The 72,089-nt window shown below is 39.3% G+C and overlaps 3 protein-coding genes across 5 annotated transcripts in view; 1 reads left to right on the top strand and 2 right to left on the bottom strand.

Annotated features, from left to right (window-relative positions):
* LOC131109322 (uncharacterized) overlaps nt 1-8,746 on the bottom strand; it is a 12,287-nt gene extending 3,541 nt beyond the window's left edge. The window contains exons 1-9 of the mRNA XM_078788845.1: nt 8,249-8,746; nt 8,053-8,169; nt 3,863-3,972; nt 3,649-3,707; nt 998-1,155; nt 792-920; nt 673-718; nt 548-585; nt 365-452 (exon numbers count right to left, since the gene is read on the bottom strand). Of these exons, the coding sequence (XP_078644971.1) occupies nt 365-452; nt 548-585; nt 673-718; nt 792-920; nt 998-1,155; nt 3,649-3,707; nt 3,863-3,972; nt 8,053-8,169; nt 8,249-8,741 (1,238 nt within the window). The 5' untranslated portion in view covers nt 8,742-8,746. The remainder of the gene's footprint in view (nt 1-364; nt 453-547; nt 586-672; nt 719-791; nt 921-997; nt 1,156-3,648; nt 3,708-3,862; nt 3,973-8,052; nt 8,170-8,248) is intronic.
* An 8,782-nt stretch (nt 8,747-17,528) lies between these two features.
* On the bottom strand, nt 17,529-28,252 carry znf281b (zinc finger protein 281b). Of its 3 annotated transcripts, none has more exons than XM_078788741.1 (7): nt 28,056-28,252; nt 26,071-26,628; nt 25,864-25,977; nt 24,615-24,737; nt 22,353-22,446; nt 22,142-22,260; nt 17,529-20,588 (listed from the first exon to the last, which is right to left on the bottom strand). In XM_078788741.1, the coding sequence occupies exons 2-7, from the start codon at nt 26,569-26,571 to the stop codon at nt 18,945-18,947; spliced, it is 2,595 nt and encodes an 864-aa protein (XP_078644867.1). In that variant the 5' UTR covers nt 26,572-26,628; nt 28,056-28,252; the 3' UTR covers nt 17,529-18,944. The 3 variants fall into 3 exon arrangements, with proteins under 3 accessions (XP_078644867.1, XP_078644868.1, XP_057917193.2); XM_078788742.1 differs by having other exon boundaries at nt 28,060-28,252; XM_058061210.2 differs by having other exon boundaries at nt 22,353-22,436; nt 24,614-24,737; nt 28,056-28,251.
* Nucleotides 28,253-32,425: 4,173 nt separating this feature from the next.
* LOC131109323 (G protein-activated inward rectifier potassium channel 1-like) lies at nt 32,426-50,563 on the top strand. Its single transcript, XM_058061212.2, has 3 exons — nt 32,426-33,193; nt 47,503-47,719; nt 49,224-50,563. The coding sequence occupies exons 1-3, from the start codon at nt 32,525-32,527 to the stop codon at nt 49,892-49,894; spliced, it is 1,557 nt and encodes a 518-aa protein (XP_057917195.2). The 5' UTR covers nt 32,426-32,524; the 3' UTR covers nt 49,895-50,563.
* The last annotated feature ends 21,526 nt before the right edge of the window (nt 50,564-72,089 follow it).

Raw genomic sequence — 72,089 nt, 5'->3', positions numbered from 1 at the left:
ATATATTTTTAATATAATAAAAATGTTAATATAATAATAATTAATAAAAATAGTTATTATTAATATAATTGATATTATAAAAATGTTAATATAATAATAATGTAATATAATTTTAATATAATAATAATGTAATATAATTTTAAGATAATAATAATTTCATATAATTTTAAGATAATAATTATGATTAATATAATTGATATTATATAATTTTAATATAATAATAATTTTATACAATTTTAATATAATAATTTTATATAATAATAATATAAGACATGTATTTTTCAGACTCTGCCGTTTTCTATTCGGGTTACTATAACAATACTGTAGTTTTCTTTGACGGGTTCCCTTGCCCGATGAAACTCACTTGCAAGCCAAGACGATCACAACAATGAGCGAGATGAGCAGCAGTCCTCCGAGCACAGAACCGACGACCACCAACGCTAGCTGCCATGCTAACAACCACAGGTAACAAGCAGGCAACACAAGGTTATTAATTAGCATATACCTTACAGGTTATGATAACACATGCAGTGATGGTCTCACTCACTTTCAGAGCAGTTAAAACCAGAATGACCATACGGACACCTGAAAGAAAAAATATATCCATGCATTGTTGTTATTATTATTATAATTATGATTATTATTATTTTTTAGGATAGTGAAGCTACTCACGCTACACAATCCCTGGTTCCATTTGGTTTCTGACCATTTGGACAAGCTGCAAAAGAACCATTGGGAATGAGATTGGAAAACACGCAATTCCATGTTGTCCACCAATCAGAATCCCTTACCGACACACGCCCTCTCGCTGTAGTCTGTTATGATGTAACCTGTCTTACATCTGCAGTTGAAGAAGCCTTCTTCGGATGAACAGTCCGCCGTTTCCTCCTTGCAGGGCTTCTTAAGACACAGGTCGGTCTCTTAAGGTGACCGTAAAGGGAATTACCGTATTAACACAAATATAAGACGACAACGACGACTTGGGGGTGTGACATACTCGCAAAGGTGGAATTAGCCAGGATGCAGGCGTCACACTTGGAAGCATTGACCAGGATGTCATCAAACATCTGCGTCGTGATGGGAATAGATTTGTAGAAGAAGACCTCCAGAGTCGCAGTGACGCCATCTGAATCTGCCCGTTCGTTGCTCATTGGCCTATACAGACATAATGACATAACTCATAGTAATAATGTTTTCTTTTAAAAAAATGCAGGATATATGAGAAAAAATACCTGAATGAAATAATAAAATGAATGAATAATAAGTATACATGTTTAAAATATATATCTATTAAAATATATATATATATTCAAGTTTAATTATGTTAGTTGTGTTTTTTTATTACATTTTAGGAAGGGAATAAATTCAGCATAAATAATATAATATATTACAGTGTGGTTTTCATAAAACAATAATAAATGAATGCATTCAGTATCATTTATATCAGGTAGTGTAGTTTTTATTTTTAAAAATATTAATAAAAAATCATAAAAAATATTAATTAAAAAATATTAATTAAATAAAAAATATTAATTAGAAGAATAACAAATGAATGCAACTGAGGAAAAATGATATCAGATATATATATCAGAATTTTTTTCAACATGCAGTATAAGGTACATTAACCTACATCAAAAGCATAAAAATGTGTAATAACATATTATGTACATAAAGAAATAATAAAAACGTAAAAATACATGCAGGATTTATGACAAAAAATACCTGAATGTAATAATAAAATGAATGAATAATAAGTATACATATTTAAAATATATATATTAATATATATATATATATATATATATATATATATATATTCAAGTTTAATTATGTCAGTTGTGTTTTTTTAATTACATTTTAGTAAGGAAATAAATTCAGCATAAATAATATAATATAGTGTGGTTTTCATAAAACAATAATAAATGAATGCATTTAGTATAATTTATATCAGGTAGTGTAATTTTTATTTAAAAAAATAATAAAAAATGAAAAAATATATTAATAAAAATATTATTAAAAAATAACAAATGAATGCAACTGAGGAAAAATTATATCAGATATATATCAGATTTTTTTTTCAACATGCAGTATAAGGTACATTAACCTACATTAAAAGCATAAAATGTGTAATAACATATTTAGGATAAATTCAGGATTTATGACAAAAAACTGAATGAAATAATAAAATTAGTATATATAATAAAAAGTATCCATATTTAAAATATATATATATATTCAAGTTTAATTATGTCAGTTGTGTTTTTTAAAATAAAATTTTAGTAAGGGAATAAATTCAGCATAAATAATATCATATAGTGTGGTTTTCATAAAACAATAATAAATGAATGCATTCAATATAATTTATATCAGGTAGTGTAGTTTTTATTAAAAAATAATAAATGAATGCGATGAGGAAAAATTATATCAGATATCAGATACTGAATCACTGAAAGATAAATGATATCACATACGAAAACAATAAATTAACAAATTCCTGATAAATAATCTCAGATACTGTGCTTTTCATTTACAAATTTGATATACTGAAATGAATATGTTCAGGATAATTTACACCATGTCATGTGGTTTTCATGAAAAAATTCAGGATAAACGACATTAAAAGATTGTAGTTTGTATTAAATAATAATTAGGGCTGTCAAATTAATGCGTCAACTGTTTGACGCATGATTAACGTAGGAACCCAGTGATAGCAGTTGTAGTGGAGCTAGACACGGGAACAAATGTTGAGTAGAAATGTACAAAGAAACGGTCATTTTTAATGTTAAATGTTTGAAAGTTAAATAAAGATGCTTGTCTCCAAAACCAAGTTATGTGTGTGGACTTGTGAATTGTTACGAAGAAAAGACGAATCTGGTGTCAATGAAGATGGATGTAAATACAGTAGCATTAGCAAGAGCGCTAGCTAGCTAGCTAGCTAGCTAGCCAGCTAGCTAGTCATCGGGAGACATTTTAAACACGGCAGTAAAACACGTACATTATCTCTTACGATCTAATTTATCTTATTTATTATTGATTACACTAAACGATAGTAGGAACACCATAAAATGAGAGGTTCTGTACCACAAATATACACCTTAGCGCTCAATAAGGTCATTAGCTCTTACCTTTATGCGTTCCCATTCAAATGAAAGCATAAGGCTAACAATACAGGCTAGCATGATATCGGTGCTGTGTGAGGGGTGGTGTAGAAGGTGAGTTCAAGGATGAGTTCAAACAGTGGGACAAATCAACTTCGGTATTAAATAAAAAAAAATATTAAAAAAATGTGGGATTTCTAACTGTATATTATTTTTAAATAAAATAATGCACCCTGGACAATCACAGTGCACATATAGACAAACAAACCATTTACACTAATATTCATACCTATGGACAATTTGGAGTCGCCAATTAACCTAGCATGTTTTTGGAATGTGGGAGAAAACCCACGCATGCATGGGGAGAACATGCAAACTCCACACAGAGATGGCCGAGGGTGGAATCGAACTTGGATCTCCTAGCTGTGTGGCCTGCGCGCAAAACCACTTGACCATATAATTATTAATAATAATAATAATATAATAATATTCCCCCAAAAGCTTATATTACGCTAAAATTATGGTACAATTAGTTAATTTGGTGACTTACTTGAGTTCCAGCAAAATACTGTGAGAAAAGCCCCAAACTCTCCGGAATGACGTCCGTATCTGTATTGTGGAAAGGGAATATATATTTTAGGCAAGACGTAGTTTAGTCTCACACATTCAAACATTCAAACAAACTGCAACATATGCTTAATACATATGTATCTATAAAATAATATTTTATGTTAGCAGTTCCACACTACAAAAAAAAAACAAACCTGTGCATAAATTTTCCAAGAGGCGTATGTAAATGCGTCTGATGTTTTGATTTCCATTTCCTTTTCATATTTTAAATTGGGCACTTGCAGTTGTCCAGGGAAAACTTGAGCTGGAATAAAGCAAAAATGTTGTTGGAATATATAATATCAGTGGTCAAGTAATATGGTACTGGCTCAAATATAAGACGTATATAAGTATTTTTTCAGAAAAAAGAATGTCAGAAAATGGTAAGTCGTAGATATGTACACGTATGCAATACATGCAAACCAACAAATAGATTTTTACCCAAACATTTGGTTGTCTTATATTCAGATTTGTCTTATATTTGAATCAATACAGTAATAATCACTGAAAAAAATTAATTAATTAAGTTATTATTATTATTATTAAGTTGTTAAGTTAAGTTAAATTAATTAAGTATTAAACAAAATGTAAGACAGCAGGGTTTGACGTGGATCGAACCAGCAACTCGTGATGCTGATGCTTCCTTTTTTGTTTTGCTGATGTTTCGCTAGAAAATGAACTTTGCTAATGCTAACATATTTGCTGCTAACGTCGATGTTATCGGCTAAACTCAAGCTTCTTCAGTGGTAAACAAATGACTTCCTATATACTGTAGAAATCATATCACTCTACCGTATCAATAAATTCCCCATTCATTGGAATGACATTTTTTCCAACTTAAGACGCTAATATAGGCACGTGAATGACAGGGAGAAAAGCTCACCTGGGGAAGAAGTTTTTTGACGCCGCCTGTTTGTTGCTTTGCATGTACAAATCTCTTGAACCCGGCAAAGAAGACATCTTTTGTCTGATTTAATATCGTCTTACATTCGGGTCAATGTGGTAACGACCTGGTATCAGGCCAGGTATCATGCCCCCAAGTGTCAGTATCAGCCCGAGACCGAACCTATAACCTATAAATAACCTATAAATATATAATATAATATTCATTCATTTATTCATTTTCTACCGCTTTTCCTCACGCGGGTCACGGAGGGTGCTGGAGCCTATCCCAGCTGTCTTCAGGCAAGATGCAGGGTACACCCTAGACTGGTCGCCAGCCAATCACAGGGCACATATAGACAAACAACCATTCACACTCATGGAAATTATCATTGGCCTAAAATATTTAATCACAAATTAATCACATTTTGTACATAGTTAACTCATAATTAATCACAGATAGATATACTTTTTTTCTACAATCAGTAAGGATGTATGAATGTGAGTATGAATGGTATGAATAACATCAATAAGAATAATACAAGAAATGCTGGAGTCTATCCCAGCTACGTTAGGTGAGAGGCGGGGTACACTCTGGACTAGTCGCCAGCCAATCAATCATTCATTTTCTACCGCTTATCCTCACGAGGGTCGCGGCGGTGCTGGAGCCTATCCCAGCTGTCTTCAGGCAAGATGCAGGGTACACCCTGGACTGGTCGCCAGCCAATCACAGGGCACATATAGACAAACAACCATTCACACTCATGGAAATTATCATTGGCCTAAAATATTTAATCACAAATTAATCACATTTTGTACATAGTTAACTCATAATTAATCACAGATAGATCTACTTTTTTTTCTACAATCAGTAAGGATGTATGAATGTGAGTATGAATGGTATGAATAACATCAATAAGAATAATACAAGAAATGCTGGAGTCTATCCCAGCTATGTTAGGTGAGAGGCGGGGTACACTCTGGACTAGTCGCCAGCCAATCAATCATTCATTTTCTACCGCTTATCCTCACGAGGGTCGCGGCGGTGCTGGAGCCTATCCCAGCTGTCTTCAGGCGAGAGGCGGGGTACACCCTAGACTGGTCGCCAGCCAATCACAGGGCACATATAGACAAACAACCATTCACACTCATGGAAATTATCATTCGCCTAAAATATTTAATCACAAATTAATCACATTTTGTACATAGTTAACTCATAATTAATCACAGATAGATATACTTTTTTTCTACAATCAGTAAGGATGTATGAATGTGAGTATGAATGGTATGAATAACATCAATAAGAATAATACAAGAAATGCTGGAGTCTATCCCAGCTACGTTAGGTGAGAGGCGGGGTACACTCTGGACTAGTCGCCAGCCAATCAATCATTCATTTTCTACCGCTTATCCTCACGAGGGTCGCGGCGGTGCTGGAGCCTATCCCAGCTGTCTTCAGGCAAGATGCAGGGTACACCCTGGACTGGTCGCCAGCCAATCACAGGGCACATATAGACAAACAACCATTCACACTCATGGAAATTATCATTGGCCTAAAATATTTAATCACAAATTAATCACATTTTGTACATAGTTAACTCATAATTAATCACAGATAGATCTACTTTTTTTTCTACAATCAGTAAGGATGTATGAATGTGAGTATGAATGGTATGAATAACATCAATAAGAATAATACAAGAAATGCTGGAGTCTATCCCAGCTATGTTAGGTGAGAGGCGGGGTACACTCTGGACTAGTCGCCAGCCAATCAATCATTCATTTTCTACCGCTTATCCTCACGAGGGTCGCGGCGGTGCTGGAGCCTATCCCAGCTGTCTTCAGGCGAGAGGCGGGGTACACCCTAGACTGGTCGCCAGCCAATCACAGGGCACATATAGACAAACAACCATTCACACTCATGGAAATTATCATTCGCCTAAAATATTTAATCACAAATTAATCACATTTTGTACATAGTTAACTCATAATTAATCACAGATAGAAATACTTTTTTTCTACAATCAGTAAGGATGTATGAATGTGAGTATGAATGGTATGAATAACATCAACAAGAATAATACAAGAAATGCTGGAGCCTATCCCAGCTACGTTAGGTGAGAGGCGGGGTACACCCTGGACTGGTCGCCAGCTAATCAATCATTCATTTTCTACCGCTTATCCTCACGAGGGTCGCGGCGGTGCTGGAGCCTATCCCAGCTGTCTTCAGGGAAGATGCAGGGTACACCCTAGACTGGTCGCCAGCCAATCACAGGGCACATATAGACAAACAACCATTCACACTCATGGAAATTATCATTCGCCTAAAATATTTAATCACAAATTAATCACATTTTGTACATAGTTAACTCATAATTAATCGCAGATAGAAATACTTTTTTTTCTACAATCAGTAAGGATGTATGAATGTGAGTATGAATGGTATGAATAACATCAATAAGAATAATACAAGAAATGCTGGAGTCTATCCCAGCTACGTTAGGTGAGAGGCGGGGTACACTCTGGACTGGTCGCCAGCTAATCAATCATTCATTTTCTACCGCTTATCCTCACGAGGGTCGCGGGGGTGCTGGAGCCTATCCCAGCTGTCAATCACTTTTGGCTGGTGACCAGTCAGAAGACAGCTGGGATAGGCTCCAGCACCCCCGCGACCCTCGTGAGGATAAGCAGTAGAGAATGAATGAATGAATAATTACTTTGAAAACTGTGATTGTGCTTAGTTTTTACGCTAAATTCTAAAGTCTAACTGACGCTGTCATCTTATAAAGAACACTAAACTCATCACACACCAACTTAACCTTCAAAAAGTATACCCGAGAAATATACAAATATGTACCAATGAGTTAAAAAAAACCCCACACATCTCTGTGTGGAGTTTGCATTTGAGGAGTTTGCAAACTATCATTGGCCTGAAATATTTAATCACAAATTAATCACATTTTGTACATAGTTAACTCATAATTAATCACAGATAGAAAGACTTTTTTTTCTACAATCAGTAAGGATGTATGAAAGTGAGTGTGAATGGTTGTTTGTCTATATGTGCCCTGTGATTGGCTTTCTGGCGACCAGTCCAGGGTGTACCTTGCCTCTCGCCCGAAGACAGCTGGGGTAGGCTCCAGCACCCCCGCGACTCTCGTGAGGATAAGCAGTAGAAGATGAATTAATTAATTAATTACATCAATAAGGATAATACAAGAAATGCTGGAGCCTATCCCAGCTACGTTAGGTGAGAGGCGGGGTACACTCTGGACTGGTCGCCAGCCAATCAATCAATCATTCATTTTCTACCGCTTATCCTCACGAGGGTCGCGGGGGTGCTGGAGCCTATCCCAGCTGTCTTTGAGCGAGAGGTGGTAGAAAATGAATGAATAATATAATATACATATTATATATATATATATATAACATATATAATATAATATACCCTATAAATACTCACCGGTCTGGCAAGTGCCCTCACTGAAGAACGCCCCGGCCATGCACAAGCATACGAAGGATCCATTGACACGAGCCTCACACGTGATCCCGTCGCCACATGGGTTTGAGTCACAAACATCTAGTCAAGCAAAGACGACAATTTATACAATAGCAGTACAGGACGCCATGTTGGAATATAAGACAAGACATTAAAGGACCTGGACGTTCCGTGGTTGCGGGAAGGACTGTCGGATTATTACTGGATGGAGCCACTGAGTCTGGGGATGTGGGCTGGATGGGTGGAGAAACTGTAGCGGGGTCTGTAGGTTTAGTTTGGGTGGCGGGAGTGACTGTAGTAGGTTTAGTCGGGGTGGTGTGAATGACTGTAGTAGGTTGAGTCGGGGTGACGGGAATGACTGTAGTAGGTTCCGTAGGTTGAGTCGGAGTGGTCGGAATGACTGTAGTAGGTTCCGTAGGTTGAGTCGGAGTGGTCGGAATGACTGTAGTAGGTTCCGTAGGTTGAGTCGGAGTGGTCGGAATTACTGTAGTAGGTTCCGTAGCTTGAGTCGGGGTGGTCGGAATGACTGTAGTAGGTACCGTAGCTTGAGTCGGGGTGGTCGGAATGACTGTAGTAGGTTCCGTAGCTTGAGTCGGGGTGGCAGGAGCGACTGTAGTGGTTGTCGGAGGTCCTTCGTTGGTGGGTTCAAGCATGGCTAGCTTAACTGCAACAAAAAAACCCAACTAGATATATTAGATAAGGCTCTGTATGACTTCAAACAAATCTCCAAAACATCAGCGTTTTTGAAGTAAAACTTTATTACCACTGTCAAAAATAACAAATACGTAGGCTTGCGGTAGCTTAGCGACCAATGCGATACACATCACCCCGTCCTGTCTGTGGATAAGTGGACAATATTTGCTGCGGTCAATTTGTTCCAGACTTGACCATGGACAGTGAATTTGAACTTAAATAGGATTTCTATTTACAACCTTATAAATATGTTTTTTTAACATAATTAGAGACCTCTAGAGATGATATAGCACCACTACAGTCACCTTTACACTCACATTACTCAATATAATAGACATAAGAACAGGAACTAAGACATTCATTTATTTATTTTTCTACCGCTTTTTCCTCGCGAGGGTGCTGGAGCCTATCCCAGCTGTCTTCGGGCGAGAGGTGGGGTACACCCTGGACTGGTGGCCAGCCAGCCAATCACAGGGCACATATAGACAAACAACCATTCACACTCACATTCATACCTATGGACAATTTGGAGTTGCTAATTAACCTAGCATGTTTTTGGAATGTGGGAGGAAACCGGAGTACCCGGAGAAAACCCACGCATGCACGGGGAGAACATGCAAACTCCACACAGAGATGTGTGTTGTTTTTTTTAACTCATTGGTACATATTTGTATATTTCTCGGGTATACTTTTTGAAGGTTAAGTTGGTGTGTGATGAGTTTAGTGTTCTTTGTAAGATGACAGCGTGAGTTAGACTTTAGAATTTAGTGTAAAAACTAAGCACAATCACAGTTTTCAAAGTAATTATTCATTCATTCATTTTCTACCGCTTATCCTCACGAGGGTCGCGGGGGTGCTGGAGCCTAGCCCAGCTGTCTTCGGGCGAGAGGCGGGGTACACCCTGGACTGGTTGCCAGAAAGCCAATCACAGGGCACATATAGACAAACAACCATTCACTCTCACATTCATACATCCTTACTGATTGTAGAAAAAGAAGTCTTTCTATCTGTGATTAATTATGAGTTAACTATGTACAAAATGTGATTAATTTGTGATTAAATATTTCAGGCCAATGATAATTTCAGTGAGTGTGAATGGTTGTTTGTCTATATGTGCCCTGTGATTGGCTGGCAACCAGTCTAGGGTGTACCCCGCATCTCGCTCGTAGACAGCTGGGATAGGCTCCAGCATTTCTTGTATTATTCTTATTGATGTTATTAATTAATTAATTCATCTTTTACTGCTTATCCTCACAAGGATCGCGGGGGTGCTGGAGCCTATCCCAGCTGTCTTCGGGCGAGAGGCGGGGTACACCCTGGACTGGTGGCCAGCCAATCACAGGGCACATATAGACAAACAACCATTCACACTCGCATTCATACATCCTTACTGATTGTAGAAAAAAAAGTCTTTCTATCTGTGATTAATTATGATGAATGAGTTAACTATGTACAAAATGTGATTAATTTGTGATTAATTATTTTAGGCCGATGATAATTTCAGTGAGTGTGAATGGTTGTTGACTGGCGACCAGTCCAGGGTGTACCCCGCATCTCGCCTGAAGACAGCTGGGATAGGCTCCAGCACCCCCGCGACCCTGAATGAATGAATGACACCCCAAACATTGACCTTAATACAAGTATTTGGCAGTAATTTCATTTAAAAGGTTGAAAAGGACACCATGGAAACTCGCTGAGGTTAAAAACAAATAAAGGTCAGAGTAAAGCAAACAGTCTGTCTTGTCAGGAATAGACGGAATAATCATAAATGGGTCATTAGGTAAGATTTCATTGCCTTTGTCAACACACTGATGAAATATTGACACTGCGTGAGCTTGAACTGGCTATTTGTGATACTACGACTATCCGCAATACTACCTTATTTTTGCCTGGTTTCTTTAGCAATTTACTAATACAGTTTGTTCACTTCCTGTGTTCTAACAGGACAAGCAAAGAATAGAATATGCGGCATAAATGAATGAAATTTAAATGATTGTACTTACTATTACAGGCAGCAACGAGGCCGACGATGAAGAGAAGTTGAAATGGTGGCGCCATCTTGAATGTAAAAATAATAAATATAATAAAGAAAGATGATTTTAAAAGAGAGCTGTGAGGCGAAGAGGCTTTAATGCCCTCTAACCTTGGCTGATGATGTTAAGAACTTGCGCTCTACTCGCTTTTAATCATTAGCCACTCCCCCCCCCCCCCAAGGAGGAAGGAAATGTGTGCAAAAAGGAGGGATAGCCTCCTGGAACCTTGGGCGACATTTTCATCCTGATTTTAGGCCTTAGATTTGACATGGTTGTTTGCTTTTTAGTGGAAATAAACCAATCCCACACAAAATCTCTATTAGAATTTTTTTTATTAAGAATATTCTTTTGAAGAATATTTTATTATTTTATTTATTATTTCATTTAGATTTTATTAAATTATTATTTATTATTTATTTAGATTTTATTAAATTATTATTTATTATTTTATATTTAATTTAATTTAATTTTTTAAAAGAATATTCTTTTAAAGAATATTTTATTATTTTATTTATTATTTCATTTAGATTTTATTAAATTATTATTTATTATTTTATTTAGATTTTATTTAATTATTATTTATTATTTTATTTAGATTTTATTTAATTATTATTTATTATTTTATATTTAATTTAATTGAATTTTTAAAGAATATTCTTTTAAAGAATATTTTATTATTTTATTCATTATTTCATTTAGATTTTATTAAATTATTATTTATTATTTTATTTAGATTTTATTAAATTATTATTAATTATTTTATTTAGATTTTATTAAATTATTATTCATTCTTTTATTTAGATTTTATTAAATTATTATTTATTATTTTATATTTAATTTAATTGATTTTTTTTAAAGAATATTCTTTTAAAGAATATTTTATTATTTTATTCATTATTTCATTTAGATTTTATTAAATTATTATTTATTATTTTATTTAGATTTTATTTCATTATTATTTATTATTTTATTTAGATTTTATTTCATTATTATTTATTATTTTATATTTAATTTAATTGAACTTTTTTTTAGAATAATCTTTTTAAAAATATTGTATTATTTTATTTATTATTTCATTTAGATTTTATGAAATTATTATTTATTATTTTATTTAGATTTTATTTCATTATTATTTATTATTTTATTTAGATTTTATTTCATTATTATTTATTATTTTATATTTAATTTAATTGAATTTTTTAAAGAATATTCTTTTAAAGAATATTTTATTATTTTATTCATTATTTCATTCAGATTTTATTAAATTATCATTTATTATTTTATTTAGATTTTATTCAATTATTATTTAATATTTTATTTAGATTTTATTCAATTATTATTTATTATTTTATATTTAATTTAATGTAGTATATTATTAATGTTGTTTAAATCCGGATGCAGCAAACTGGCAGGTGGTGCTAATATTTTATAATATATCAGGTAGCAAAGTAAACAGAATATTTTCATAATTTCAAATAAATAAATAACTAAAAAAGAATACAAACCAGCAGTCTTGTTGAGCAAAGAGAGGACAAAGATTACATTTTTGTTGTTTTATGACTTAATAAGTTCCACTGGTTTTTATTTAACCCCAAGACAACCTCCTCTACAAACACTGACAACCTTGTTACCGGAAAAGTAGGCGGCCATTAAGATTGCCTGGGCCAAAGGTGCATAAAGTGACCTTTGCTTCATCATCAACGTCACGGTGACTAATTCCTATCTGGCCTATAGGATAAAACCTCTGGGTAAAAATATTAATATAAAACAATCCATATTGACTTTTTCCAATAAAATATTAACGAGGACGTTCCCAGCATTTTCAAATGTAATGGTCCCATTTCAAAGTTGACTTTGACCCCCAGATGCTTTTAGTGATGCTTTTACACCCATCCCACGTCATCCAGGGCGGGGGTGGAAAAAAGGTCTAAAAATAACTAGCAGATAGAAAGAGATAGGATTGAGATCAATGTCATAAAAGGAATAAAAGTCATTCAAAGGACAACATTTCCATCTTTCACCACAATTAATATTATTACATTTAACCGAAATTTAGATTATGGACTATATTTGTTGAGAATTTCATGCCCAATCATGAAAATCGATATAAAAAAAATGCTGGCGATACGTCATGTTACACATATCGGAAATTGAGAAATTGACAACATTGGCAAAAAAGCAAATATTCATTCATTTTCTACCGCTTTTCCTCACAAGGAGGTGCTGGAGCCTATCCCAGCTGTCTTCGGGCGAGAGGCGGGGTACACCCTGGACTGGTGGCCAGCCAGCCAATCACAGGGCACATATAGACAAACAACCATTCACACTCACATTCATACCTATGGACGATTTGGAGTTGTAAAAATAGCCGAGTGTGGAATTGAACCCTGGTTTCCGAGCTGTGAGGTGTGCGCACTAACCACGCAACCGCCGTGTAGCCATTATTGGAATATAATATAGTATATTATAATAATATGAGTGTTGCACGGTGGTGTAGTGGTTAGCGCGCAGACCTCACAGCAAGGAGACCAGGGTTCAATTCCCACCCTCGGCCATCTCTGTGCGGAGTTTGCATGTTCTCCCCGTGCATGCGTGGGTTTTCTCCGGGTACTCCGGTTTCCTCCCACATTCCAAAAACATGCTAGGTTAATTAGCGACTCCAAATTGTCCATAGGTATGAATGTGAGTGTGAATGGTTGTTTGTCTATATGTGCCCTGTGATTGGCTGGCTGGCCACCAGTCCAGGGTGTACCCCGCCTCTCGCCCGAAGACAGCTGGGATAGGCTCCAGCACCCCCCGCGACCCTCGTGAGGAAAAAGCGGTAGAAAATGAATGAATGAATGAATAATAATATGAGTGTTGCACGGTGGTGTAGTGGTTAGCGCGCAGACCTCACAGCAAGGAGACCAGGGTTCAATTCCACCCTCGGCCATCTCTGTGTGGAGTTTGCATGTTCTCCCCGTGCACCGTTGTCTCCGGTTTCCTCCCACATTCCAAAAACATGCTAGGTTAATTAGCGACTCCAAATTGTCCATAGGTATGAATGTGAGTGTGAATGGTTGTTTGTCTATATGTGCCCTGTGATTGACTGGCCACCAGTCCAGGGTGACTGTCGAGAGCTAGCGACCTAAACGGTAGCCTTCAAGTTATTTCCTTTAAACTTAAATAACCAAAAACTTACCACTTCCACACGGATAGGGAGGATAACTATTAACAGTTATTTAACCTTTAACATGAACATTAATCAAACGTAATAATTTTTTCTGGGTACATGATACCATACAGCATCCATATCAAACTTGCGCGGGCCGCACTAACATTAAACTTTCATATCAAGGCGGGGGCCTCAAACTAGTGTCCTGCGGGCCACATTTGGCCCGCGGGCCGCATGTTTGAGACCCCTGATTTATACAACATTTGAAACCACTTGTAAGCACCCGACTGACACTAAGACTACCGATTAGAATTATTCAGGAAAATATGTTTTGTCTTCCCCAAAAGGTTTTATGAACACTTTGCTGTGTCAACATAGGTGTGATAACAAAGAGTGTTAGAGTACAACCTGGACGTCACCTGGATGACTGAAGGTCCAAAGTCACCAAATGTTCAAACAAAAGTTATATGGCCGTTCTTCACCCCGCCCAAGCATTCTCTCCTCGACTATATCCTGCATCGGAGGAAGTGGGACACGTCAACCTGTTGGTGTGTGAAAGACATGTTGAATTAACATGTCATGCAATCCAAGGAATATACCTTTAAAACACCATCCAAGTACTGTATAATTTATATTATATACTTTTACATAACTAAAAATAGTATACCTTACATATAACCTCCATGCAACTTTTACCAAGCATGCAATATACTTATGTTCAAAGTACCATTAATGCATTATTGTGTACTGATGCACATTCAATTACATCGCTATATATATATATCACTATATTGATAGTTACTATGGTACCCATTACGTCATTGGATGGTCATATTACCTCGTACTTTGGTACATTATTTAAAAAACAAAAAAAACAAAAAAAAAAACCTTAAACTGTATTATGGAAAGCAGGAAGTGAACAAATAAATACAAGGATGAAGAGTCTTGAACCAGTCTAATGAACCCATTATGTCATTGGACGGTCATATCACCTTGTACTTGTACCAGTACGAGGTACATTATTAAAAAAAAAAAAAAACTTAAACTGTATTATGGAAAGCAGGAAGTGAACAAATAAATACAAGGACGAAGAGTCTTGAACCAGTCATGATGTGCTATATATATATATATATCACTATATTGACACTTACTATGGTACCCATTATGCCATTGGATGATCATTATTTAAAAAAAAAAATAAAAAAAAATAATAAAAAAACCCATAAACTGTATTATGGAAAGCAGGAAGTGAACAAATAAATACAAGGATAAAGAGTCTTGAACCAGTCATGATGTGCTATATATATATCACTATATTGACACTTACTATGGTACCCATTATGGCATTGGATGCTCATATCACCTCCTACTTCGGTACGGGACAAAAATTAAATTACATAAAATTTAAAAAATAATATTTTTAATTTTTTATTATATTAGGAAAGCAGGAAGTGAACAAATGTAACAGTTACTGATTGTAAAAGTACCAGATGGAGGGGTAGGATTTAATAAGCTTTGCTTCTTCCTACTCCTTTTGGACATGTGGAACTGTGAACTGATTATGGGATGCATTCAATTGTAATCTGATGCATGTTCAAATGAAATTAAACCATTACCATTACTATTACACATCCATGCAATATACTGTAGCATACTAAAGTAAACACCTTACACTAATCATGCACTATTCATGAAATAATGTCCATTATCAGTAAGAAATAGTCCCACCTTGTGGCACCTAATGGAGGTATTGATTTAGTACAGGGGTCTCAAACACGCGGCCCGCGGGCCAAATGTGGCCCGCAGGACACTAGTTTGAGGCCCCCGTCTTGATATGAAAGTTTAATGTTAGTGCGGCCCGTGCAAGTTTGATATGGATGCTGTATGGTATCATGTACCCAGAAAAAATTATTACGTTTGATTCATGTTCATGTTAAAGGTTAAATAACTGTTAATAGTTATCCTCCCTATCCGTGTGGAAGTGGTAAGTTTTTGGCTATTTAAGTTGAAAGGAAATAACTTGAAGGCTACCGTTTAGGTCGCTAGCGCTCTAGTTTGCGAGTTAGCATGTGTCTCAAGACCCTGCAGTTACGCAATATGTTGTAAATAAAAAGAGTATAAATGTGACTATACCCAGACCCTAGCTCCAGTGGCCCCCAAGTAAATAAGAGTTTGAGACCCCGGCTTTTTTTGATTTTTTTTTTGAAAAAAACCTTCATGTTAGTCATGAATAAAATTGTTATATTATGGTAAAAAGTTGAGAATATAACAGTATCATAACAAAAAAAACATTGTACAGTTACAACTAGTAGTATGAATATATTTTGAATATAATTCATATATTTTTAGAAAATATGTCGTTTTATTATATTTATTACTGATTTTCTTTATTCTTGATTTATTTATTTTTCATCTTATTTTGTGTAGAAAAATAAAAATTAAGATATTTGAGAACAGTGGAATGTTTTATCAGAGCTTTTATTGTAGAAAATCGGAACCAAAGCACTGAAAAAGTTTGTATATTTTTCTGTTTTTAATAAATGTGTTTTGTTTTTTTTTGGAAAACCTGATGCGGCCCAGTCTCACGCAGACCCTAGCTCCAGTGGCCTCCAAGTAAATTGAGTTTGAGACCCTTGCCTTACACTAATCATGCACTATTCATTCAATAATGTCCATTATCAGCCCCACCTTGTGGCACCAAATGGAGGTATTGCTTTAGTATATCCAGTACTGTACTACTCTTTCCAAAAAGGTATGCAAAAAAAAAAAAATTGACATCTATTTTTTTTTTCTTTTGTAACGAAAGGTTTTTTTTATTGGCTTCTCTACTCCGTTCATCATCTCAATAACAGGTACAGCCTGGGAAAATCATGTCACATGGGTCTACAACTAAGAAGACAAAGGAAGGGGGGGAGGCTTCTGCTACAAAATTTGGTATTGAGGTGACAGTCAGGAACAAAAAGCCATAAAAAATCATGCATACTTGATAAAAACTCAACAAAAAAAAACAAAAAAAATAACACATTTTTAGTGTTTTTTGTACATTTTTTTTGTAAACAATATCCTTCTAGAGTTCATATCAAAAAACACATTTATGGCAAGTAACAAAAATAAGGGATATACCATGAGAGAGAAAAAATTGAGTGTCCTATGAGGCATCTAGAATGCAACACTGCTTGGCATGGATGTTTTTTTTTACATTAAAAAAAAAAAATAAAATAAAAAAAATAATACATTTTGCATTTTGACAAGTCACTTGCTCTATCATTGTAAACACAGGCAGTGTAAAAATGATTATACAATATGTCGACACTATTCTACAAATATTTCCACTACATACAAGAAAACGCGTGTCCCTGCTTTTTCTTACGCTTTTGTGATATGAGGTATATTTATTCAATCTTATTGTCTTTTTTTTTTTTTTTAATTAATTCCACCCCTCACTCTCTCCATTTGTCCATTTATTAAAAGCATAGTTAGTGTGTGTGTGTTGGTTGGTCAAGTCTTTTGTTCCCGCTGATCAGAGCAGCTTTCGGGGTTTTTTATAAAAAAAAAAAATAAAATAAAAAAAAAAAAAAGTCTGTTACGGGTTGCAGGATATCGACCAAATGAAATATCAACCCTGGCTGCCGGGATAGAGAGAATGGCTTTAAAACCACGGAAGACAAAGAAGGCCATTGTTCATTCTTGTGAGTTGCAGGGCTGCTGCATATTCAAGGAGGCGTGTAGTATAAATTAACTCTTTGCATCGCTGCTACAAAGAAGTGTGAATAAATAAAAATAAAAAAAAAAAAGGTTGCGGGTTCCAGCATGTCAGCCAAAAAAAAGCTCTCGAGAAGGAAAAAAAAACCAAACACTTAAATACAAAAGAGCTACTCTCAAAAATATCGTAACAAACTTATGGCAAATCCTCTTTTTTTTATACAAGAAAAATACCCCAAAAACATTAAAATATGCCCATGCCGACTCAGCGCCCCTATTAAAACCATAATCCCACCCTCCCCCTTTACCCTTTTTCACAGTTTTCTCCTTTAAAAGTAACTCAGCACAAATTGAATGGGTTATTGTTTTCCAATGATATGTTTAAAAAAAGTGCTTGTTTGATTCCGTTGAAAAAAATAAAATAAACAGCAAAAAAAAAAAAAAAAAAAGTGAGGTGACGGAATAAAGAACTTGTGTTTCAATAGTTGTGTTGTTTCTACAAGCTGGTGTGTACACAAATAAAACACGTTTTGTGTGTTTTTTTATCTTCACATAGACACAACGGTACCGTCGTTTGGACGTGATCATGTGTAGTAAATTGTCAAAAAAAATAAAATGATAAAAAAAACACACACGCATCAAAAAAAAAAAAAAAAATCAAAGCTTTGTAGTTTTAAAGTACACCTGTAAAAACTGTGCTAATTGCATCTCATAGTACAAAGTCTTATTACACAATTTTGCCTATTTCCTGAGTTCATATGTTTCTTGTAACAGACAATATATACTTTTTTTTTTTTTGCCATTTGAGTTCTGGGCTTTCCCTGCCAAAAGTGTTGTGGGTTTTTTTTTTGTTTTTTTTGTCATTATTATTATTATTATTATTACTTTATAGTATGGTGATTGGTAAAACACAAGGGTTCAGAAATTAAGAAATGTTCAGAAAAGTTCATCTCTAACCTCTAAATGTTTTTTTTTTTAATTACATTTAAATCTACACTTTTACGGTAATATAAAAAACAAAAAAAAATCACTACTTTTCCATGAAAATGTAAAGCGACTAAATAACATGATAAAAAAACATTGCATTTGAGGCCATGGAAGACCCTCCCTGGTCGTGTTTGCATCAAAATTTAATGGCAGTGTTTAAAAAAAAAATAAAATAAACTAAAAAATATTTTGCTACAAGAACAAATTGGGATGGGATCAAGGGGGGGGGGGGCAGATGGACAAGAACGGCACCCCCGTCCCCCAAATGGGTTGACCTCGTTTGACCCTTATCTGAAACTTTGGCTTGTCGGGGTTTTTGATCCTGTACTCACTGGCTCGCTAACGTCAGCTAACAAACTGGTATACCCTGAGAATTCTGACACTGGAGTCCGTATTCTGTGGTCCACCTCGGCGCCGGGGGGGTCGTTGCCATAGCTCAGGGGCGTGCGACGCCCTGACTTGAACTGGGAGCCGAAAGCCTGGGCGAAATTCTCAATCTGGTACGTGGTTTCTTTCGGGGGATTCAAGGGGGACAGCTCAGAGTAGCTGGAGCTGCTGGGGGGCGCGGCGCTCCCCCCAGGCTTGGGTGGTTGCCCCTTGGAGCCGTCCGCTTGGGCGGTCAGGTCCTGGGGAGGTAGGCTGAAGGCTCCGGGGGAGTGCTGCTTTTCCAGCTGCTCGGTCAGCTCCTGAGACGGAGTTAACTGCTGGTGGCTGGTGGGTTCCAGGCTGAGGTGGAAGCCCGCTTGGGAGGGGGAGCCCACCAGCATGCCGTAGTGGGACTTGGAGGAGGACGAAGAGGAAGTCGATGAAGGGGCGGCGATGGGCAGCGGCGAAGAGACGGCGGGGGGGTAACCGCAATCCAGCGGCGATGTGCTGTAGACGTGCTTGTCGGAAAACAGGGGCCCGGTGGGACTGGAGCTGGTGGACAGGAGTGGGAAGGGACCCGTGGGGCCGAGGCTGGGGAAGGGTCCACTGTGGCTGGTGCGCTCCAGAGCCTGCAGGAGGAACTTTGAGTACTCGCTCATCACAGCGGTTTTATCGCCGGCGTTGGCCGCGTCGTCCTCCAGCTCGGGGGTCACGGGGGCCGCCGGCTGGAGGTCGACGTGGTGCGGGTGATCGGACAAGTCGAACGCCACGTCGTGATGGTGCGATCCCTCTGGTTTGTGGCTGTAGTGGTCCAGCAGGCTTTGCAGAACCTCGTCCGGAATGCCCGACTTGTCGTGCTTGAGTTCCAGAGGTGAGGAATCCAGCATGGCAAGTGTGGGTTCGGGCCCCAGGGACGCCTGGATGACACTGCTCCCCTGCGGTGCCATGTGGAGAGAAGTTGCGCCGTAGTCGTTGTTGACGGCGTGGAGGTACCGCCGCTTTTTCACAAACTGCATTGCATCGTCGTAGTTGCTGTTGCCGCCGCCGCTGCTGCTGGTGGGTCCCTGCTTGTTGCCCCCGCCGCCCTGGAGTAGACCCATGCCGTCGAGTCCAGAGGCTTCCACGTGATCTAAGGAGCCAGGTTTCTGGCCTAACAGTTTTTGTCCATCAACACTGTCTTCCAGAGAAAGGAGGCTCTTCTCGACGCCTTTGCGGCCTGCTTTTTTGAACACCAGTTTGGGGGTACGTGCCTGCATGGCCGGGCCGGAACCCGAGGGCTGCTCCATGCCAAAGTCCTGCAGGCCCATGTCGCGTGCTATTGCTGCGGAGGACGAGGCTGCCATCGACGCCGCCGTGTTCTTCTTGCGCTTGCGCTCACCGCCCTCGCCGTTTTTGGACTTAGCCCGCTTGCGTCCGGAGGTGCTGGCGTTTCCCTGAGTGAGTGAGTAGCTGCCCTGGCCGAGCTCGGCGTCGCTGAGTTCCAGCATGTTCGGGTCCAGGCCCTTCTTTATGGCTTCTCCACATGTCCGCTTGTGCTTCAGTAACCGGTCTGTTCTTGAGAAAAACTAGACACAAACACATGTTTTCATTTTAAGAACACTAAACTCATCACACAGCAGCTTAGCATTAAAAAGGTATACCTAAGAAATATACAAACATTCATTCATTCTACCGCTTTTCCTCACGAGGGTCGCGGCGGGTGCTGGAGCCTATCCCAGCTGTCTTTGGGCGAGAGGCGGGGTACACCCTGGACTGGTGGCCAGCCAATCACAGGTCACATAAACAAACAACCATTCACACTCACAAAAATATACAAACATTCATATTCTACCGCTTTTTCCTCACGAGGGTCGCGACGGGGTGCTGGAGCCTATCCCAGATGTCTTTGGGCGAGAGGCAGAATACACCCTGGACTGGTCGCTAGCCAATCACAGGGCACATATAGACAAACAACCATTCACACTCACAAAAATATACAAACATTCATTCATTCATATTCTACCGCTTTTTCCTCACGAGGGTCGCGGGTGGGTGCTGGAGCCTATCCCAGCTGTCTTTGGGCGAGAGGCGGGGTACACCCTGGACTGGTGGCCAGCCAATCACAGGGCACATATAGACAAACAACCATTCACACTCACGAAAATATACAAACATTTATTCATTCATATTCTACCGCTTTTTCCTCACGAGGGTCGCGGGTGGGTGCTGGAGCCTATCCCAGCTGTCTTTGGGCGAGAGGCGGGGTACACCCTGGACTGGTGGCCAGCCAATCACAGGGCACATATAGACAAACAACCATTCACACTCACGAAAATATACAAACATTTATTCATTCATATTCTACCGCTTTTTCCTCACGAGGGTCGCGGGTGGGTGCTGGAGCCTATCCCAGCTGTCTTTGGGCGAGAGGTGGGGTACACCCTGGACTGGTGGCCAGCCAATCACAGGGCACATATAAACAAACCACCATTCACACTCACAAAAATATACAAACAATATAAGCTTAAATATGAAAAAAAAACTATTGTAACATTTTCCCATAATGCATTGCATCTGAGCAAAGCCAGCCTCCCTCTGGTGGAAAGAGGCGGTATCGCAGCGCCGTCCATGCATTTTCTATGCCGCTTGTCACACGCACATATAGACAAACAACCATTCACACTCACAAAAACATACAAAAAATACAAGCTTAAATATGAAAAAAAAATATTGTAACGTTTTCCCATAATGCATTGCATCTGAGCAAAGCCAGCCTCCCTGTGGTGGACAGAGAAGGTATTACAGCGCCGTCCATGCATTTTCTATGCCGCTTGTCCTCCAATGAAATGCTGGGTTTTTTCCTAGCTTATGATTGGCTCCTGTCAAATGGAGACCTGCCTGGTCCTCACAGTCGGGCGCCCACCACAACATGCCGTTATATATGTTATATGTTTTATCCTCTAAAATTAGTAGGTTCATTTTATACAGCGGTGCTACTTTTTGCAGTAAAAGAATACTCTGTAATGGCAGTATTTAACATGAAAACTATCATTATCATACTGTGCTGACAATTAGAAGCAGGATTTTCACATGAAAATATAGAATGGCCGATGCGTGTTTATAGTGTCATGTGGCCTACTTGTTGGCATGTATCGCAGCGATATGGCTTCTCGCCGCTGTGCGTCCGCTTGTGTCGCTCCATGTGGTACTTCTGGATAAAACGCATGTTGCACTGGTCACAGCTAAAAGGCTTTTCCCCTGAAATGATACACAGCGGTTATGGAAAGGCTTCTAATTCAATATTTCAAAAGGTTTAAAAAAAAAACAAACAACTGAATTTCCACACTCACCACTGTGGATCTTCTCGTGCCGTTGGAGCAGATACTTCTGAATGAAGCTCATGTTACACTGACTGCACCGAAAAGGCCTCTCACCTGTGCGATCAAGAGTACAACCATCCATCCGCTCACATTAATCATCTCTTATGTTACCGGGTCGTTTTTTTTTTTTGTCACTATACCCCTCCATTTCAACCTCAAAAGAATCATATTAATAAACTGAAGGTTCTTTTGTTACCTGGCTATTACTGATAGATATAGAACATATCTCTTAAATCAATTAGTTTGATTTATTTTCTCATTTTAGTATTAATCACTCCTTTTCACCAGGAAAGTGCATTAGAAGAAAGTTGAAAAAAAACGACATACCCTTATGTTTTTTGTCAAAAATCACCAAATTCAAACACTGGCATTTTATTATCATCTCATATGTTACCGGATTGGTTCTGACCCATGTATTAAATCAGCTATAAAATACACTAAAAACAATAAGTTACCATCAAATTTGCTTCTCATGTCTTGGTTACCTTCTTAGGCTTCCTCATCCAGGAAAATGTTGGTTTTTATACTTTTGGTGTGCGCATGTAAGCCTTTTTTGTCACTATACCCCTCCATTTTAATTTCCAAAAATGGTAAAATTAACCTCAAAAAAATTGAATTGAATTATTTTGTTACCTGGCTATTACTGAGAGCTATAGAACATATCTCTTAAATCAATTACTTTTATTTATTTTCTCATTTTAGTATTAATCACTAAAGAAACATCTATGGTGTTGGGGTGAATTTTGACCCATATATATTAATGTCAAGAAAAGGTAGAAAAAGAACTTTAGTATAAAGTGAAATGAAAAAGCAGAACAGGTCCAGATCTTGGTTCACTGTACTACTTGTAATTCCAATCCAATCCACTTTATTTATATAGCACAGTTTCCAAAGTGCTGCAAAGACAAGTAAAAATAAAAAGTAATAATCCAAAACTAAAAGATCATTTAAGAAATAAAATAGTAAAATATATATTAAAATATTAAAAAACAAGAAACAAAGCAATAAAAGTATAAAAAATAAAAAACAAAGAACTAAAAGACACAGGACCATACGACTCACTCCGAGTTAAAAGCTAGAGAATAAAAGTGGGTTTTAAGACAAGACAAAGCTGTTGGGGGGCCTTTTTTTTTTTTTTTTTTTTACTTGGGAGGGGAGAGAGTTCCGTAGTTTGGGGCCAACCACAGAAAAGGCTCGGTCCCCCCCTGGTCTTAAGTCTCGTCTTAGGCACCACAAGTTGGTGCTGGCCCTCGGACCTCAGTGACCGCGCTTGTAATTCTTTCCATGATCCAAATTGTAAATGTGAAATCAGCCAATCAAATGAGTGAATTCACCTCACATGTAAACTGGACATTGTTTTTTTTTGCTATTATACTGGAAAAGCGGTGAAAATGAGAATCCCCTGAAGCTTCCATGATGAGAAGAGGAGCTGGTTGTCACTGGTTGTCTTTATAATCATCATTATTATTATTATTATTATTATTATTATTATTATAACCGGGTCAAAACCGACCCTAACAATACAGTCGTAATAATTTCAACCAGACTATTTTAAAATGTAGTCAAAATTTTTTTTTGGTTTTATTTTGTTGAAATAGAGTTTCCTGACAAAGTTAAAAAGCTTTGATGCAATATACAAATGTTATGTGATTCTTTTTATGCATTAAAATGTAAACCGGGTCGAAACCGACCCTAACAATACAGTGGTCATAATTTCAACCAGACCATTTAAAATTATTATTTTTTTGTTTTATTTTGTTGAAATAGAGTTTCCTGACAAAGTCAAAAAGCCTTGATGCAATAAACAAATGTTATGTGATTCTTTTTATGCATTAAAATGTAAACCGGGTCGAAACCGACCCTAACAATACAGTGGTCATAATTTCAACCAGACCATTTTTAATTACTTTTTATGGTTTTATTTTGTTGAAATAGTTTCCTGATACAATAAACAAATGTTATGTGATTCTTTTTATGCATTAAAATGTAAAACGGGTCGGTGCCGACCCTAACACAAAAGAAGGGTTAACATAGCGGGATAAGAAATTCCCAGCAAAGGCAATGACTAACACATCCAGAAAGACGTGAGCAATCAATGAGTCACCCCCCCCACAGTGCTCTTAGGCACATTTGCTGAAGGAGAGATGACGTTATGGTGTTTTTCATTTCCTTTGTGTCTAAAATCTGTGCAAAAAAAAAAGCGAGCAAAGGAAGCAGTGAAAGCCTCTCACCTGTGTGTATGAGCACATGTCTGCGTAAATGATAGGAGCTGCGGAAAGCAGCGTTACAGTGCTCGCAGATATGTGGCTTGGAGTTGGGGGACAGGCAGGCTCCATCCGCATCCAACATCATAGCCTGAAGAAGGACAAGACAGTTGAATTCCTGTATATAATACACAACTATGATGCTACAACCACAAGAGATCAATCACTGTGCTATTGTAACATTAGAGCAGCGCTCCTATGCCAACATACTGTACACAAATTTATAGTACTCGACATGCAATTTGACTCTTGAATATGCTTTTCATTTTGTGGGGGTATGGAGCATGAAACGTTTATGTTCCTTAGGGGGGTTATGACAGAAAATAATTGAAAACCACTGCATTAGAGGAACAAGGTTGTAATCCTACAAGAGAAAAAAAAAGTATTAGAATAATTAAGTCATAGTACAACCAAAAAAAATTATGACAATAAAAATGGTACTTTTTAATGGAAAAATAAAGTCATACCATTATGAAAATAAACACGCCATGTTATAGCACCCATTGATCAATTTAACAATCATAACAATCACTATATTGACAGTTACTATGGTACCCATTATGTCATTGGATGGTCATATCACCTACTTCGGTACGTGACAAAATTTTTTTTTTAAACTTAAATTATATTAGGAAAGCAGGAAGTGAACAAATGTAATAGTTACTGATTGTAAAAGTACCAGATGGAGGGGTAGGATTTAATAAGCTTTGTCCAGTCATGATGTGCTATATATATATATATCACTATTTTGACAGTTACTATGGTACCCATTATGTCACTGTATTGTCATATCACCTCGTACTTTGGTACATGACAAAAATTTTTAACTTAAACCATATTAGGAAAGCAGGAAGTGAACAAATGTAACAGTGATTGTAAAAGTACCAGATGGAGGGGTAGGATTTAATGAGCTTTGCTTCTTCCTACTCCTTTTGGAGTATGTGGAAGTGTGAACTGATTATGTGATGCATTCAATTGTAATCTGATGCATGTTCAAATGAAATGAAACCATTACCATAAGTTGTAGCCATTCAAGTGCTTCATACAATGTATGCACTTGATGTAAATGCAACATTTAAATACAAAATTATTATTATAAAATAATTATGTAATATAAATATAATGAAATATATATAAATAAAATATAAAAATAATAAATATTAATTAATATTAAATATAATATAAAAAATAATTATTATAAATATAGAATGGTTAACCTTTGCAGCATCGTTGCGTTTCCTTCTGGCTTTGCCTCCCTGTCCGTCCCCATTGGTCCTCCTGCCTCTTTTACCTGAGGACTCTTTTGGCTCTTTACACAATCTTCCCGACATCTACAATCACAGCACAATTCATATAATCAGATTATTCAGAAACAAACATAAATGACGAGGTGCTAAAGCAAAAATAGTTCGGAATCAACTGACCGGTTCTCCGAGGGAGCGCACGTTGCTGTGGCTGAGATCATGCAGCAGCATGTTGTGGTGATTTTGGTGGTGGTTGCCGTAAGACATGTCCGGCATGTCGCCCCCGCTTTTCCCGACGCCCGCTCCGCCGCAATTCATCCCGACGCTTCCCGCTCCTCCCGCAGCATAAAGAGGCATGCGATAATCCAGCTCGCTTAGCCGCTCCTGCTTGATGCCCATGTTGTGGAGGAAGCCCCCAGTGTTGGCGGCGGTGGCGGCGGCGGCAGCGGCCTGGTTGTTGTTATGGTGATGGTGGTGGTGGTGATGGTCTGGGGGCGAGTCGCGCTCCTTTTTGAGGATCATCTCCTGTGGGAGGTCGCCCATGACCGACTGCGACGTCAGCCGTGTGAAGCTGGTGACGGGCGGCAGGTGGCTGAACATGAGCATGCCGGGTGCAAAATTGGGGTCCATGCCGCCGTTGCGCAAAAACTCATTGCCGATTTTGTCTTGGATAAGACTCATGGTGGTGTGCGGGGGGAGCCAGGACAATCAATCTAGACAGGAATGCAGGAGAACACCCTGGAAGAGAAGACGGACCCAATAAGTCTTTATAACACTATTTGCTATATTAGCATTCTACACCTACAATAATGTATACATTATCCTCAAAATCAGCACACTGATGGGAGTTTAGTAAACATGTATTTTATAATTGTGCGTTAAATAAAGTTTAAAACAATTAAATATGAAATATGTATATTCTTTATTAACAAGGTGGTATTTGCAAAGCTCACTTGGCAAAAAAAGGAAACATTACCCTAATAAATGCTTTGCTGGTTTACAGCAACAGCAAATATTAGTGTAAAACTAATTAGCTAATTTCAGGTTTGAACATATATTATTGTTGTTTTTGTACTATGCTAATTAGCCGCTTCGGTGGTCTTGCCTAAAACAAACGGTATTTAGGTCAAACGCATTTTGACATTTGAGTAATTTAAGTAGGACATACTCCCTGCGACTAAACGATAATATTAGCAGTGAAATAAATATTTATCCGCAACATGAAAAAGGGGGGAAAAGTGTTTGTTAAAGAAACACACATTGAAGAGAGAACAGCATATGAGCTTTTGTGGTACATAATAGTTAGCCAGCTAGTTAGCATACTTAGCCGGCTCGCCACAATGAGACAATCAACGCATCATCGAGTTTCTCACTCAGAAACAATCCCTCAGGTCGCTAGAAAAAACCACAATACGTCATTGTTGTGTTATATTTTATGGGATGACTTGAATAAAATAATAGAAGTTCTGCTTCTTCTGATAATAGTGTCCAGTCGTGGTGCTTTGCTAGCGCTAAAAATGTTGATTGCATCCATTGGCTATTTAAAAATGCAAGCAGTGCTTCTTGGAATATTAGCTACTTCCAGTGACTGTAAATATTAATACAAGTGATCTACAGTGCTAAATTAAGCATTATGTTGACTACGAAGTTGAGCCGTGTGGAATTTAGAGCTCATTTCCAATCTTTTGATGACGCTTGGAAATTAAATCTGGCTGCGAGCGAGCGAGCGAAGCTGGCGCTCCATTTATTGATAGCTAACTTTAGCCGTAATTACGAGCGGATAATGATTACCGTGTTCGCGTCCGCGGTTAAATTTTTCTATTTCTGTTTCATCTTCATGTCGTGTTTAAATGGCGGAACTAAATTAAAAGAAACAAAAAGCGAGTTCGGAGGCAGCTGTGTGTATAACAATTAAAGTAGCCTAGTTAGCCAGCCACCTAAAACAGCCTAGTTAGCCAGCTAGCTTGCTAGTTAGCGAAGCGGCTATTAGCATGTGGGCTAGCAGCTAGCATGCCGCAAAGCCGCATTACGGCCCATGCATCAGAAACAATGATGCTGCCTTTCGGTGCATTTCCCCCACGGTTCACCTCATCACTGCGACGCGGATATCTCGACAGAACCGGCGCCGAAGCCTCGAACACGGACCCGTTTCGATTCTCGCTTACCTACACATGACCGCAGATGGCTTTGATTGTGCCCGTGTTGCCTCCGTACTTGCAGCTTTTGGGGTTTTATTGCCAAAACATTGTTCTCCGGCGGCCGCTGCTTTCTTCCATCTTGTCCTGGCGCGGGGGATTATGGGTGCAGAGGACGGGTCGTGAGAAGAGACAGGCTGCTGCTGCTGCTGCTGCTGCTGCTGCTGCTGCGGACGGAGGTGAGGACTATAGTCATGTAAACACATTAAGCAGGGCTGCATTTACATATGCATGTAAAATACAGCTTCGATTACTTATATTTATATTATATGCTTTAAGCTAACGATTAGTTTGTTTAGGGTGCACTTTTTAAACAAAGTACATGCTTTACTACAGTGTTTTTTTTAATTACACACAACATTAGGAAAAATATAGCATTGATGCAGATGAAGACAATACAAATAAGCGAGAAATAGCATTTCCTCAAATGCAGCGTAGCTGGTGTTTATTATTAAGAGAAGGCATTTACTGTATGAATGCATTTTCTCAAACACGTCATAATTTTCATATTATACTGTATTATTCATTCATTTTCTACCGGGGGTGCTGGCCTCTCTGACTTCATTTCCAAGGCCTCTAACATGAAATGTCCCTCTGATGTACTCGTTCCTGATCCTATTCATCCTGGTCACTCCCAATGAGAACCTCAGCATCCTGATCTTTGCTACCTCCGGCTAACATGCTAACATGTAATGTCCCTCCGATGTACTCGTTCCTGATCCTATCCATCCTGGTCACTCTCAATGAGAACCTCAGCATCCTCATCTTTGCTACCTCCGGCTAACATGCTGACATGTAATGTCCCTCTGATGTACTCGTTCCTGATCCTATCCATCCTGGTCACTCCCAATGAGAACCTCAGCATCCTGATCTTTGCTACCTCCGGCTAACATGCTAACATGTAATGTCCCTCTGATGTACTCGTTCCTGATCCTATCCATCCTGGTCACTCCCAATGAGAACCTCAGCATCCTCATTTCTGCTACCATATATATTTTTTACATATTTACAAATGTTATTTGTGAATAAGTATGATAAATTCTTATTATGGGAATATTCATTCATTCATTTTTACCGCTTCTCCTCACTAGGTTCGTGGGGGTATGCTGGAGCCTATCCCAGCTGTCTTCGGCGAGAGACGGGGTACACCCTGGACTGGTCGCCAGCCAATCACAGTTCACATATAGACAAACAACCATTCACACTCACATTCATACCTATGGACAATTTGGAGTCGCCAATTAACCTAGCATGTTTTTGGAATGTGGGAGGAAACCGGAGTACCCGGAGAAAACCCACGCATGCACGGGGAGAACATGCAAACTCCACACTTTAACACTGTTTTAAAGCACTAGACCAGGGGTCTCAAACACGTGATTACGTTTGATTAATGTTAATGTTAAAGGTTAAATAACTGTTAATAGTTATCCTCCCTATCCGTGTGGAAGTGGTAAGTTTTTGGCTATTTAAGTTTAAAGGAAATAACTTGAAGGCTACCGTTTAGGTCGCTAGCTCTCTAGTTTGCGAGTTAGCATGTGTCTCAAGACCCTGCAGTTGCGCAATATGTTGTAAATAAAAAGAGTATAAATGTGACTATAGTCGTGTTTTGTCATGTCTACAGGGCTCTAATAATGCTTTGTTCATTTTAATCTGAAAAAAATAATTTGTCTACCCACCAACTATATGTGGTTTCTTAAGTTTTTATTATTTGCCGTTTTATTATTATTATTATTATATTTATTTATTACTGATTGATTGATTTCCTTTATTCTTGATTTGTTTATTTATTTTTCATCTTATTTTGTGTAGAAAAATTAAAAGTAAGATATTTGAGAACAGTGGAATGTTTTATCAGAGCTTTTCTTGTAGAAAATCGGAACCAAAGCGAAGTTTTTTAAATTTTTTTTGTTTTTAATAAATGCATTTTTTGGAAAACCTGATGCGGCCCAGTCTCACCCAGACCTGAGCTCCAGTGGCCCCCCAAGTAAATTGAGTTTGAGACCCCTGCACTAGGCGATTCGTGATTCACACATCATTCATCTGATACAATTCAACACTGGGAATCTAACTGTTTGTTTTTATTCAGTGGATCCAGCAGCAGGTGACCAATTGCATCCTGAAAGGTACCATCTCCACTAATATACCCTATAGGGTTCATTATTGGACTCCATCATAAGTGTTTGTGGCTTTTCCGGGGGTAAAAGAAGCTAACTGTCAAGGCTATAGCACAGTGGTGACAAGGCACTGTAAGCCCTAAAGGTCCAATTACTGCATGTACTTGCTTCCTTTAGTGGTATGACGCCAGACTTGCTACCCGTACAGTAACACTAGGGGGAACTAAATAGCTTGCAATAGACTTCAGATACACTTTTACTACGTTTTTTTTTTATTACTAAGACGCATTACAGTACAAAACCTCATCCTTTATTCATTCACTTAAGTCTTTCAGTTAAATGTGCAACACATCACTTATGTCACTATACTCACAATGGTTATGTCCATGTTATATACCTGTACTGTACCTGTTCTGATATGTATACTGTATTTACTGACTACATATGTTTATTTACTCATCTGCATGTATCTTTTTTTTTTAATTAGCAAAGAGCCCTCTTTAGTACAAAAGTAATTAATTACAAACAATCATTAAATAGGGCGGAATGGTGGTCAAGTGGTTAGCGCGCAGACCTCGCAGCTCAGAGAGCAGGGTTCAATTCCACACTCAGCCAGTTTGCATGTTCTCCCCGTGCATGCGTGGGTTTTATCTGGGTACTCCGGTTTCCTCCCACATTCCAAAAAAACATGCTAGGTTAATTAGCGACTCCAAATTGTCCATAGGTATGAATGTGAGTGTGAATGGTTGTTTGTCTATATGTGCCCTGTGATTGGCTGGCTGGCCACCCGTCTGGTGTGTACCCCGCCTCTCGCCTTAAGTCAGCTGGGATAGGCTCCAGCATACCCCCGTGACCCCGATGAGTATAATCGGTGTAGAAAATGGACAGATGGATATCTAAAACGTGATTGTTAAGGTGAAGTATTACCCGACTTTTGGCCCACCCTGTAATACACATACTGTATATCTGTATACTATGTATATACAATTTGTAACAGTACAGTACCCCTCCATCTGGTACTTTTACAATCAGTAACTGTTACATTTGTTCACTTCCTGCTTTCCTAATATAGTTTAAGTTTTTAAATTAAATTAAATTAAATTAAATTAAATTAAATTAAATTAAATTAAATTAAATTAAATTAAATTAAATTAAATTAAATTAAATTAAATTAAATTAAATTAAATTAAATACAAGGTGATATGAGCATCCAATGCCATAATGGGTACCATAGTAAGTGTCAATATAGTGATATATATATAGCACATCATGACTGGTTCAAGACTCTTCATCCTTGTATTTAGCAAACATCAACTGCTTGTATTGTTTCTTGAATTGGCTCATCGTTGTGCATTGTTTGAGGGTCTTACTCAATCCATTCCATAGTTTGATTCCACATACTGAAATGCTATGGCTTTTTAACGTAGTCCTAGCATAGAAGTGTTTCAAATGTACTTCTTCCCTGAGATCATATTTCTCCTCTCTTGTAGAGAAGTATTGGATGACATTTTTAGCTAATTGGTTATTTTTAGCCTTATGCATTATTTAGCTGTTTGAAGATGAACTATATCAGCAAGTTGAAGTATTTGTGATTTTAGAAATAAGGAGTTAGTATGTTCTCTGTAGGCGGCATTATGAATTATCCTTACTGGCCTTTTTTTGCAGTACATTTAGCAAGTGAAGATTGCTTTTATAGTTATTACCCCATATTTCCACACATCGGTTGGCGTTGTTATTTTTATATATTTTTATTATTATTATTTATTATTGTTAGCCTTATGCATTATTTTAGCTGTTTGAAGATGAACTATATCAGCAAGTTGAAGTATTTGTGATTTTAGAAATAAGGAGTTAGTATGTTCTCTGTAGGCGGCATTATGAATTATCCTTACTGGCCTTTTTTGTAGACGCATAATGATCATTATTTATATGTATGTTATATTTTCTTTTTATTGGAAAAAAGGAAGAAAAGTATATGATGAACTATTAAGGCTTACTATGATAGGTCATTTTTTGTGTTTTATAGTATTTCTGGCGTGTGAATGGAGGAGCCACGAAGACAAAGTTGTGCCCAGCATGCGTAAAAAAGGAGCGACTGCGTCTCTTTTGTGTGTGCGTGAATGCGCAGAATCCGCGCAAGGCTCTTGAAAGGGAGAGAGAAGCGCATCTGCACCCCAGAAGATGAGCGCGCGTCGGGATGGATGTGTTGGTTTTCTCCTCGGAGGAGAGCGGTCGGGGTGGGTGGGGGTGCGCCAAACTTGCGCAAAAAAAGTGGACTCATAGTTTAAAGTGTTGAATTCCAAGGAAAAGGGGGATATCGGCACCATGGCGGCTATACGAAGGAAATTCGGCGAGGACTACCAGGTGGTGAACACCAACCGGGGCATGACTTTCTGCGCCCCCACGAAGAGAAAAAGGCAGCGCTTCGTGGAGAAGAACGGCCGCTGCAACGTCCAACACGGGAACCTGGGCGGCGAGACGAGCCGCTACATCTCCGACCTCTTCACCACCCTGGTGGACCTCAAGTGGCGCTGGAACCTGCTCATCTTCATCCTCACCTACACTGTGGCGTGGCTGGTGATGGCGTCCATGTGGTGGCTCATCGCTTACATCCGCGGGGACCTCAGCAGGGGCGGCCACGACGCGTCTTACACGCCCTGCGTGGCCAACGTGTACAACTTTCCTTCCGCGTTTCTATTCTTTATCGAAACCGAAGCCACCATCGGGTACGGGTACCGTTACATCACGGAAAAGTGCCCGGAAGGGATCATTCTCTTCCTCTTCCAGTCGCTGCTGGGCTCCATCGTGGACGCCTTTCTTATCGGATGCATGTTCATCAAGATGTCGCAGCCGAAGAAGCGCGCAGAGACGCTCATGTTCAGCCAGGACGCAGTCATCTCGCAGCGGGACGGAAAGCTGTGCCTCATGTTCCGGGTGGGCAACCTGAGGAACAGTCACATGGTGTCGGCTCAGATCAGGTGCAAGCTCATTAAGGTAAGACGCAGCCAAAGTTTAACTCATTTTCTTTTCTCCTCCTAAAGCAATTAGGAGGAGAAATTTACTCAATTTACCTGGGGGCCACTGGAGCTAGGGTCTGGGTGAGACTGGGCCGCATCAGGTTTCCCCCCCCAAAAAAAACGCATTTATTAAAAAAAGTTATTTCCTTTAAACTTAAATAAACTTACCACTTCCACACGGATAGGGAGGATAACTATTAACCTTAAACATGAACATTAATCAAACGTAATAATTTTTCTGGGTACATGATACCATACAGCAGGGGTCTCAAACTCAATTTACCTGGGGGCCACTGGAGCTAGGGTCTGGGCAAGGCTGGGCCGCATCAGGTTTCCCCCCCCAAAAAAACAGACACATTTATTAAAAAAAGTTATTTCCTTTAAACTTAAATAGCCCAAAACTTACCACTTCCACACGGATAGGGAGGATAACTATTAACAGTTATTTAATCTTAAACATGAACATTAATCAAACGTAATAATTTTTTCTGGGTACATGATACCATACAGCAGGGGTCTCAAACTCAATTGACTGGGGGGGCGCTGGAGCTCGGGTCTGGGTGAGACTGGGCCGCATCAGGTTTCCCCCCCCCAAAAAACAGACACATTTATTAAAAAAAGTTATTTCCTTTAAACTTAAATAGCCAAAAACTTACCACTTCCACACGGATAGGGAGGATAACTATTAACAGTTATTTAACCTTAAACATGAACATTAATCAAACGTAATCATTTTTCTGGGTACATGATACCATACAGCAGGGGTCTCAAACTCAATTTACCTGGGGGCCACTGGAGCTAGGGTCTGGGCAAGACTGGGCCGCATCAGGTCCCCCCCCCCCAAAAAAACGCATTTATTAAAAACAGAAAAATATACAAACTTTTTCAGTGCTTTGGTTCTGATTTTCTACAATAAAAGCTCCGATAAAACATTCCACTGTTTATCTTAATTTTTATTTTTCTGCACAAAATAAGATGAAAAAATATAAAAAATCAAGAATAAAGAAAATCAATCAGTAATAAATAAATATAATAATAATAATAATAATAAAACGGCAAATAATAAAAACTTAAGAAACCACATATAGTTGGTGGGTAGACAAATTATTTTTTTCATATTAAAATGAACAAAGCATTATTAGAGCCCTGTAGACATGACAAAACACGACTATAGTCACATTTATACTCTTTTTATTTACAACATATTGCGCAACTGCAGGGTCTTGAGACACATGCTAACTCGCAAACTAGAGAGCTAGCGACCTAAACGGTAGCCTTCAAGTTATTTCCTTTCAACTTAAATAGCCAAAAACTTACCACTTCCACACGGATAGGGAGGATAACTATTAACAGTTATTTAACCTTTAACATGAACATTAATCAAACGTAATAATATTTTCTGGGTACATGATACCATACAGCATCCATATCAAACTTGCGCTGGCCGCACTAACATTAAACTTTCATATCAAGGCGGGGGCCTCAAACTAGTGGCCGCGTGTTTGAGACCCCTGTCCTAAAGTATGCTTTATTAGCACTTTCTACAGCGCTGCAACCATTTTTTTAGCCCACTTTATTAGCCCACTTTTTTCTGCATTGCATGTGTCTAATCTTGAGACAAGAACTTGAGACTAAGTCTGAACAGGTGACCAACCCAAACATCAGTTTCTTCTCGTTCAGCCCTACCTGAGGTTTTTAGACAGTTATGGCACAATGCAATCAAAAGTGGGACCGGCGCAGTAAAAGTAAAAAAAAACTTTGCTCAGATTGTGTGATTGTGTGCTAGTCTATGAACTTCCAAGCAGAAAAGATTCACATTGACTATCACACACCAAATAATCACTTTTTGTCAGTGAAAGAATCCAATATATGGCTAATTAATGTATTTCCGGTACCGTATTTTAGCATTTTAAATAAATATAATATAAAAATTATATTATTATAATAATTCTATAATATTATTAATATTAATTAATATTAATATTATTCTATAATAATTCTAAAATATTCTATATTATTTTATTATATTATAAAACTTAATAAATTATCATTTTATTGTTTTATAAATTTTTTTATAATTAAATCAGATTTAATTACACATTTTTATGATTCAATGATCAATCAGATACACACTTTTCATCGGGCAGCAACAAGGGCAACAAATTACAAACACCTGCATTGCACTTCATCTGCAGAATAAAAAAAATATTATTGTTATTATTTTATGAGATTGTGTGGGTAAACTGTGGCCCGGCTTAAAATCGTGTGCATGTATCAAATACATGCGGTGGAGTCGAACTCGGGTCTCCTAGCTGTGAGGCCCATTTGTCAATCAATATGTTATATTCTAGTACCCATAGTCCCCTGGGGTTCTAAGACTGCTGAACTGATACCATATCATTGCTGGAGCAGATTGGTCATTTCTGCAACCAAAATAAACACTTAACGTAACGCTAACGTGATCCCTAGCGCCTATAGCAGGGGTCTCAAACACGCGGCCCGCGGGCCAAATGTAGCCCGCAGGACACCAGTTTGAGGCCCCCGCCTTGATATGAAAGTTTAATGTTAGTGCGGCCCGTGCAAGTTTGATATGGATGCTGTATGGTATCATGTACCCAGAAAAAATTATTACGTTTGATTAATGTTCATGTTAAAGGTTAAATAACTGTTAATAGTTATCCTCCCTATCCGTGTGGAAGTGGTAAGTTTTCATCTTCAAATTAGCATCATGACTGCTTTTCTGTTTGCGAACAACCTTTGAAACACTGCTGCATTTCTCCAGGTCACTGGAGTGTGTGAGTGACAGGAAGAAAAGCTATGACTCACATGCGGAGGAGTTGCTTTGGAGTTGGTTTTGATGCATTACTCCCAAACACGACCCCGTCTTGTACACAGTATCTCAGGCCAATAGCCGCTACCACGTGGATGATGTAATCAACTTCTGGTTGCTCATTGGTCAGTTCTGCAACGAGCACAAACGCACACACAAACAAACGCTAACGTTTTCTTTGGAAAGATTGGGCGGGTCGTATTCAAACACTTGGCGAGCCGGATGTGGCCCCCGGGCCGTAGTTTGCCCACCGTAGTTTGTTAGGTCCTAACCCATTCCTTGATTAATTGGACTAAGATTCAGATTAATCGACTAAGAAAAGTATCGACTAAGTATCAACTACAGATCGAGTCCTTATTCGCAGCCTTACCCTCCACTAGCCACGTTTACATGAGGAGTTTTTCTCAGGGCACATATAGACAAACAACCATTCACACTCACATTCATACCTATGGACAATTTGGAGTCGCCAATTAACCTAGCATGTTTTTGGAATGTGGGAGGAAACCAGAGTAAACCCCCCCCCCCACGCATGCACGGGGAGAACATGCAAACTCCACACAGAGATGGAAGGGTGGAATTGAATTCGGGTCTACTAGCTGTGGGGCCTGCGCGCTAACCACTCAATCACCGTGCAGCCAAGAAGCCCTGTAAATGTTACATTAATTCATTCATTCATTCATTTTCTACTGCTTATCCTCACCCTGGACTGGTCGACAACCAGCCAATCACAGGGCACATATACGTAGACAAACAACCATTCACACTCACATTCATACCTATGGACAATTTGGAGTCGCTAATTAACCTAGCATGTTTTTGGAATGTGGGAGGAAACCCGAGTACCCGGACATGCAAACTCCACACAGAGATAGCCGAGGGTGGAATTGAACCCTGGTCTCCTAGCTGTGAGGTCTGCATGCTAACCACTCGACCACCGTGCAGCCCCAATAAACAACAGAAGAAGAAAAACAAACGCAGTCTGACAACTTTCCGATTGAGCGGGTACAAGATACCTCAATCGGATTGGGGAAAGGAATATTCCACCCCTGGGAATCCGATTATATATTCATTGGGATTGGCACTTTTCTTTCGGAATGAGGTGTATACAAAGGTTACATTCTTTCCGTTTGAGCAAATAACCCGAATGGAATTGGAATATTTGGGTCCATGTAAACGTGGCTAATGTTGTTGTTAGGATTGTTGCATTCAATACAGCTTGTTTTTTTCCACTTTCTCCACCGTACGAGCAAGCTGAATAGCGCTGAGCCTTGTCCTGTGGAAAAACGGACAAGTATTTTATGACGCCCATGAACCATTTTCCATACCATGTGTGATGTCGGTTCTTCATGGCCCAGCTGAGTGCTCCTTGCAGCAGGGTCATCACGCAACGTCCTCCTATCGTCAGCGAAAAAACTCTCAGTGGGCTGTAATTCTGAGTTCAGCACCGGCTCTAAATGTCCTCGGCTCAGATGGATGTGCCCCCGGGGGGAGGGGGGTCGGGGTATACAGGTGGGGGGGACTGTACATGCATTGATTAAAACAGCAATTTGTGTACTAAGTGGGTCCTTTCTATCTTTTAGTCACTTCTTCTTGCTCTAGCAACACAGACAGCTAATGTGACTTTATAGTGTTGGCTAATATATCTGACGTTTTCTACAAGGCCGAAGTAAATTGATGCCGCATCCAATTCCTATGTTTCTAAGGCCTTTGTGTGCTGAGAATCACACTTTTTTTTCCCTGCTCTTCCTTTCATTGTGTATTAAATGGACTTTTACTGCAGTCCAAACATTTGCAGATAAGTGAAGGCCAACGTTGCTTTTTGTTGTGACTCAGAGAATTAGTCGTGTTTTTGTCTCCTGTGGAGCGGCGAGCATGATCTCAACTGACAGTTGCCGCCTCCAGGGAATGTCACTTCATGTACGCTAAACAGCCACAACATTAGGTACACCTGATGCGCTTATGAAATAAGAAATATAAATATGATCTCAGGGAAGAACTAAATCTGAAACACTTATATGCTAGGCCTACGTTAAAAAGTATAGCATTTCAGTATGTGGAATCAAACTATGGAATGGATTGAGTAAGAATCTCAATTGTGTGACCCACTTATTGTGTGGAAATATGGGCTAATAACTATAAAAGCAATCTTCACTCGCTAAATGTACTGCAAAAAAGGCCAGTAAGGATAATTCATAATGCCGCCTACAGAGAACATACTAACTCCTTATTTCTAAAATGACAAATACTTCAACTTGCTGATATAGTTCATCTTCAAACAGCTAAAATAATGCATAAGGCTAAAAATAACCAATTAGCTAAAAATGTCATCCAATACTTCTCTACAAGAGAGGAGAAATATGATCTCAGGGAAGAAGTACATTTGAAACACTTCTATGCTAGGACTACGTTAAAAAGCCATAGCATTTCAGTATGTGGAATCAAACTATGGAATGGATTGAGTAAGGAAATCAAACAATGCACAACGATGAGCCAATTCAAGAAACAATACAAGCAGTTGATGTTTGCTAAATACAAGGATGAAGAGTCTTGAACCAGTCATGATGTGCTATATATATATCACTATATTGATATATACAAAAAACTTTATATTATATTATATATTATAATATAGATTAGAAAAATACTATATTAGAAAAGCAGGAAGTGACCAAATGTAATAAAAAAAATAATAAAACAAACAAACAAAAAACTTAAACTATATTAGGAAAGCAGGAAGTAAACAAATGTAATAAAAAAATTTATTTAAAAAACAAACAAAAAACTTAAACTATATTAGGAAGCAGGAAGTGAACAAATGTAATAAAAAAACCAAACAAAAAACTTAAACTATATTAGAAAGCAGGAGGTGAACAAATGTAATAAAAAAAATAAAACAAACAAAAAACTTAAACTATATTAGGAGAGCAGGAAGTGAACAAATGTAATAAAAAATAATAAAAAACAAAAAAAAAACTTAAACTATATTAGAAAGCAGGAAGTGAACAAATGTAATAAAAAAATAATAAAAACAAACAAAAAACTTAAACTATATTAGAAAGCAGGAAGTGAACAAATGTAATAAAAAATAAAAACAAACAAAAAACTTAAACTTTGTTAAGAAAGCAGAAAGTGAACAAATGTAATAAAATATATTAAAAAAACAAAACAACAAACTTAAACTATATTAGGTAAGTAGGAAGTGAACAAATGTAATAAAAAAATTAATTAAAAAAAACAAACAAAAAACTTAAACTATATTAGAAAGCAGGAAGTGAACAAATGTAATAAAAAATAATAAAAAACAAACAAAAAACTTAAACTATATTAGGAAAGCAGGAAGTGAACAAATGTAATAAAAAAATAAAAAAAAACAAACAAAAAACTTAAACTGTATTAGAAAGCAGGAAGTGAACAAATGTAATAAAAAAATAATAAAAACAAACAAAAAACTTAAACTATATTAGAAAGCAGGAAGTGAACAAATGTAATAAAAAATAATTAAAAAAACAAACAAAAAACTTAAACTTTGCTAAGAAAGCAGAAAGTGAACAAATTTAATAAAATATATTAAAAAAACAAAACAACAAACTTAAACTATATTAGGTAAGCAGGAAGTGAACAAATGTAATAAAAAAATTAATAAAACAAACAAACAAAAACTTAAACTATATTAGAAAGCAGGAAGTGAACAAATGTAATAAAAAAATAATAAAAAAACAAACAAAAACTTAAACTATATTAGAAAGCAGGAAGTGAACAAATGTAATAAAAAATAATAAAAAAACAAACAAAAAACTAAACTATATTAGGAAAGCAGGAAGTGAACAAAATGTAAGAAATTAGAATGTGCAAATTATTTACATTTTTACATTTCTAAGCCTATTAGTGCAAGAGTTTCATGTTGCACGATGAATTGCACCACAGGCTGCACTACTTGGCTACAACCAGCAGAGGCGCTGTCCTTTCATTCAACTAGATACATACGGCGCTATTATTATTATTATTTGAGCTATATATAAGCCACATAATTTGCTACACACGTGTAGGCGACTGACAAGTAAAAGAAATCGGTTGAAAAACATGGCCGCCATCAAGCAAATGTGTTTGGGAATTATTTGAGCATTTTGCATACAAGCCATTGAACCCATCTGTTCAGTACAAAACTAGCATTCAGAACATTTACAGATTCTCCCGTGCCATGAAAAGCAAATGATAGTATTCAATTCCCCCCCCGTAGGCAATCAAGTAAATTGAGTCCAATGCCCATCTGTGTACTGTCAGAGTGAGCGTGACGTACACTATGTAGTCACCGTGCGGGGGCCCGTGTACATAAACCTTGCTGCAGCGTGTGGACACAACGCCGTGCTTTGTTTTCAGGTAACACACGCCTCAAGGTCATCGTCCGGCCGGTGGAGGTGGCGCACGAAGCTGACAGGCGGAGGGGGGGGGGGGGGGGGGGGGGGGTAAATGAGGCGTGCCGCCGTAAATCCAAATTCCTATTCATAATAGCGGAGCAGCGCAAACACGGCATGATCGATTGACAGGCAGGTTGTAAATCCTATCAGGATTTTTGCTACGTTGATGGTCAGCATTTTTATTATTTGTAGCGAATACGGATATTTTTAATACTTGGTTGAGGTTTATAAATGCAACATTTTTTTTTATATTAAAAATATTCAGAATTAATTTACTTTAAGATGTGGTTCACTCCATGTTTCGTTGTTTGCTGTTTTAATGATGTATAAAAATACCCACAGTATACTGATTTGAATTTATTGCCTTTGACTGGAATCTAATTAATATGAACATTGAATAATGTCCTTCGGCGGGTGGACTGCACATATACATAATGTACATTTACTTCAGAAGACAACCATCCTTGAATTTGTGTCATTAATCTTCATGCAGCTTTCATTAATAAATGAATATAATGCTGCCATGCCGTGGAAATAGACAAACATGGGATATGCATACAGTGCCAATTTTTTTGAGTGGCCAAAATGTCCTCAAAAAGACGTGTCTCCACAGGTCACGGGTTGTGGCACGTGAAGATTTAAAGACAAAAACACAAACACACATTTTGTCTCGTGTGGACCAGCCAAAATGTCCCCCAAAAGACACATTTCCATGCAATAAACTTTGACATCCACGCAAATACTGAAATACTAGTACACAAACATACAGTTTCCTTGTGTGGACCGGCTAAAATGTCCTCAAAAGACAGATGTCCCTCACAGTACAGGTGGGACCACATAAAGAGACATTTTCCTTTGTGGACCAGCCAGAATGTCCACAAAACAAAAAGGTGCAATGTCACACCAAAATGTCCCCAAGAAGACGAATCTCACAAGAAAAGTGTGAAGTCAAGGGGTGACATATAGTACATATCGAAAGACAAGAACACAAACATGTGTCCCTAAAAGACAGATGTCCCCCACAATAAAAGGTGGGATGTCAAGGGTGGTGGCATGCGTTTTAACTGTGCACCAGCTAAAATGTCCCTATAAAGTCAAATGTCCACATAGTAGAAGTGGGATGTTAAGTTTTGAGACAAAATTTTGAGCCAAAATGTCCCCAAAAGACAGATGTCCCCCACAATAAAGGTGGGACGTCAAAGGGGGTGGCACACATTTTAGCTATGTACCAGCTATAATGTCCCCATAAAGTCAAACGTCCACATAGTAGAAGTGGAATGTTAAGTTTTGAGTCAAAATTTTGAGCCAAAGTTTCCCCAAAAGACAGATGTCCCCCACAATAAAAGGTGGGACGTCAAGGGTGGTGGCACGCGTTTTAACTGTGCACCAGCTAAAATGTCTCCATAAAGTCAAATGTCCACATAGTGGAGGTGGGATGTTAAGTTTTGAGACAAAATTTTGAGCCAAAATGTCCCCAAAAGACAGATGTCCCCCACAATAAAGGTGGGACGTCAACGGGGGTGGCACACGTTTTAGCTGTGTACCAGCTAAAATGTCCCCATAAAGTCACATGTCCACATAGTGGAGGTGGGATGTTAAGTTTTGAGACAAAATTTTGAGCCAAAATGTCCCCAAAAGACAGATGTCCCCCACAATAAAGGTGGGACGTCAACGGGGGTGGCACACGTTTCAGCTGTGTACCAGCTAAAATGTCCCCATAAAGTCACATGTCCACATAGTGGAGGTGGGATGTCAAGTTTTGAGATAAAATTTTGAGCCAAAATGTCCCCAAAAGACAGATGTCCCCCACAATAAAAGGTGGGACGTCAAGGGTGGTGGCACGCGTTTTAACTGTGCACCAGCTAAAATGTCTCCATAAAGTCAAATGTCCACATAGTAGAAGTGGGATGTTAAGTTTTGAGCCAAAATTTCCCCAAAAGACAGATGTCCCCCACAATAAAAGGTGGGACGTCAAGGGTGGTGGCACGCGTTTTAACTGTGTACCAGCTAAAATGTCCCTATGAAGTCAAATGTCCACATAGTAGAAGTGGGATGTTAAGTTTTGAGACAAAATTTTGAGCCAAAATGTCCCCAAAAGACAGATGTCCCCCACAATAAAGGTGGGACGTCAACGGGGGTGGCACACGTTTTAGCTGTGTACCAGCTAAAATATCCCCATAAAGTCACATGTCCACATAGTGGAGGTGGGATGTTAAGTTTTGAGACAAAATTTTGAGCCAAAATGTCCCCAAAAGACAGATGTCCCCCACAATAAAGGTGGGACGTCAACGGGGGTGGCACACGTTTTAGCGGTGTACCAGCTAAAATGTCCCCATAAAGTCACATGTCCACATAGTGGAGGTGGGATGTTAAGTTTTGAGACAAAATTTTGAGCCAAAATGTCCCCAAAAGACAGATGACCCCCACAATAAAGGTGGGACATCAAGGGTGGTGGCACACGTTTTAGCTATGTACCAGCTATAATGTCCCCATAAAGTCAAACGTCCACATAGTAGAAGTGGAATGTTAAGTTTTGAGACAAAATTTTGAGCCAAAATGTCCCCAAAAGACAGATGTCCCCCACAATAAAGGTGGGACGTCAACGGGGGTGGCACACGTTTTAGCTGTGTACCAGCTAAAATGTCCCCATAAAGTCACATGTCCACATAGTGGAGGTGGGATGTTAAGTTTTGAGACAAAATTTTGAGCCAAAATGTCCCCAAAAGACAGATGACCCCCACAATAAAGGTGGGACATCAAGGGTGGTGGCACACGTTTTAGCTATGTACCAGCTATAATGTCCCCATAAAGTCAAACGTCCACATAGTAGAAGTGGAATGTTAAGTTTTGAGACAAAATTTTGAGCCAAAGTGTCCCCAAAAGACAGATGTCCCCCACAATAAAGGTGGGACGTCAACGGGGGTGGCACACGTTTTAGCGGTGTACCAGCTAAAATGTCCCTATAAAGTCACATGTCCACATAGTGGAGGTGGGATGTTAAGTTTTGAGACAAAATTTTGAGCCAAAATGTCCCCAAAAGACAGATGTCCCCCACAATAAAAGGTGGGACGTCAAGGGTGGTGGCACGCGTTTTAACTGTGCACCAGCTAAAATGTCTCCATAAAGTCAAATGTCCACATAGTGGAAGTGGGATGTTAAGTTTTGAGACAAAATTTTGAGCCAAAATGTCCCCAAAAGACAGATGTCCCCCACAATAAAAGGTGGGATGTCAAGGGTGGTGGCACACATTTTAGCTATGTACCAGCTATAATGTCCCCATAAAGTCAAACGTCCACATAGTAGAAGTGGAATGTTAAGTTTTGAGTCAAAATTTTGAGCCAAAATTTCCCCAAAAGACAGATGTCCCCCACAATAAAAGGTGGGACGTCAAGGGTGGTGGCACGCGTTTTAACTGTGCACCAGCTAAAATGTCTCCATAAAGTCAAATGTCCACATAGTGGAGGTGGGATGTTAAGTTTTGAGACAAAATTTTGAGCCAAAATGTCCCCAAAAGACAGATGTCCCCCACAATAAAGGTGGGACGTCAACGGGGGTGGCACGCGTTTTAACTGTGCACCAGCTAAAATGTCTCCATAAAGTCAAATGTCCACATAGTGGAAGTGGGATGTTAAGTTTTGAGACAAAATTTTGAGCCAAAATGTCCCCAAAAGACAGATGTCCCCCACAAAAAAGGTGGGCGTCAAGGGTGGTGGCACACGTTTTAGCTAGGGACCAGCTAAAATTTAGCTGCATACCAGCTAAAATGTCCATATAAAGTCACATGTCCACATAGTAGAGGTGGGATGTTAGGTTTTGAGACAAAATTTCCCCAAAAGACAGTTGTCCCCCACAATAAAAGGTGGGACGTCAACGGGGGTGGCACACGTTTTAGCTGTGTACCAGCTAAAATGTCCCTAAAAAGTCACATGTCCACATAATTTTTGTGGGATGTTTAGTTTTGAGCTAAAATGTCCCCAAAAGACAGATGTCCCCCACAATAATAGGTGGGACGTCAACGGGGGTGGTACACGTTTTAGCTGTGTACCAGCTATAATGTCCCCATAAAGTCAAACGTCCAGATAATAGAAGTGGGATGTTAAGTTTTGAGACAAAATTTCCCCAAAAGACAGATGTCCCCCACAATAAAAGGTGGGACGTCAAGGGGGGTGGCACACAAAACACTTTTCAAAACACATTTGCATTGTTTCATTCAGTGTGTCATTGTTCTGGCATGTTATTGTGGGGTCTTTTGTGACCTCTTGATGAGTCGTCGCTGTGCTCATTGGGTAATTTTGCCGGGGAAGGTTCACCACTTCCATAAAGTCGAGGGTGGGATTAAACTCAGGTCTCTTAACTGTAAGGTCTGTGCGCTAACCACTCGACTACCGTGCAGCCTGGGATGTTAAATTTTTAGCCAAAATTTCCCCAAAAAGTCAGATGTCCCCCACAATAAAAGGTGGGACGTCAAGGGTGGCGGCACACGTTTTAACTGGGGACCAGCTAAAATGTCCCCATAAAGTCGAGGGTGGAATTGAACTCGGGTTTCCTAGCTGTGAGGTCTGCGCGCTAACCACGCAACCACCGTGCAGCCCTTTTCAAAACACATTTGCATTGTTTTGTGTGTCATTGTTCTGGTATTAATGTGGGGTCTTTTGTGACCTCTTGATGAGTCGTCGCTGTGCTCATTGGGTCATTTTGCCGGGGAAGGTCCATCCCTGCAAGGGATTAAACTCAGGTCTCTTAACTGTGAGGTCTGCACGCTAACCACTCGACTCCCGTGCAGCCTGGGTGTTAAGTTCATTCATTCATTTTCTACCGCTTATCCTCACGAGGGACACGGGGGTGCTGGAGCCTATCCCAGAGGCGGGCCAGCCAATCACAGGGCACATATAGACAAACAACCATTCACACTCACATTCAAACCGGAGTACCCGGAGAAAACCCACGCATGCACGGGGAGAACATGCAAACTCCACACAGCGATACCCGAGGGTGGGATTGAACTCGGGTCTCCTAGCTGTGAGCCCTGCGTGATAACCACTCAACCACCGTGCAGCCTGGGATGTTAAGTTTTGAGCCAAAATTTCCCCAAAAGACAGATGTCCCCCACAAAGACAGAAATGTGGAATGTCAAATTTCTAGTCAAAGTGTCCCCAGGAGAAAAGAAGCAGTGCCATAAAAATATTTTGACGACCACAACACAAACCCCAGCCAAATTGTCCCCCAGGAAGACACAATAAAAGTGAGTAAAAAGTCAAGGGTGGTGCGATAATGTCATTTCCAATGTTGCCGTGTCAGCGTTTTAAACAGCCGTTCACCTCAAACAGGAGCTCATCGCCATGACGGCGAGCCAGGGATCTGTGAGCACAGATGTCTTCCTGTGAAATGTCACACCCGTCTGTCCTCCACATCACTGTGAATACAAATGATTGCCATCTGTGGCAGCTCACTGGGAAAATAGATAAAAACAAGTACATGAAAAAAAACACTCAATATGAACTTACTAGGTTTGACTTGGGGCTGCTTCACTATTGGAATATGGATTTAAAGAGACAGTGTCCTTTTGTTTGTTTACTGTCTTTTAGAGCTATATACTTATATGCTAGGACTACGTTAAAAAGCCATAGCATTTCAGTATGTGGAATCAAACTATGGAATGGATTGAGTAAGACCCTCAAACAATGCACAACGATGAGCCAATTCAAGAAACAATACAAGCAGTTGATGTTTGCTAAATACAAGGATGAAGAGTCTTGAACCAGTCATGATGTGCTATATATATATCACTATATTGACACTTACTATGGTACCCATTATGTCATTGGATGCTCATATCACCTCCTACTTCGGTACGTGACAAAAATTTAATTTAATTAAATTTGTAAAAATTAAATAAAATTAATTTTTAATTAATTTATTTTTTTTAATTAAATTAAAGTTTTTTTAATTAAATACAATTTTTTTAATTATATTAGGAAAGCAGGAAGTGAACAAATGTAAGTTACTGATTGTAAAAGTACCATATATATATATATATATCACTATATTGACAGTTACTATGGTACTCATGTCATTGTATGGTCATATTACCTTGTACTTCCGTACGTGACAAAAATTAAATTAAATTAAATTTTTATTAAATTAAAAAAATAAATAAATTAAATTAAATTAAAAATTAATATGAGGAAAGCAGGAAGTGAACAAATGTAACAGTTAGTGATTGTAAAAGTACCATATATATTGTATATATCACTATATTGACAGTTACTATGGTACCCATTATGTCATTGGATGGTCATATCACCTTGTACTTCGGAAAAATAAAAATAAAAATAAAAATAAAAATAAAAATAAAAATAAAAATAAAAATAAAAATAAAAATAAAAATAAAAATAAAAATAAAAATAAAAATAAAAATAAAAATAAAAATAAATTAGGAAAGCAGGAAGTGAACAAATGTAACAGATGGAGGGGTAGTATTTAATAAGCTTTGCTTCTTCCTACTCCTTTTGGACATGTGGAACTGTGAACTGATTATGGGATGCATTCAATTGTAATCTGATGCATGTTCAAATGAAATCAAACCATTACCATTACCATTACCATTACCATTACCATTACCATAGAGACTGAAAATGCAAATATATATATTTGTGATTATACATCCATTGATAAGATAGTGGTTAGCTTTTCCTGCATATAGAATTAAAACGTTGTGTCGTTTCTTTCCGATTTTGACAATTTAATGTAAGCTAAATACTCCCCTGCTGTCGTGCAAGAAATATCTTTGTCTTTACTATCTATTGATCTATTATCCAGCATGGAGGGATTCTTAGCTTTAGAACTTTGTTGCTGTCAGGTTCCAAGTGAGAAGATGACCCGAGAGCACCTCTATTAAATACAGATGATGTGGGAGATATTAAATACTCTATTCTCACCTCCACCTGTTGCATAATGCAGAGGTTGTATAAATTAGCACACCGAGGCCGCGTGGTTCTTTTTTTCTGATGCGATGACCTCATCATTGTGTGTCCGTAGTCCCGGCAGACCCCAGAAGGCGAGTTCCTCCCACTGGACCAGTGCGAGCTCGACGTGGGCTTCGGCACCGGGGCGGATCAGCTCTTTCTGGTGTCGCCGCTCACAATCTGCCATGAGATCAACAGCAGGAGTCCTTTCTTCGACTTGTCACAACGCTCGCTCATGAATGAGCAGTTCGAGATCGTCGTCATTCTGGAAGGCATCGTGGAGACCACTGGTTAGAGACTATTTTATATATAGTTTTACCCATCTATACATTTGTGTACAGTTTGCATGGCGGTCGAGTGGTTAGCACACAGACCTCACAGCTAGGAGACCGGGGTTCAATTCCACCCTCGGCCATCTCTGTGTAGAGTTTGCATGTTCTCCTGCGTGGATTTTCTCCGGGTACTCCGGTTTCTTCCCACATTCCAAAAACATGCTAGGTTAATTGGCGACTCCAAATTGTCCATAGGTATGAATGTGAGTGTGAATGGTTGTTTGTCTATATGTGCCCTGTGATTGGCTGGCTGGACACCAATCCAGGGTGTACCCCGCCTCTTGCCCGAAGAGGGCTGTGAAAATGAAAAACTCGAATGAATGAATGAATAAAAATGGCTGCTGGAATGTAAATACATATACTGCATATATAGCTACAGTACTACAGTAAGAGTATTGTGCTGCATCAACCAGACAATACACTACCAATGTATGATGCAGAATATTAACCTACTACTATGCAAGCTCAAATATCAAACTTGCGCGGGCCGCACTAACATTAAACTTTCATTTCAAGGCGGGGGCCTCAAACTAGTGTCCTGCGGGCCACATTTGGCCCGCGGGCCACGTGTTTGAGACCATCGGTCATCTCTGTGTGGAGTTTGCATGTTCTCCCCGTACATGCGTGGGTTTTCTCCAGGTATTCCGGTTTCCTCCCACATTCCAAAAACATGCTAGGTTAATTAGCGACTCCAAATTGTCCATAGGTATGAATGTGAGTGTGAATGGTTGTTTGTCTATATGTGCCCTGTGATTGGCTGGCTGGCCACCAGTCCAGGGTGTACCCCGCCTCTCCCCCGAAGACAGCTGGGATAGGCTCCAGCATCCCTGTGACCCTCGTGATAAGCGATAGAAAATTAATGAATGAATGTTTTAAGGAGGCTGCATGGTGTATGAGTGGTTAGCAGACAGACCTCACAGCGAGAAGATCCGAGTTCAATTCCATCCTCGGTTTGCATGTTCTCCCCGTGCATGCGTAGGTTTTCTCCGGGTACTCCGGTTTCCTCCCACATTCCAAAAACATGCTAGGTTAATTAGCAACTCCAAATTGTCCATAGGTATGAATGTGAGTGTGAATGGTTGTTTGTCTATATGTGCCCTGTGATTGGCTGGCTGGCCACCAGTTTTTCTATGTGGCAGGAAGTAGCTGTAGAAAACCCTCCACACACACAAGCATGGGAAGAACATGGAGAAAGATTCCAATGAGGATTTGAACCGGGAAACAGTTCAAAACCACTATTCCACCACGCTGTCAATTTGGGACTCTTATGTTTTAATAATAACTTCAACCATTTGCATCTTTGTATGGCATTTTTCTCCCAACATACGGTGCAATATTTAACAGAATGTTTCATTAATGTTGTTAAATAATGCATGCCTATGCTTGTTTCCATCTCTTGTCATATTTCTATATATATATATTCATAATAGGAGTCTTTTTTGCCCCCCCCCTCCTGTGGCAGGTATGACATGTCAGGCACGGACGTCCTACACAGAAGACGAAGTCCTGTGGGGCCATCGCTTCCTGCCCGTCATGTCCCTGGAGGAGGGCTTCTTTAGGGTGGACTACTCTCAGTTCCACAACACCTTTGAGGTGCCAACGCCTCCCTACAGTGTCAAAGAACAGGAGGAGAAGTCATCGCTGACGTCGCCGAACCCTCTCCCCGCCGCGGCCCCCACGCCTTCCTCCCCGCCAACGGGTAACGGGGGACGAGGAACCCGCAGGGGGAGGCTCCTCTCGGCGGACGACACCGATCACGTGGACGACCAGACCGCCAAATTGCCCAGTAAACTGCAACGCATGAGTTCCACCAGGGAGGAGCAACTGTGGCGGGGGGGGAAATCGGCCGCGGCTTTGCCTGGCGGGAAGGCTTCCAGCACGGGCGACCTGCCGCTCAGCATCCAGAGGCTGAGGTCCAGCTCCATACCGGCGCCTCGCCAGGGTGGACGACCAGAGGAGCAGGTTCAGCTCTTGTCCTTGGATGGGGACGCTGAGGAGGTGGAGCTGGAGAGGCACAAACCACCACCGGCGGCCATTAGCACCATCACTACCCCAAATCTGGGCTCCTTCGCTGGGGGGCGGCAGGAGGACAACTTGCCTCCTAAACTGCGCAGAATGAACGCCGACCGCTAACGCTAACTATGGATTGAACTTCAGCCTCTATGGGCATTAAGACAAATTACTGATACCGGTTGTAAAAGTACCTGCAGGTTTTACGTATTTGCCGTCTACCTGAAAGACGAGAAGCCATGCGCCCACGAGTACTGTGAGTTTTTTGATTCTATTGTTTGAGACACTTTCTTATGAGATTAATTTCGACTTTATCTGTAAACACGGCACCAAAATGGCAGTCGTAAACCCCGCTGATGTTGACTGATTGCTTGCTAGCGCCTCCTTTCTGTTTTCGAGGTCAGATAATTCAGGATCTAGTACTAGAGGTTCTAAAGAGGTGTCTAAAAAAACAAGGTACACTACCTGTCAAAAGAATCACATACATAATTCAGGCTGATAGATAAGGGGCGGCACGGTGGACTAGTGGTTAGCGTGCAGACTTCACAGCTAGGAGACCAGGGTTCAATTCCACCCTCGGCCGTCTCTGTGTAGAGTTTGCATGTTCTCCCCGTGCATGCGTGGGTTTTCTCCGGGTACTCCGGTTTCCTCCCACATTCCAAAAACATGCTAGGTTAATTAGCGACTCCAAATTGTCCATAGGTATGAATGTGAGTGTGAATGGTTGTTTGTCTATATGTGCCCTGTGATTGGCTGGCCACCAGTCCAGGGTGTACCCCGCCTCTCGCCTGAAGACAGCTGGGATAGGCTCCAGCATTTCTTGTAGTATTCTTATTGATGTTATTCATTCATTCATTCATTTTCTACCGGTTATCCTCACAAGGGTCACAGGGGTGTTGGAGCCTATCCCAGTTGTCTTCGGGCAAGAGGCGGGGTACACCCTGGACTGGTGGCCAGTCAATCACAGGGCACATATAGACAAACAACCATTCACACTCACTGAAATTATCATTCGCCTAAAATATTTAATCACAAATTAATCACATTTTGTACATTGTTAACTGATAATTAATCACAGATAGAAATACTTTTTTTTTCTACAATCAGTAAAGATGTATGAATGTGAGTGTGAATGGTTGTTTGTCTATATGTGCCCTGTGATTGGCTGGCCACCAGTCCAGGGTGTACCCCACCTCTTGCACGAAGGCAGCTGGGATAGACTCCAGCACCCCCGCAATCCTTGTGAGGATAAGCAGTAGAAAATTAATGAATGAATGAATAACATCAATAAGAATAATACAAGAAATGCTGGAGCCTATCCCAGCTGACGTTAGGTGAGAGACGGGGTTAACTCTGTACTGGTCGACAGCCAATCATTCATTCATTTTCTACTGTTTATCCTCACGAGGGTCGCGGGGGGTGCTGGAGCCTATCCCAGCTGTCTTCGGACGAGAGGCGGGGTACACCCTGGACTGGTGGCCAGCCAATCACAGGGCACATATAGACAAACAACCATTCACACTCACATTCATTACCACTTACTGATTGTAGAAAAAAATTATTTCTATCAGTGATTAATTATGAGTTAACGATTAATTTGTGATTAAATATTTTAGGCGAATGATAATTTCAGTGAGTGTGAATGGTTGTTTGCCTATATGTGCCCTGTGATTGGCTGGCGACCAGTCCAGGGTGTACCCCGCCTCTCGCCTAAAGACAGCTGGGATAGGCTCCAGCACCCCCCGCGACCCTCGTGAGGAAAAGCGGTAGAAAATGAATGAATGAATGTTCCTTATATCTACAAAAGGCCACTGTGATGATATAATATTGCTAGAATTTTTTTTGTGCAATGATGTTTTTCTGAATTTATGAAACACACTGTGAAATAGTACAGGTCAATATACGTGTGTGTGTGTGGGGGGGGGGGGGGGGTCATCTTCTGAAGTACACAAATTCCGGGGACTGACAAGCATATGTGTGCAAAATATGAGTACGATTGTTTGAAAAACATGGCCTCTATACACCAAAAGATCTTTGGACTCAGCGGCTAATTATGCATAAGTCACTGAGCTTGTCTAATGATGATAATAAAGCTTTGACGTTATCAACCTATAGGGGGCGCTTTATGTCTTTTAGGACTTAAATTAGGACACCCCATAGTATAATTTGTATTTCATCGAAAATAGAGCCATATTTAAAAGACTGATGATGTAAACATTTAAGACCAGCATGACATGGAGTGGCTGCACGGTGATCTAGTGGTTAGCGCGCAGGCTTCAAAAGGTAGGAAAACGAGTTCAATTCCACCCTCTGCCATCTCTGTGTGTTCTCCCCGTGCATGCGAGGGTTTTCTCCGGGTACTCCGGTTTCCTCCCACATTCCAAAAACATGCTACGTTAATTAGCGACTCCAAATTGTCCATAGGTATGAATGTGAGTGTGAATGGTTGTTTGTCTATATGTGCCCTGTGATTGGCTGGCCACCAGTCCGGGGTGTACACCGCCTCTTGCCTGAAGACATCTGGGATAGGCTCCAGCACCCCAGCCACCCTTGTGAGGATAAGCGGTAGAAAATGAATGAATGAATAAATTAAATTAAATTAAGAAAGCAGGAAGTGAACAAATGTAACAGATGGAGGGGTAGGATTTAATAAGCTTTGCTTCTTCCTACTCCTTTTGGACATGTGGAACTGTGAACTGATTATGGGATGCATTCAATTGTAATCTGATGCATGTTCAAATGAAATTAAACCATTACCATTACCAAACTTCAGATATTGGGGATTTTAAGCTTTCACCGACAGTCCGACTACTGCTTTTTCATTCAATTTGGATTGAATTGTCTTTTTTGACACTAAATAATTTAATTTAATTTAATTTAATTTAATTTAATTTAATTTAATTTAATTTAATTTAATTTAATTTAATTTAATTTAATTTAATTTAATTTAAAAACAAATAAAATTAAACAAAATTAATTTTTTTTAATTATTGTGTTTTTTTAAAAATTATTTTTTTAAATACATTAATTTTTACAAAAATATTAAATTAAATTACATTCAAAAAAAGAATTATTATATTAGGAAAGCAGGAAGTGAACAAATGTAGCAGTTACTGATTGTAAATGTACCAGATGGAGGGGTAGGATTTAATAAGCTTTGCTTCTTCCTACTCCTTTTGGACATGTGGAACTGTGAACTGATTATGGGATGCATTCAATTGTAATCTGATGCATGTTCAAATGAAATTAAACCATTACCATTCCCATCAAATACTCAAAAATCATACTTGAATTTTGAAGCTATTTGCAGGGTAAGCGCTCAAAACGAGCGCTATTGTTCCATGTCCACTTTCATCCACACCGAGTCAGATGAATGAGGTGGAGCACAATCAATCACACATAGACTTTGCGTCTACAGTCTACTGCTCCTGAAGTGCAGCACACAAAAGGGTGAACATTTGTCTAAACGTGCACCCCGACTGTGTTGCCTGTGCTATTATTTTTCTGGCAGATATACCGCATGCTGGCACTGTTATTAAACCCCATCAGCAGGAGTGACTCTACAAAAAAAACACCTACTAGCCTAATTAATCACTAGAAAATTTAGTACACACCAACAAAAACATTATTCCCAGTAAGCGAGGACACTGGTGACCACTAGCATGTCAGCTAAACAACACATTGAACCGGCGAACCCTTGCAGCAGCTGCTGTAATGACAATTCCCGTCCACTGGGACCGCTTACGAAAACAATTAAAGAGCACTTAAGAGCGACAAGGGCTTGGAACTGTGTTGGGAAGCTCATCCTGTACTTTTGTCTCCCGCTGGCGTCAGACAGGATTAGGTTGATGAATGTAAGCTAATGATTGTTGTCGACACCAAGAAATAAAGTTGACATGTTATGGGAATAAAGACGTCACATGAAGACATTTTAAAAAACCAAGAAGAAAGACGAAAAATTGCAAAAAAACCAGCCGAAATTGCAAAAAAAACACCATAATTAATTAAGAATAAAGTCAAAATATTAGGGGAAAAAACTCACAATTTTACAAGAATAAACATGTGATATTATGGAGAAATGTAATCACTTTAGTAGCATAGAGTTGAAATATTAATTAATTAATTTTCGGGACGCTGGAGCCTATCCCAGCTGTCTTCAGGCAAGAGGCGGGGTACAATCTGGACTGGTCGCCAGCCAGCCAATCACAGAGCACATAAAGACAAACAACCATTCACACTCACATTTATACCTATGGACAATTTGGAGTCGCTAATTAACCTAGCATGTTTTTGGAATGTGGGAGGAAACCGGAGTACCCGGAGAAAAGCCACGCATGCACGGGGAGAACATGCAAACTCCACACAGAGATGGCCGAGGGTGGAATCGAACTCGGGTCTCCTATCTGTGAGGCCTGCCCGCTAACCACTTTTTCCGACGTGCTAAACTTAAACATTCCGTCATTCATTTTCTACCGCTTATCCTCACGAGGGTCGTGGGGGTGCTGGAGCCTATCCCAGCTGTCTTTGGGCGAGAGGTGGGGTAAGCCAGCCCATCACAGGGCACTTATAGACAAACAACCATTCACACTCACATTCATACAACCTTACTGATTGTAGAAAAAAAAGTATTTCTATCTGTGATTAATTATGAGTTAACTATGTACAAAATGTGATTAATTTGTGATTAAATATTTTAGGTGAATGATAATTTCAGTGAGTGTGAATGGTTGTTTTTCTATATGTGCCTTGTGATTGTACCCCGCCTCTCACCCCAAGACAGCTGGGATAGGCTCCAGCACCTATGGACAATAGCATGTTTTTGGAATGTGGGAGAAAACGCACGCATGCACGGGAGAACATGCAAATTCCGCACAGAGATGAGGGTGGAATCGAACTCGTGTCTCCTAGCTGTGAGGCCTGCATGCTAACCACTTTTCCACTTTTTCCAATATTTAAGAAAAAAATGTCATATTATGAGAAACAAACAACAAAATAAAGTTGTAATTTTTTGGAACATTTACTTGGAAAAAAGTTATATATATATATGTATATATCATGGAAATAAAGTCAAAATAATATGGGAATAAAGTCTTAATATGATGAGAAAGAAAACAACAACAAATGGTGGGAAAAAAGCCAAGAAAAATAAACTATGAGGTTCGATAACAGTGCCACGGTGTAGTAAATTTATCCTAAAAATAATAGCACAAACAACAAAGTAGGGCTGCAAAAAGGCACAATGGTATAAGATGCTCATCCATAGTCAATGAGCGTAAATACAAAGATGGCAGCCGCTCAAAAAGCACACCGCCATTAGTCCCGCGAGTTGCACCGTGCCGAGCGGCGGCAACACTTTGACCTGTGTGCATCAAAACAAGCCATTTACAGGTGCAAAAGGTGCCTATGAATAATCATGACGCTATTGCCACGCGACTTGCTGCATGGATGCACAATGGAAATCAAACTCAAATAATCCGCAACAAAGCGCTGCAACATGTGGTAAGATATTTCCACTTTTACTGAGTGTATTTACTATAAAAAGCCTTCCTGATTCATCATTTAATCAATATCTGAGAAGAATTACTATAAACCTTGCAGAGTACCACAATACAGTGCGGTCACAAGGAGGCATGACATGGAACAACCACAAAAGCCATCAAAGATCCTTTCTCTAAAACTACTTTTACTCAGTGTATTTACTATAAAAAACCTTTCTGATTCATCATTTAATCAATATCTGAGAAGAATTTATCGCTATAAACCTTGCAGAGTACCACAATACAGTGTGTTCACAAGGAGGCATGACACGGAACAACCACAAAAGCCATCAAAGATCCTTTCTCTTAAACTACTTTTACTCAGTGTATTTACTATAAAAAACCTTCCTGATTCATCATTTAATCAATATCTGAGAAGAATTACTATAAACCTTGCAGAGTACCACAATACAATGTGTTCACAAGGAGGCATGACACGGAACAACCACAAAAGCCATCAAAGATCCTTTCTCTTAAACTACTTTTACTCAGTGTATTTACTATAAAAAACCTTCCTGATTCATCATTTAATCAATATCTGAGAAGAATTACTATAAACCTTGCAGAGTACCACAATACAGTGCGGTCACAAGGGGGCATGACACGGAACAACCACAAAAGCCATCAAAGATCCTTTCTCTTAAACTACTTTTACTCAGTGTATTTACTATAAAAAACCTTCCTGATTCATCATTTAATCAATATCTGAGAAGAATTACTATAAACCTTGCAGAGTACCACAATACAGTGTGTTCACAAGGAGGCATGACAAGGAACAACCACAAAAGCCATCAAAGATCCTTTCTCTTAAACTACTTTTACTCAGTGTATTTACTATAAAAAACCTTCCTGATTCATCATTTAATCAATATCTGAGAAGAATTACTATAAACCTTGCAGAGTACCACAATACAGTGTGTTCACAAGGAGGCATGACACGGAACAACCACAAAAGCCATCAAAGATCCTTTCTCTTAAACTACTTTTACTCAGTGTATTTACGATAAAAAACCTTCCTGATTCATCATTTAATCAATATCTGAGAAGAATTACTATAAACCTTGCAGAGTACCACAATACAGTGCGGTCACAAGGGGGCATGACACGGAACAACCACAAAAGCCATCAAAGATCCTTTCTCTTAAACTACTTTTACTCAGTGTATTTACTATAAAAAACCTTCCTGATTCATCATTTAATCAATATCTGAGAAGAATTACTATAAACCTCGCAGAGTACCACAATACTGTGCGTTCACAAGGAGGCATGACACGGAACAACCACAAAAGTCATCAAAGATCCTTTCTCTTAAACTACTTTTACTCAGTGTATTTACTATAAAAAACCTTCCTGATTCATCATTTAATCAATATCTGAGAAGAATTACTATAAACCTTGCAGAGTACCACAATACAGTGCGGTCACAAGGGGGCATGACATGGAACAACCACAAATGCCATCAAAAAGCCTCTCTGAAAAACTATTCTTTAAGAAAAACTATTACAAAAAACAAGTCAAAGATCCTCTATAGTATACACCAGGAGTGATGTGCTGTTTTTTTTTTTAGAACTGTTAGTCAAAGATCCTTTCTGTTAAACTGCTGTTTTTTTAAGTACCCACTGCAAAAATGCTACACAAAGATCTGCTACAGTATATGACAGGAGTCAAAGATCCTCTATGCTCTCTGCTACAAAAATGTACACACTCTGATACAAAATACGTGGTAGTACAAATACTAGCATTTACAGTTAAAAATGGTAATATTTATTGACTTGAGTGACTGTTTTACTCCAATATATAAGACAGCAAAGGCTGAGAGAAGTTGCCATATTGTCAGCAGCATTGGTTTTGTGATTTAAACCTCCTGTGATCACCTTGACAGAGTGCGTCATCGCCTCGTATGAGCCTCTCTTTGCCCACAGGCTGCCTTCAAGCTCCCCGCATTCTCTCGCTTATTCAGAATCTCAATGGCTTTTCTTCTGACTCTGACTCACTATTTATCTATGACGTTCTTTCAGCTCCACAGTCAAACGAGCCACAGGTAACGGAAACAATGTATTATTCTCCGCTCACATGGACTCCCGAAACCTTTTGTCTGAACGGAAAAACAAAGTCATACTTCAAGCGTTATATGAATTTCTGTGTTTTTTTCCCATTTGCTTCCTGCTGACAAAATTCCAAAATGGTGCTAAACAGATGGCATACATTTACATGAAGAGAGTGGACATAGCCAAAGATGATATCATGCATTATGCAGCACGGTTAACAAATCGGCGACAATCAGGGCGATGGTTCACTTGTATAAACCTTGTTTGCACCGGCGCTATCTCGGAATAACAAATCGGGAAGTTCATTCATTCATTCATTTTCTACTGCTTATCCTCACAAGGGTCGCGGCGTGAGGTGCTAGAGCCTATCCCAGCTGTTTTTATACGAGAGGCGGGGTACACCCTGGACTGGTTTGCCAGCCAGCCAATCACAGGGCACATATAGTCAAACAACCAGTCACACTCACATGAACAATTTGGAGTCGCCAATTAACCTTGCATGTTTTTTTTTGGAATGTGGGAGGAAACCAGAGTACCCGGAGAAAACCCACGCATGCACGGGGAGAACATGCCAACTCCGAGGTTGGAATTGAACTCTGATGTCATAGCTCGGATGGCCTGCTTGCTAACCGCTCATCCGCTGTGCAGCCCCAAACACTCGTCATTCATTCATTCATTTTCTACCGCTTATCCTCACGAAGGTTGTGGGGGGTGCTGGAGCCTATCCCAACTGTGGACTGGTGGCCAGCCAATCACAGGGCACATATAGACAAACAACCATTCACACTCACATTCATACCTATGGACAATTTGGAGTCGCTAATTAACCTAGCATGTTTTTGGAATGTGGGAGGAAACCGGAGTACTCCATCTCCATGTGGAGTTTTTCCCAGAGTACTCCGGAGGTGGAATTGAACCCGGGTCTCCTAGCTGACCAACGTGCAGCCCATTGGGAAGTTACTGAATGCAAATCTAAATTGAGGAGGAAACCGGAGTACCCAGAGAAAACCTACGCATGCGCGGGGAGAACATGCAAACTCCACACAGAGATAGCCGAGGGTGGAATCAAACCCGGGTCTCCTAGCTGTGGAGGTCTGCGCGCTACCCACACATCCACCATGCAACCCATTGGGAAGTTACTGAATGCAAATCTAAATTGAGGACGAAACCAGAGTACACAGAAAAAACCTACGCATGCGCGGGGAGAACATGCAAACTCCACACAGAGACGGCCGAGGGTGGAATCGAACCTGGGTCTCCTAGCTGTGAGGCCTGCACGCTAACCACTTGCAGTTACTAAAAGCAAATCTAAATTGATGGTAAGAATATAAAAGGACCCATAGAAAGTAATGCAGTAATGCTATCATAGTGTTTCCTGCTAAATAATGCAATAAGGAACAATGCAGCTAATGATAAAAGAACCTTTTTAGGTACTACTAATGTTAATTCCACTTTATTAGGTACTCCTGCTCTATCCATCCATACATCTTCTACCGCTTATCCGAGGTCGGGTTACAGGGGCAGCAGCCCAAGCAAGGAATCCCAGACTTCCCTCTCCCTGGCCACTTCCAGATCCTCCTGACGGATCCTGAGAATCTGTCTACAGTTTTCCCGATGTAGACTCAATCTCCATCCTGAACAAGACCCCGAGGTACTTTGTGTGGACATATCATCTCGTACTTTGGTACGAGGTACATTATTTAAAAAAAAAAAAAACAAAAAAACCTTCAACTGTATTACGGAAAGCAGGAAGTGAACAAATGTAACAGTTACTGGGTTGGATTTATACTATGCAGCCCTTTTAATATTTGTATTATTATTAAACTATATTAGGAAAGCAGGAAGTGAACAAATGTAACAGTTAGTGATTGTAAAAGTACCAGATGGAGTGGTAGGATTTAATAAGCTTTGCTTCTTCCTAATCCTTTTGGACATGTGGAACTGTGAACTGATTATGTGATGCATTCAATTGTAATCTGATGCATGTTCAAATGAAATTAAACCATTAAAAAAATTTAATAAATTTTTTTTTATTTTTTTTTTTAAATTAAATTAAAAAAAAACTTAAATTATATTAGGAAAGCAGGAAGTGAACAAATGTAACAGTTACTGATTGTAAAAGTACCAGATGGAGGGGTAGGATTTAATAAGCTTTGCTTCTTCCTACTCCTTTTGGACACGTGGAACTGTGAACTGATTATGTGATGCATTCAATTGTAATCTGATGCATGTTCAAATGAAATTAAACCATAAAAAAATGAAATTATTATTTTTTAAAAAATTTTTAAATTAAAAAAATTAATAAAATAACTTAAATTATCTTATGAAAGCAGGAAGTGAACAAATGTAACAGTTACTGATTGTAAAAGTACCAGATGGAGGGGTAGGATTTAATAAGCTTTGCTTCTTCCTACTCCTTTTGGACATGTGGAACTGTGAACTGATTATGTGATGCATTCAATTGTAATCTGATGCATGTTCAAATGAAATTAAACCATTACCATATACTTAAACTCCCTGACCCGTTTTCTGGGCGAGAACCATGGACTCTGACTTGGAGGTGCCGATTCTCATTCCGGATGCGAACCGATCCAGTGGGAATTGAAGGTCACGGCTTGATGGAACCAGCAGGACCACATCATCTGCAATCCGGTATCCTCCAAACCAAAGACCCTCAACACCCTGGCTGCATCTACTGTACATATTCTGTCCATAAAAGTCATGAACAGAATCGACTCCTGTACTTATGAGAACTAATAAACAAACTAAATATTTTTTTAAATTGCCCTTTTATTAGGAATCTAATTAGAACTAATAAAACAAATATATTGCTTCTTTATTAGGTACTCCCGCACAAGCTAATGGAAGCTAAAAACAAAGAAGACAAAATGTTCCTGTTTATTAGTCACCCCAGCACAATCTAATAAAAGCTAAATGGGGAAAAAAATAAAAACAGAGCAGAGTAGTATCCTTTTTTATATTTATTAATTTTCATTTTAATTTCCAGTCCAACCTTCAAGCTTGAAATATTCAAAATCACGCATTCATAGTCCAGTTGAAATAATAATAAAAGAAGACACAAATAAAAAAAAAACGACTCGGGAAGTCGTTTGTCTCGAGCTTCTCACTTATTAAAAGGTGTATGAAATATTTATCGGACACGGGCCATCATTAATATTGCAATGTTTGCTTTAAACAATTGAAGACCATACAACTGTAGTGTTCTGCGCTGAATGCAAAAAAATAAAATAAAATAAAAACAACCTAATTAGGGCATGGAGAAGGGAGACGTAATGGGATTGTGTCACTCTATAATAGAGTGACAGGCTCTGTAATCAGGTTGGCTGATGTTGACTTAAGCCAGGGAAGCATTACACGCCTGTAACATGGAATCAAACATCCCCTCATCATGCATGATGGGAGCCAATGCACTATTGTCTGACTCGAACTCTGTCATTCCTCACCATGGATTCATAAAGTAACCACTTCATTTTTTTTTTTTTACAAAAAAAATATATACTGGCCCATGTTCACAACACAGTCCAGTGTGAAATGCTGATTAAATATTAATTAATTAATTAACACTGATTAAAATATTTTTTTATTTTGCTGGTCGGAACTCCAACCACTTCTACCTGAAGTTTGCCTCCTTAGGAATTGTAAATGTAGCTTTCCCAGAGCTTTGAGGAAGGCAGAGAGTGTATCTGGCCTACACCTCACGCCCATATAAGGAAGCATGGCCCTCTGTGACATCACAAAAAATGGTAATGGTTTTATTTTATTTGAACATGCATCAGACTACAATTGAGTGCATCACATAATTAGTTCAAAACATGTATTATATGAACAAAAACATGAATAGGAATAGACATATAAATATAAATAATGTAGGAAATGCCCCTTGGGATACATGGTGGATGTCGACAGCCATGGATTTGAACAAAGACAGAATATTTTTCATGAAAATGTCATAAATATTTTGTTAGTTTCATTTTTTTATTAAATTTATTTAATTAAAAAATATTAATATTTATGTATGGGCTGCACGGTGATCGAGTGGTTAGCGCGCAGACCTCACAGCTAGGAGACCAGGGTTCAATTCCCACCCTCGGCCATCTCTGTGTGGAGTTTGCATGTTCTCCCCGTGCATGCGTGGGTTTTCTCCGGGTACTCCGGTTTCCTCCCACATTCCAAAAACATGCTAAGTTAATTGGCGACTCCAAATTGTCCATAGGTATGAATGTGAGTGTGAATGGTTGTTTGTCTATATGTGCCCTGTGATTGGCTGGCCACCAGTCCGGGGTGCTAACTCGCAAACTAGAGAGCTAGCAACCTAAACGGTAGCATTCAAGTTATTTCTTTTAAACTTAAATAGCCAAAAACTTACCACTTCCACACGGCTAGGGAGGATAACTATGAACATGAATCAAACGTAATAATTTTTTCTGGGTACATGATACCATACAGCATCCGTATCAAACTTGCACGGGCCGCACTAACATTAAACTTTCATATCAAGGCGGGGGCCTCAAACTAGTGTCCTGCGGGCCACATTTGGCCCGCGGGCCGCGTGTTTGAGACCCCTGCTTTACGCTATGTCTGTGTCAAAACCCAAATAAAACATTAATTCATTCATGTCTTTACATAGTTTTGCGTGAGCAGCACAAAGAGGTGATGATGCAACTCCACAATAGAGTAGAGCATATTTGGTGCAGTTAAAAAAAAAAAACGAAAAAACAAAAAAACTTCCACATGAAGTCCATGCTCCACAGCAACCAGGAAGCGGAAAAAAATCTTGCCATGTTGCCGGTAAATGTAAATAGCTCATGGTGTTATATTTATTAAAAATTTATTAAAGATTATTCTCATGAAAAACAGCTATTTTTTCATGTTATTTGTTGTGGCATTGGTGTTTAAAAATAAATATATATGACAAAATTTTATTTCTTTGGAGTGGTGAATATTTTGGTGACTTTTAGTGACATTAGGCATTTTACATGAGAAAGAGGACACTAGTCTGTGGTTGCATTTCCACGTGTCGTATTCTCCTCCCCCTCACATAACAGCCGCTCAATCCGAACGAGACCTTTCCTCGCCGACTAAACCATTTTATCTTTGCAGGATCGGACAAAAATGTGCAAAGTATAAATATGTGACAACCTTGAGCATGAAGTGAAAGCTTAAATGGTCGAAATGGCCTTGCGGTCTTTTCATGTATAAATGCATCATCCTGTACTACTTGGCTCTCAAAGTTAACACATCCGCTGCGAAATACCGTCTGGGATCATTTGCAATATCATCAAACGGCTGCCACGGAATATAGATTTGTTCCTGCCCCGGTTAATATTCAAATGTTCTCCTTTTCTAGGGCACAAACACGCTGGAGATCCTTTACTGCATCGCTGTCATCTCAATTGTCATACAGTGGAGGGAACCATGAATATTTCCATTTTAATACCATGCTGGAGCCTATCCCAGCTGTCTTCAGGCGAGAGGCGGGGTACACCCTGGACTGGTGGCCAGCCAATCACAGGGCACATATAGACAAACAACCATTCACACTCACATTCATACATCCTTACTGATTGTAAAAGAAAAAGTCTATCTGTGATTAATTATGAGTTAACTATGTACAAAATGTGATTAATTTGTGATTAAATATTTTCGGCGAATGCTTATTTCAGTGACTGTGAATGGTTGTTTGCCTTGTGATTGTGCCCCGCCTCTCGCCCCGAGACAGCTGGGATAGGCTCCAGCACCCCCGCGACCCTCATGAGGATAAGCGGTAGAAAATTAATGAATAACATCAATAAGAGTAATACAAGAAATGCTGGAGCCTATCCCAGCCGTCTTCGGGCAAGAGGCGGGGTACACTCACTGAAATTATCAAAATATTTAATCACAACTTAATCACATTTTGTACATAGTTAACTCATAATTAATCACAGATATAAATACTTTTTTTCTACAATCAGTAAGAATGTATGAATGTGAGTGTGAATGGTTGTTTGTCTATATGTGCCCTGTGATTGGCTGGCCAGCAGTCCAGGGTGTACCCCGTCTCTCACCCGAATACAGCTGGGATAGGCTCCAGCACCCCCGCGACCCTCATGAGGATAAGCGGTAGAAAATGAATGAATAATTGACTGGCGACCAGTCCAGAGTGTACCCCGCCTCTCACCTAACGGCAGCTGGGATAGGCTCCAGCATTTCTTGTATTATTCTTATTGATGTTATTCATTCATTCATTCTCTACTGCTTACCCTCACGTGGGTCGTGAGCCTATCCCAGCTGTCTTGGGGCGAGAAGCGGGGTACACCCTGGACTAGTGGCCAGCCAGCCAATCACAGGGCACATATAGACAAACAACCATTCACACTCACATTCATACCTATGGACAATTTGGAATCGCTAATTAACCTAGCATGTTTTTGGAATGCGGGAGGAAACCGGAGTACCCCGGAAGAACATGCAAACTCCACACAGCGCTAACCACTCGACCGCTGTGCAGCCCACCATAAACATAAAATATTTAAAATAAAAAACAACAATAATGTAAAGTATATAAAAGGTAGTTTAGGACTTACATGAAATATGATTATTATGATTATAATATGATTATAGACATGACCTCACTGAAGTAAAAAGCTGTTCTTGGTAGCATCTTCTCCTCCCTCTGTCGACTTGACGTCAGTCCACGGGTTATATAAAGATTTTATCCAGCGTGTGCTGCTGTGACAGGTAAGTACATATATACAGTCTTTTTCACGGCCGCTAAAGTTGATAAACATCATGTTTTATAGCCAGCGGCTCCTCAAGGCCTGCTATGAGACGATCGTGACGACGTGGAGGAAAAACAAAAGCTTCTTCAAATGAAACATTTCTATGCTTTAACCTGCACTTAGCTTACTCTCTTCTATTCTACCTCAAGGAAGAAACATCTATCCTAGACAGACATTATATTATATTATACATTATTTACTTTCAAGCTTTTTACAGCAATGTTATCCAATCAGAATCTAAGATCAGTACATAGACATTTATTTTAACAATATGTGCATTATTGTAGTCCTTCGGTACAATATATACAAAATCAGAGCTGTTATTATATGTATTTTTATCTTTTTTTATAGAATATTTTAACATTTAGGCTGCACGGTGGAAAAGTGGTTAGCGGTTAGGCCACACAGCTAGGAGACCCGAGTTCGATTCCACCCTCAAACATCTCTGTGTGGAGTTTGCGTGTACTCCCCGTGCATGCGTGGGTTTTCTCCGGTTTTCTCCCACATTCTAAAAACATGTTAGGTTAATTGGCGACTCCATAGTTTAATTAACTCCAATTAACTCCATAGTTAATTGGTGATACCATAGATATGAATGTGAGTGTGAGCCCATATATAAATAAAACGGGGCTGCATGCTGGTCGTGTGGTTAGCTATTATGACATGATAACAAAAACGGCTCGAGTGGCTAGCACGCAGGCCTCACAGCTAGAACACCCGGGTTCAATTCCACCCTCGGCCATCTCTATGTGGAGTTTGCATGTTCTCCCCGTGCATGCGTGGGTTTTCTTCGGGTACTCCGGTTTCCTCATTCCACATTCCAAAAACATGCTAGGTTAATTAGCGACTCCAAATTGTCCATAGGTATGAATGAGAGTGTGAATGGTTGTTTGTCTCTTTGGAAAAACATAGATTGACGGCTAAATTGAGAGCTTTGCCATCCATCTTAGCTATCTCTTCATCACATTACTGCAGCCGCTGTGCCCATCCACCTCACAGTTGAAGATACTTGAACATCTCCATCTGGGGCAGGATCTCCCAAAAATGGAGGGAGTACTCCAACCCAGAGAACCGTGGCCTCGGATTTGGAGGTGCAGAGTTTCATCCCATAAGATTCACAACGTCTCAGTAAACATTGAAGGTCACGGACTACATATTACGTAATAGCGTCTTGGATGCGGCTAGAAATTCTGTCTATGAAAATTATGAACAGAATGAACCGTGACCGTGACGAAAACCACATTACGTGTCTTGTCGCTAAGTTTCGACGAACCAAGACAGTCCCTCAAATTTCACTAGAATTTTTAATTATTGCTTCTGCATTGACAAGGAAACACAAATTTTTAAAAAAATTATTACGCATAATTTGAATGTACCAAAGTCAAAAGTACAGTACTTACTGTATTGTCTCTATGCCGCCCTCTGCTGCCAAGTGTGGTCACTGCAGGGTATTCGCACAATGCACCTTCATTCATTCATTTTCTACCGCTTTTCCTCATGAGGGTCGCGGGGGGTGCTGGAGCCTATCCCAGCTGTCTTTGGGCGAGAGGCGGGGTAAGCCAGCCAATCACAGAGCACATATAGACAAACAACCATTCACACTCACATTCATACCTATGGACAATTTGGAGTCGGTAATTAACCTAGCATGTTTTTGGAATGTGGGAGGAAACCGGAGTACCCGGAGAAAACCCACGCATGCACGGGGAGAACATGCAAACTCCACACAGAGATGCCCGTGGGTGGAATTGAACCCTGGTCTCCTAGCTGTGAGGTCTGCGCACTACAATGCACTTGTAGGAAACAAAATAAAAATCTTTCAAATCCTGTTACGTTAATAATAACAATAACAATCCATCTGTTGGTGTGAATGTACTGTGAGAATTAATTAATCCTTTAATTAACTGTGACGCTTTTTTGTGTGTGTGTGGCTGCAAGCATTTGTCTGCCAGACTGGAAATTACCGATAAAAAAAAAATGCAGCAGCTGAGCAAAGAAACTCTTGAGTCCGCGTTGTGTCCTTCTGGAGGATTCTTCATAAGATCCACTTCATATTTACACCTTCTCACTTCTCACAACATATCTCAACTGTGTTCTTTTTCGCTTTCCTCTCATAGTAATGGCAGTGACCTCTAAGGGTGTACGATACCGCAAGCAGTTAATTGACTGGAGTAGTTCCAATCAATTAGTTCTCCGTTATTTACCCAGCCAGTCCCTGCAGAATTCATTCAGACAACTGCAATTACAGCAGCGAGTGCTGGGTCCTCCCTCCTTGTTTGTGGAGAACACCACCAATATTCACTGTTTGTCGTTTGTTATCTTTCCCCACAAACACATCATAATCACCATCTGTTACAGCATTAAACACAACACTATTGGACAAGGATGAAGAGTCTTGAACCAGTCATGATGTGCTATATACATATCACTATATTGACACTTACTATGGTACCCATTATGGCATTGGATGCTCATATCACCTTGTACTTCGGTACGTGACAAAAAATAAAAAATAAATTAAAAAATAAAAATAATAAAAATAAATAAAATTAAGTTTAAAAAAAATTATATTTTTAAAAATATTTTTTATTCATTCATTCATTTTCTACCGCTTATACTCACGAGGGTCGCAAGGGGTGCTGGAGCCTATCCCAGCTGTCTTCAGGCGAGAGGCGGGGTACACCCTGGACTGGTGGCCAGCCAATCACAGGGCACATATAGACAAACAACCATTTTGAGCTCGCATAGTAGTTGGTTAATATTCTGCATCATACGTTGGTAGTGTATTGTCTGGTTGATGCGGCACAATACTCTTACTGTAGTACTGTAGCTATATATGCAGTATATGTATTTACATTCCAGCATCCATTTTTATTCATTCATTCATTCATTTTCACGAGTGTCGTGAAAATGCTGGAGCCTATCCCAGCTGTCTTGGGGCAAGAGGCGGGGTACACCCTGGACTGGTGGCCAGCCAATCACAGGGCACATATAGACAAACAACCATTCACACTCACATTCATACCTATGGACAATTTGGAGTCGCTAACTAACCTAGCATGTTTTTGGAATGTGGAATGAGGAAACCGGAGTTTCATACAAATTCCACACAGATGGCAGAGAGTAGAATTGCACCCGGGTCTTATAGCTGTGAGGCCTGCGCGCTAACCACTCGACCACCGTGCAGCCCTGATATTTTTATATACAAAATAAATATTAATTTGTTGATTTTCGACCGCTTTTCCTCACGAGGGTTGCGAAGGTGCTGGAGCCTATCCCAGCTGTCATCAGATGAGAGGCGGGGTACACCCTGGACTGGTGGCCAGCCAGCCAATCACAGGGCACATATAGACAAACAACCATTCACACTCACATTCATACCTATGGACAATTTGGAGTCGCTAATTAACCTAGCATGTTTTTGGAATGTGGGAGGAAACCGGAGTACCCGGAGAAAACCCACGCATGCACGGGGAGAACATGCAAACTCCACACAGGGATAGCTGAGGGTGGAATTGAACTCCGGTCTCCTAGCTGTGAGGTCTGTGCGCTAACCACTCGACCGCTGTACAGCCTCCTTAAAACCTTAATTCATTCATTTTCTACCGTTTATCCTCACGAGGGAATTGAACTCAGGTCTCCTAGCTGTGAGGTCTATACGCTAACCACAAATCCACCGTGCAGCCCTCCTTAAAAACATATTTTATGGAAATAATTTTTTGTGTGTGATTTGCAGTACATTTTAGATAGTAAGCAAGGATAGTAGCTTTTAAGTGTGTAGCACAACAAAGTACTCTTCCATGTTGGTGTAAATGATAGAATGACATTGTACACGCTATATGTCATGTCAGACAAATATACCCCGTACACAATTACCCTACACTTCAGTAGAAGCAGATGGTGTACAATGTTTGCAATTTGTATAGTGTGAGCATAAAGAAATCTCACATTTCTTATCCTGGGGACGAGCCAGCTGTACTATAATGTAGTACCATAAAAATACACCATCTCTCTCTCTCTCTCTCTCTCTCTCTCTCTCGCTCACTCGCTCAACTGAAGGGCATTTGGACATCCAAGCCGCTCTCCTCATCATCGTCATCTTCCTCCCGCTTCTTCCACTGTAATGAGGCTGTTTGATACCACGCTGACGTGAGTGGATGACTCCCACCAAAACATATCACATGTTGTCTCAGAAGGTCACCCGAGCATCCGGAGGGCGTTCTTTTTTAATGCTACTTCAACTTCTATTAAGTCGTACTTTTTCCCTGCTTTGGCTTGAGCTCCGCTGGACACTACATTAGGCACACCTGCTTTATGGAGTTTTATTTCATAAGGCGTCTTATTTAACTGGGGTCTGAAATGGTAATGGTTTAATTTCATTTGAACATGCATCAGATTACAATTGAATGCATCACATAATCAGTTCACAGTTCCACATGTCCAAAAGGAGTAGGAAGAAGCAAAGCTTATTAAATCCTACCCCTCCATCTGGTACTTTTACAATCAGTAACTGTTACATTTGTTCACTTCCTGCTTTCCTAATATAGTTTAATAATAATACCAAATATTAAAAAGGCTGCATGGCGGACGAGTGGTTAGCGCGCAGACCTCACAGCTAGGAGACCCAGGTTCGATTCCGCCCTCAGCCATCTCTGTGTGGAGTTTGCATGTTCTCCCCGTGCATGCGTGGGTTTTCTCCGGGTACTCCGGTTTCCTCCCACATTCCAAAAACATGCTAGGTTAATTGGCGACTCCAAATTGTCCATAGGTATGAATGTGAGTGTGAATGGTTGTTTGTCTATATGCGAACTGTGATTGGCTGGCCACCAGTCCAGGGTGTACCCCGCCTCCCGCCGAAGACAGCTGGGATAGGCTCCAGCATACCCCCGCGAACCTAGTGAGGAGAAGCGGTAAAAATGAATGAATGAATATTCCCATAATATGAATTCATCATACTTATTCACAAATAACATTTGTAAATATGTAAAAAAATATATATGGTAGCAGAAATGAGGATGCTGAGGTTCTCATTGGGAGTGACCAGGATGGATAGGATCAGGAACGAGTACATCAGAGGGACATTACATGTTAGCATGTTAGCCAGCGGTAGCAAAGATCAGGATGCTGAGGTTCTCATTGGGAGAGACCAGGATGGATAGGATCAGGAATGAGTACATCGGAGGGACATTACATGTTAGCATGTTAGCCGGAGGTAGCAAAGATCAGGATGCTGAGGTTCTCATTGAGAGTGACCAGGATGGATAGGATATGTGCCCTGTGATTGGCTGGCTGGCGACCAGTCCAGGGTGTAAGCGGTAGAAAATGGCAATTTATTTTAGTAATTTATTTATTACTGTTTGATTTTTTTTTTCTTTATTTTGATTTGTTCATTTTATTTTGTGTAATAAATAAAAATGAACAGTGGAATGTTTTATCAGAGTTTTTCTCGTGGAAAACCGGAACCAAAGCTCTCAAAAAGTGTATAGGGTACAGCAGAAACAAAAGCATTGAAGATCGTTTATTTATTATTTATTTAATATTTTTTTCTGTTTTTAATAAATGCATTTTTTTTATCTGATGCTGCCCAGTCTCACCCAGACTCTAGCTCCAGTGGCCCACAGGTAAATTGAGTTTGAGACCCCTGTTTTAAGGTGTATTTGCTTATTACACACGATAATGCGTACAGAAAGATCTCTAGATCTCCAGAATCTGCACCTATTCCAGCTGTATTTTCTTGGATTCCCAAAACCTTTTATTTTGTGTAGTAAATAAAAATTAAGATATTTGAGTGTGGAATTTTTTTTCTGTTTTTAATAAATAAGGTGTATTTGCTTATTACACACGATAATGCGTACAGAAAGATCTCTAGATCTCCAGAATCTGCACCTATTCCAGCTGTATTTTCTTGGATTCCCAAAACCTTTTATTTTGTGTAGTATATAAAAATTAAGATATTTGAGTGTGGAATTTTTTTTCTGTTTTTAATAAATAAGGTGTATATTAATAAGGTGTATTTGCTTATTACACACGATAATGCGTACAGAAAGCTCTCTAGATCTCCAGAATCTGCACCTATTCCAGCTGTATTCCAGCCATTCCAAACTTCTTTCAATGCTCACTTCCAAATGTGTAAACCTCATTATCTGAAATTTTGGGTTCATTTAACACGATAATACAACATTCTAACAACATTTATAGGGTAGAAAATATTAAAAGGTCAACTAACGCAGGCTTGCACGGGAGTTCAAAAGGTCAAAAAAAGAGCGACTTTAGCAGCGTAATATTGATTTGTCACAGGGGACACAAATTACGAGAAGCAATTTAATGTACCTATTTTGCCGTCATGCTAATTCGGAGCGTGGAGAGCCTTATGGAGTGCCTTCCACCGCATACTGATGAGCGGCAAAGCTGAGTCACTTCAAGGCTAATGCCGCCTTATTCTAAAGGGCTCAGTAATGGCTAAAAATGGAAAATCCCATCAAAGATAAAAGCTAAATATTCACAGAAAGTGTTACCACGCCGGGAGTGGTAGACAAAATAAGCAACATAAGACAACGTGGATACTAATTTATCATCTAGTTCAGGGGTCTCAAAGTCAATTTACTTGGGGGCCACTGGAGCTCGGGTCTGGGTGAGACTGGGCCGCATCAGGTTAAAAAAAAAAATGCATTTATTAAAAACAGAAAAAAAAAAATCCACGTTCAAATATCTTAATTTTTATTTAATACACAAAATAAAAGGTTTTGGGAATCCAAGAAAATACAGCTGGAATAGGTGCAGATTCTGGAGATCTAGAGAGCTTTCTGTGCGCATTATCGTATGTAATAAGCAAATACACCTCAAAACAGGGGTCTCAATTTACCTGTGGGCCACTGGAGCTAGAGTCTGGGTTTGATACCAGGTTTTCCAAAAAAAAAAAAAAACCCAAAAATGCATTTATTAAAAACAAAAAAATTAAAAAAAAAAACTTCGCTTTGGTTCCGATTTTCTACAAGAAAAGCTCAGATAAAACATTCCACTGTTCTCAAATATCTTACTTTTTATTTTTCTACACAAAATAAGATGAAAAATAAATAAACAAATCAAGAATAAAGAAAATCAATCAGTAATAAATAAATAAATATAATAATAAAACGGCAAATAATAAAAACTTAAGAAACCACATATAGTTGGTGGGTAGACAAATGATTTTTTTCAGATTAAAATGAACAAAGCATTATTAGAGCCCTGTAGACATGACAAAACAGGACTATAGTCACATTTATACTCTTTTTTTATTTACAACATATTGCGCAACTGCAGGGTCTTGAGACACATGCTAACTCGCAAACTAGAGAGCTAGCGACCTAAACGATAGCCTTCAAGTTATTTCCTTTAAACTTAAATAACCAAAAACTTACCACTTCCACACGGATAGGGAGGATAACTATTAACAGTTATTTAACCTTTAACATGAACATTAATCAAACATAATAATTTTTTCTGGGTACATGATACCATACAGCATCCGTATCAAACTTGCACGGGCCGCACTAACATTAAACTTTCATATCAAGGCGGGGGCCTCAAACTAGTGCCGCATGTTTGAGACCCCCCCTCATGCATAGACTATTACAGCTCTGGAATAATAATCATATTATTTAGGGTGGACTCCAGTGCAGACTGACCTTGAGACAAGCAAGTCGAGGCCCATGTGGACTCGAGGGAGGGTCATTCCAGCCTTGAATTAACGGAGCGAGAAATATCAGCATCATAAAAGATTGGGGGGGGGGGATAAAATCCGATGCTATCACACAGGAAGCGGTGCTTCTAGACGAGAGTCTAGTCGGACAACTCGGCATCGAAGACCTGCCGGGTTAGATTTCAGAAGGTCAAGACATATTGATCCGAGCATCGAGACACTTATTTACGACATCCATTGATTTTTCTATTAATACTACTACTACTAATA

The sequence above is a fragment of the Doryrhamphus excisus genome, unplaced genomic scaffold, assembly GCF_037039965.1.
Source record: "Doryrhamphus excisus strain RoL-2023G ecotype Guam unplaced genomic scaffold, RoL_Dexc_Guam_v1.1 HiC_scaffold_24, whole genome shotgun sequence".
Taxonomy (NCBI): Eukaryota; Metazoa; Chordata; class Actinopteri; order Syngnathiformes; family Syngnathidae; genus Doryrhamphus; species Doryrhamphus excisus.
This window is presented reverse-complemented; position numbering and strand designations above follow the sequence as displayed.

Coding starts and splice junctions, on each gene's coding strand:
- znf281b (XM_078788741.1), bottom strand. CDS start 26,571: ATGAGTCTTATCCAAGACAAAATCGGCAATGAGTTTTTGCGCAACGGC. Junction 24,738..25,863: donor AACGCAACGATGCTGCAAAG/GTTAACCATTCT, acceptor GTCCTTCTTCAG/GCTATGATGTTGGATGCGGA. Junction 22,261..22,352: donor GCACGAGAAGATCCACAGTG/GTGAGTGTGGAA, acceptor GTATCATTTCAG/GGGAAAAGCCTTTTAGCTGT.
- LOC131109323 (XM_058061212.2), top strand. CDS start 32,525: ATGGCGGCTATACGAAGGAAATTCGGCGAGGACTACCAGGTGGTGAAC. Junction 33,194..47,502: donor TCAGGTGCAAGCTCATTAAG/GTAAGACGCAGC, acceptor GTGTGTCCGTAG/TCCCGGCAGACCCCAGAAGG. Junction 47,720..49,223: donor AGGCATCGTGGAGACCACTG/GTTAGAGACTAT, acceptor CTCCTGTGGCAG/GTATGACATGTCAGGCACGG.